Below are 72,089 nucleotides of genomic sequence, written 5' to 3' on the forward strand. Positions count from 1 at the left end.
GCTCAGGACTCCTGTGATGATCTTGGAAACCTTCATGACTGATCGGCCCTTGGTTCTTCCCCATGGGAGCTCTTTTCCTCCCTCTACCTCAGTGCTCATTTCTATGCATGGATCTCTCAGACTTTCCCCTGCAACCCTGTGCTCTCCCCAGCACACTTCCCCACTAGGACGACCTGTCACCGCCTCCCTCTTTCAATGCATTCCAAACAGAACTCAGTCCTCTGCATTAAGACAGATTTTCTTCCCTTGCCTCCTTTCAGCCAGTGCTTCCACAATGCTTCTCATCTCCTAAGCTTGAAAATTGAAGGGAGATTTCTAGTTAAATACTACTGGACTCCATCTTTATTTTGTTTTATGTTGGATTAAGGACAGAAAGAATTATGATCAAATCTGTAGATGGCATGAGCTTGGGGAAATGAACAGATAAGGGTGATGGAATCAAGATGAAAATGCTCACGACAATCTGTAAGGACAGACTGAAATCAATATGATTAAATTTAATAGGAATAAAAGTGTGCATTAAGATAAAATTATAGTGTTACAATACTATATTATTCCATTTTAGGAATTTCAACAACAATTTTGTGTTTTCAAAGCTAACCTATGTGGCTAGAAGTCAGAATAGTAGTTCCCGCTAGGATTTCATGGAGGAGACTGGTTGGAAAGGAGCGTGAAAGAATTTTCTAGGGTGATGGCAATGTTCTATATTGTTGTGTTGGTTGCAGGAATGTATTCATTTTTAGGACTTATCAGTTGACACTTGAGATCTGTGCATTTTATAGTACATAATTATAAATCACATGGGTCATAAGTCAACTTTGTGTTTAACCATTTGAGGAACCGCCAGACTATTTTCTACAGCAGTTTCACCATATTGTATTACCTCCAGCAGTGTGAGGGTTCCAATTTCTCTATATCCTCATCAACACTTGTTATCTGTGTTTTTGATGATAGTTATCCTAATGGGTATGAGGTGGTATCTCTTTGTGGTTTTGATTTGCATTTCTCTAGTGGCTAATGATGTTAAGCATCTGTTAATGTGTTTAGTGACCATTTGCATATCTTCTTTGGAGAAATGTCTATTTGGATGCTCTGTCCATTTTTAAATTGGGTTATTTGTATTTCACTAGTGAGCTATAATACTTCTTTATATATTCTAGATACAAATATCTTATCAGCTATATATGATTGCAAAATTTTCTCCCATTCTGTGGGTTGTCATTTTGCTTTCTTGTTGGTGTCCTTTGAAACACAAAAACTTTTAATCTTAATATATAAAAAGTCCAGATTATCTATTTTTTGTTGTTGTTGTTGCTTGTGCTTTTGGTGTCATATCTAAGAAACTATCACCTATCAAGATCACAAAGATTTACACCTACGTTCTAAGAGATTATAGTTTCAGCTCTTACTTTTAGGTCTTTAATTCATTTTGAGTAAATTTTTGTATATGGTGTGAGACAGTGGTCTAACTTCATGCTTTTGCATGTGGTTATCTAGTTGTCCCAGCACAGTTTGTTGAAAAATTCTTTTTCCCCCACTGAATTATGTCAGTACCGTTGTCAAAAATCAATTTACCAGGGTGGCCGGTTAGCTCAGTTGGTTAGAGCGCGGTGCTCTTAACAAGGTTGCCAGTTTGATCCCCAAATGGGCCACTGTGAGCTGCACCCTCTACAACTAGATTGAAATGACTTGGAGCTGATGGATCCTGAAAAAATACACTTGAAAAAAAAAAGTCAATTTACCATGAATTTGAGGATTTATTTCCAGACTATTATTTCCATTCCAGTGATCTGTTGTCTATCTTTATGCCAGTACCAGTCTTGGATACCGTAGCTTTGTAATAAATTTTGAAATCAAGAAGTGTAGATCCTCCAACTACACTTTTTTCCCAAGATTGCTTTAGCAATTCTGGGTCCCTTAAATTTCCATATGAAGTTTAGGATCAGTTTGTAAGTTTCTGCAAAGAAATCAATTGGGATATTGATAGGGATTATGTTGTATCTGTAGATCAGTTTGGAAAGTATTGCTATCTTAACAATATTAAGTCTTCCAGTTCATGAACGTGGGATATCTTTCTATTTATTTAGGTCTTTAATTTCTTTCAACAATGTTTTGTAGCCTTTTGTAGCCTGAGTATAAGTTTTGTATTTCTTTTGCTAAATTTATTTCTGAGTATTTTATTCTTTTTGACTATTTAGAACATATTAATAAAACTAATTTTCTTTGTTTCTGAGTATTTTTACTTTTTAAAATGTGACTACTAGAAAATTTAAAATTACAAGGGTAGCTTACATTATATTTCTAATGGACAGTGCTGTTCTAGAATTAAAATGCTGAGATTAAAGAAAACAAAATAACATTAAACAATGGGAGATATTCAGGGTAATCGTGACATTATCACTCTGGAGCTATAGTCATGAAACCTGGTGAGGATTTCCACTTATGGAAATAACAAGTCTTGAAGAGCTTCTGATTGCACTCAGAAATAACATATGTAGCCACTTGTCCCTGTTCTATACAGAGGAAACTTAATCAGATACAACCTTCAGAGTTTTCTGTGACCTCTCAGCCCTTGAGTCTACACGGTAGTATAAGTGACGTTGCCTGAGCTCAGGCAAAAACCAGAAATAAAAAACGTAAGAAAAGACAGCTTTTGTCTCAAGATCTCAAATATTTTCACATTATATCTAGGAAAAGGGCCAGCAGTGCATTGCCATTGACCCTGGACTGAAATGTACTCATCTCTCACCACTTGACACCTTCTCAGAAGCTTCCCTCATCCTCCAGAACTGGTATAGATGCTCCTTTGATATGTGCCCTTGGTGCTTTTATTACACAGATTTGAAGTTGTCAGTTTACTTTTCTTTCTTCCCTATAGATTGTAAACTTGTCAAGCAGAGACAATATCTTGTTAACCATTGAACCACCTGTATACACTGAAGTGACTAGAATAATAAATATGGAGTGAGGGAATGAATGAATGAGTACTATGTTCCTTCTTTCTGTAAGAAAGTAATATAAATGGAGGCACTTAAAAATGGAGTCGGAGCTGCCATCCCAAAAGAACTATCTTGCATGTCTTATGCTTCAAACTTTGGAAAATTAAAATGGCAAAATAATCTTTGGACTGGGCCTAAAGCAACATTGTGTCCCAAAGGATAACAAAAATAGCATATATGACTACTGGACTAATTCTTTAGAATTAGCACCACTATGTAAGCTTATCTGCTCCAGCAGAACTGCCTTCCTTCTATTGATTTACTTCTTCCTCTTCTTCCTCATAAATATCCCTTGCCTTTATCTCCTTATCGGAACATGAGTTGGTTTCTGCCTGAATCAGTGCCTTCCTGAATAGTGATTCTTTTTTGATCTCAAAAAAATGCTTGTTGCCTCTCACGTTGGCCTTTTATTTTTAGGTTAACACTTTTTAGAAGAGAATAATTTTACAGCATTACACTTAAAAAAAAAATAGGTGCTTTGTAAGTGTGTGTTGGTTCAGTGAAAACATTATTAAGTTTGTTGTCAGAAAACTGAACAGAGTTCCAGTTCTGGCTTTGTTGCTTAGTAGTGGTGTGACCTTGAATACGTCACTTACTTTCTCTGGACTTGATCCCTCATCTGTAAGATGAGAAATGTTGAACTTTTGAGCTTAAGGATTCCTTCCAGCCCTAATATTCTGTGAGATGTTGAAAACAGGGCAAATCTAGCTTTCAAGTGTAGGCTCCCTTCCAGAAAAGCAATTCAACAGAACAGCTGCGATCTCCAACCTTTTGCAGGGGCCTCTGCTTTTCCCCCAACTCCCCCTCCCATGTCTTAGTAAATATTAATAGCCAAGGGCCTCTGTGAGTGTGGTTTTTAATAGAATGCAATTTCAGTCCATTTAGAGTGGGACTTTTCATGCTGACTCGGTAATTTGAACTCTGTCAAGCCTGATGGACTGAATGCATTTTCCCTGTCTCTGCTGCTGGCCCTGGGCTGGTGGGGAGAGAAAGTGCAGGCACTGGGAGCGGGAAGTAGGGTTATCTTAGTCAAAGTGGCTGCAGATCAGCTATTTTGACTTCACAGCCAGTGTTGTTTTTCCTACACTACGGCATGGGGTGAGGATACCAGGGCTTTGGAAAGAGAGCAGGCAATGACTACTTTTTCCTGACAATCGCCTTCTCTTTGCAGCTCAGAAGTCACTGGCTTCTGGTGGAACCACAGGAACAAAACTGTGTTGATTTTTGGTTCTGAAAAGCATCAGAATTATTCCAATTGATTGCTATGGATTCTCTGATATTCTTGAAGAGAGCATGTGGTGGAATATGGGACTTCTTCTGCCCCTACAGTACCCAAGTACTGGTCCTGTTTGATCAGAGTAATCCAAGGGCCTGTTGGAAGCTTTCTTCCTTCTAGAGTTCAGGAATATGGAAGACAAACATACAGGTATTAGTAGCCACACTATGAATGGGAGAACTGAAGCTGAGGGTCGGGGAAAGGAAATGAATGTTTATTTCATGCATCAACTGTGCTAGGCACTGAGCTAGGAGACAGGTATTTCTTAATCCTTCCCAACACCCTTTTAAGGGATATATAATGTCCTCATGTCTAGGTGAGGCTGATGAGGATCTGAAAAGTCAAGCAACTGCCCCAAGGTCACACAGCTAGTAGATGTAAAAGCTGGCATTCAAACAAAGCTCCATCTGTCCACTCCAAAAATGCACATGGTTTGAAATGGTAGAGCTGAGGCTCTGATTTGTCTGCTGGGAGCTTTTTAACATGGCTGGTCGTCAGCAACACTTTGGGACATTAAGAAAAACTATAGTATCTTGGGCATTATCCCCATGAGTCTGACTCAGTGGGTCCAAAGCAGAGCCTGAGATTATGTATTTTTGCAAAGCTACTTTAAGCGATTCTGATGTTTCAGAAAGCACAGCAGTGGAGCATGTGGCTTCTCTTATAACCCAAGTCTCCCATGATTTCTTCAGTTCTCAGAAACACAGATCCAGTCCAGCCCTGGGTTTACCTCAAGTAATATTTGCTACCAAATCCATTATTCATTCATTCCAGGCTCAATACTCAACATTTATTGAGCACTTACTATGTGCAGGCATTGTGCTTGAAATTCTGGCTGCAGAGATGAATAAAGCATCGTGCCTGCCTTGAACATCCAGGTAGCAGGGGAGACAAACCTAAGAAGGCAATGCTAATCCACTATAGCAAATGCTAGCCAGAGGTGAGCTCATGCTACTTTAGGAGTACAGACTAAAGGGTTAAGGAAGGATCTCACACAGTGAGGCTTAGAGTCCTAAAGGAGTTAGCAAGGCAAAGAGGGGGTTGGAGGGTAAGGCCTGACCAGCTAGGCAGAGGGAACAGCACAAAAAGGCCTAGAGACCCAGAAGGATGGGTTCAGGAAATGACAAGAACCTGTGCAGCAATAGAATGTATGGTACCTTGAGAAGAAGACCAGCAGGTGAGCCTGGAAGAGTCAGTGGGAGAGATCACGTGAAAGACCATCTATGTTATGCTAAGGAGTTTGGCTTTTAAAGTGATGAGGAGATGTTTAAGCTATGGAGCAACAAAATCAGGTGTGTTTTAGAAGAGCGACTCTGATAGAAATGGGAGGGTGAACCATAGGCAGAAGAAGCTGGCAACAGAGGAACAAATTAATTGCAGAATTAAGAATTTATGTATGTCAAAAAGCACCATAAACAAAATTAGAAAGCAAAGCACTTGGAAAGCATATTTGCAATGTTTCTCGACAAAAATAATATTCTTAATAAAATTACATGTTGATAATAAAGGTAAACATACCAATATCAAATAAATAGAAAATTCACAAAGAAAGAACTTTAAATGGTCAATAAGCATATGAAGATGTTACTCAGTAATAATCAAAGTGCAAATTCTAATAACATTGCCATCCTTTTCCTTTCCTATCAAATTGGTAAAGATTTGGTAAGTGATAGTACCCACCGTCAGTGAGTGTGCAGGGAGCAGGGCACTCTCAAGCGTGAAAAGGAGAGTGCTTAGGTATGAACTTTCCGGAGGGCAGTTGGCAACATATATCAAAAATCTTAAAGAGAGTCAAGCAATTTCCTCCTTGGATCTTTATCCTAAGGAAATAGTCATAGATATGTGCAAAATTTAGCTATAAGAATGTCTGTTGCAACATTATTTATAATGAAGATTGGAAACAAATGAAATAATCACTATTAGGAGATTGGTTACCCAATGAGGGTCCATCCATATAATTGATGCTATTGAAAAAGTTTGACATGCAAAAAATGTTATGTGTATGATATAGTAAGTGTAGTAGCACAAGGTGCAAAAAAGTGTGTCCATATGCTACCATTTGTGTGTGAGCAAAGAATAGACATACATAGGTTTGAAAGTGCTGAAGTGTCTCAGAAGGATATACACGTAATGGGAGGGAAACTAGATGCCGGCAGATAGGGTGGGAAGGAGATTTACTTCTTACTATAGAACTTTTTTGTACTTTTTGAAATTTGTGTCTGTATGTACTACATATTTTAAAATATAAATACATATTTTGAAAAGTAAGATATTAAAGAGTATATATATATATAAAGTGTGATCCAGATTTTGTTAAAAAACACAAACTGTGTATGTGCATGAGTACGTTTATACCACAGAGAACCAAAAGGTAACATCCAAACGTATTACAATGTTTGTCTTGGGTGGTAGAACTATGGGTTGGAATTTGTCTTTTTCTTTGCTAAAATTCTATAATTACACATGTGAGACTTTCATAATAATTACAAGAAAAGTATAATTTTTTTTCTCCGAAGAGTCGACCACAAAAATCCAAGCCGGAGATGACAAAGAAGGTCAAATCCAGGTTTAGTTTCCCAGGTAGAGTTCAGCAGTGACATCTGCAAACAAAGCATGTAAATGAGGGTCCCTGTTTTGGGGAGGGATGGGGAGAAGGAAGCTGAAGGTTTGGTAAGGGGAACAGAACTGAGTTTGCTTTAACAGTTCTCTGAGGTCTCTGTTGGATAAACAAAAAGAAAATTCACCACTCACCCCAAACATCAACAAATACCCCCAGGCAGCTTTTCCCCCTGGGATCATTTAACTTTGAGTCACAGTGAATGGAGTTCCAATAAGCATGTGAATCTAAGTCACCAAACAAGCATACAGCCTGCATGTACACTTGTACAATGAGCTCTTTCTAGGTTGTCTTCACCTAGTTCTGGTTTTCAATCTTTGTCTTTGGAAGGATGGCAACAATCATCCCCGTCTGTCCAGCCCTGCCGCAACTCTTTGAGGCAAATCTTCTCTCCTGCTCCATGTTCGGGACACTTACTCTGAGTCCTTCCTGAAAGCAAGACCAAAGGAAGTCCCTGCCAGTTTGAACTGGTTCTGCAGGCCACCCCTGACCTCATCTTCTCCTTCAGATCCTACTGTAACAAGCAGTTCACCAACTCACAAACTTTCTGGGCTGGAGGCTTGGGAACAGGGGTTTTGCCTGTTTGCCTGTGCTGTGTGTGCTGCAGGGTGGTTTTGAATTGGGGTCATGCGAAACCATTTTGGAGGAAGAGGGCAGAGAGAAGGGTATGGTAGGGGAGAGGCGAATGTGGCAGCTGTAACAGCTTTTTCCTTTTCCTCTTCTCCAGAGGTTGAACTATATAGGCAAGCAACTGTGGGCCCTTGGATATTTCTAGCACCTTCTTACAGTCCCCTTGGAAGCCTTTGAGGAGCTCTGTGAATATAACCCCAGGCTGCTGGCTTCTGGGCCTGTCAGCAGTGATTGGGTTCTGCAGTGGGGGAGCCTCTGCTTAAACAAATAACCCATAATAAACTTTGTATTTCCTCTCAGTCTCTACCTATAACTGTGAATCCTCCCCAACGCTGGGGATGCGGTGAGGAATGCCAGGTGGGTTGTTTGGATTGTGCTAGCCACTTCAGCAAGCAGAATGAACAATACACAGAAGTAACTGCTGGGTCTCAGCTGTCTCTTCCTGGTCTATCACTGCCCTGACCACTGGAGTCTAGTGTTGGGGACCTTTTTTTTTTGGCCTGGGGCATTTTATATATAAGAGGTGGCTCGTGTACCACCATTGACATAGTCAAGGCTTTTCAACTTAATGCACACTGTCCTGCTTTTGAATGGTTGTAACTGCTCATTGCAATACTTTATAGAGCAGCAACTAACCATAAAGCTGTTAATAGCTAGAGCTCCGGAGTCAGACAGACCTGGTTCAAATCCTAGCTATTCCACTTATGGCCATGCAACCTTGGGATGATCTTTCTGGTTTTCAGTTTTCTTATCCATCAAATGGGAATGGTATCTCATAGGGTAATTGCATGAAAGAATGAGATTATACATGTAAAGCTCTGAGGATAGTGCATTTAATAAATGCTAACTATTAACATTATTGCATCTGTATATATTTTAATTTGTACAATATTGTCTCTTTCACTAATCACACGAAAAATACATGAAAGTGCTTTGAAAAATTTAAAGCATCATATAAATTAAATGTGTCATTGGTAATAATCTCATAGGAGTATTTCTCAACTCTTCCATCTTCTTGAAAACTGGGACCACATCCTATGTCCCACAGCATATTGCACAATAATAGGCAAACAATAAGCTCTCAGGAAATGTTTCTCATTTGACTGAAGCAACATGGCATAGCGTAAAGAGCATAGATATCAGAAGACTAGGCTAGGATAAAATTAGTTTAAGGCGGGAGAGCCAGTCTGCAGTCATAATTTATTCATTCAACAAATATCTGTTGAACACATTCTCTGTGCTAGATATGGAGTACAGATAATGTCATCAAAAAGAGGCTGTACAAGTCCCACAAAGTCCCACAAAGCCAAGTTCCTGGGCAGTCTCCCCAATCTCAGCCTACTCTGAAAGCACAAAGGCAGCAGCCAACATTGTATACCACTGAACAAATGGCCCATTGCTTTGGGGGAAGCCCCATCCTGCCTGGCTGTAAGTAGCTCTGATTGAGAGTTGGGGGAGGGAGTATAAGTGGGGGAGTGGGCTGCTTCCAACAGAAATGACAGGAACTGCTGCCTGTTAATTTATTTTTATTTATACGTAATTAGTCCACAGTTCAGTCCTCCAGTCTATACAATGCTCTTTCCTCTAGACGTCATCTCTCCCTTTCCCCATCACCTACGTGGTCAACTCTTGGCCCACTTTACCCTGCCTTTTTGCTGTCACAGTTGCCTGCTGGGTAGGAGTATGGGAGAATGGTATGTGTGGTCACCAGAGAGCTCTGAGAGTGGGCTTCAATGGCATGTGAATCCTGGCAGAGTCTCAGATCCCCGAGGGGGATGGAAAACAGCACAAGCCAAGACAACAAGTGAGGGAGGGCGGCAGGGCTGAGGTTACTGAGGGTGAGGGGAATCCAGTGTACAAATTCACGGTCTCTCTCCTGGCTTAACCAACGCTTCTGGTGTTTGTCTTATCCCTGGATCTGTCACAGTTGCCTTAAGATACTCTGGTGTGTCAGGCAGGCGAGGAGGATCAAGCCGTGGGCTCCGTGCCTGCTGCCTTTGGGACGGTACACCTGCCAGGCTCTGCCTGTATCAGAAGCACAGGCTAAAGTCAAAGCTACAATGGCATTCCTGGCCTGTGAGTGTTCTCCCCAGCTGTCCCCGAAGAAGTTAGGTCCCTACTTTTCTAGTGGCTGACATACTAGAGAAGAGGATATCTCCATTGTCAGGGTAACCCAACAGATTTCAAATTTGCATCTCTGCTTCTTTTCACACTGGGAGCAGACAGAATGGAGGGCAACAGGAGGAAGAGGTAGGAAGGGGGTGATGGAAGAAGTGGGGAGAAAGGACCAGAACTCAGGGAGGGGCTCTCCACCAGGGGGTGCCTGGAAGTCCAGGGTCAGGCGCAGGTGCAACTCGAGAGAAGTGTTGTAGTTACATGGCTTCCTTCTCTCTCTGGGAGCATCTGCTGAGCTTCATCTCCGTCAGCTGGATATACCGAATGACGTTGGTGTCTGTGAGGAGAGAAGCACACCTTAGGCAGGGGAACTATTGGGTCTATACAGAACCCGCCCCAAGTTGTGTCTGCAGATCGTGGACAGGCTAGACTCGCTCAGCCAAAGCCCACAGTGGCTGAGAGGGTGACCAGGATGTCGGCTTTCTCCTGCTCTGTCTCCCCCTAGCAAATGTGAACAGGTCACCCTGACCCAGGGAACGGTGGGGAAGGAGAGGAGAGGAGAGGAGGCGGCATTTCTTCCTTTATTTCTATGAAACAGCATGTCCCAGTGCCTGAGTCAGCACAGTTAGGCTCTGTTTAGAGTTTTAACCTCAGGCAAGTTACCAGCTTCTCTGAGCCTCATGTCTGTGTGCAAAAAACAACATCCATTTTCGAATGCCTACTTTGTACCACGTTTTTAACCTTCATTATCTCATTTTACCTCCATTATAATCCTGCAAGGTATGTAGCATCATTCTCACTGTGACAAGGCGGAAAACTGGGCCCCAGAGAGGTTAAGTAAGATGCCCAAGGAGACACATAGTAGTTGGTACATCTGACTCCAAAGCCTGCCTCTCCTGGGATCATAATACCTTCCTTATGAAATTGCTGTGAGGACCAAAATAGGTTAGTCCAAAAGTGCTTAACCCAATGAATATTAGTTGAATGTAATTTTTTGAAATGGAAGAGTTTTAAATGACTTTGCTTCACTGTCTTATTTTTGTTCTTATGAGGCAGACAACTACCTCACAAACTAGGGAATTTCCCCCCAATCCTAGTCCTTAAATTAGTGAGGTGGCTATGACATGAGACAGCTGCTTAGCTTTGCACACACCAGAATATAAAAGTTACAGGGCTGCCTGAGATGTTTACTTCCAGAAGTAGAAATGAGTGCTGTAGAATACTAAAAAATTCCAGGCACAGCATCCATAACAGTGCTGGCATATAGTAGGTGTTCAAGAAAGTTCTGTTGAATGAATCCAGTTCTTAGTCCTCAAGTTGTTCCAGTATAGTTGGGGGACCACAACTGATATACAGAAAACAAATCAACACATAAAAATATGTGCTCTTAATTGGTGTTCTTAAAAAAATAAAGAAAACAGTAAGTATACATTTGGATATTTGCAAATTGATCCTAAAGTTCTTAAAGACTTCTTGGAAGGAGAATTGCATTTAAAAATCGGCCGTATGAACAACGCAACATCAAGTCAAAATCATTGTTGACCTCTTTAGAGAGGCTCTCTCTTACCACCAGGCCTACAATAGCACCCCATTTACTCTTGACCATTTTACTCTGCTTTAGTTTCTTCATAGCACTTACCACTGCTAAATATTACGTTATCCATTTGGCCATTTGTTTACTGTCCATCTTCCTCCTTTATAGCATAAACTCCTTGAAGGTAGCAAATTTCTTTTGTTCCCTGCTATCTACCTAGCACACAGAAGAGTTCCTGGGCTATTGTAACTGTTCAACAAATATCTGTGGAATGAATGAATGGCTGAGCTAGTGGATATGACTTTAAGTGAATGGTACAGGTACTGCAGGCTCTAAGGAGTGGGATCTGGCTGGAGAAGTCAGAGCATGCTTCCTGGAAGATGCTGGCCTTAGCACCAAAACTGTTTATTTGTAGTCTGTCTTGCCAACCAGAGTATGGGGTCCTCACAAGTATGGGACAGGTCTTGTCATTTATATCCCTGGTGCCCAGCACAAATCTTGGCACATAGTAAGAATTCAACATGCAGTTGTTGAGTAAGTGAAGAAAGCTGGATTCTGGGGAGGAAAAGACAAAGCATTCCATATTCGATTTGTAGAGAAAAGGTGCCCAAGGTCCCGAGAACCCAGACCCCAGGCAAATGCATAGACTGTGTGCTCTCCTCATCCAACGTCCTAGCACCCACCTGACTCCTAATTTGTCATTTCTGTGCCTGCCTGGCCCTGCACCATGAGAGCTGTCCACCAGGGTGAGAAGGCCCCAGGAGCTGCCAGAAGGGGCTAATGGTAAGAAAACATCAATTGCTGCCTTACCTGTTGGCTGTCGGGTCCTTGCTTCTTTCAGGTAGTAGAGTGCTTTGTCATAGTCTCCAAGGTGGTAGAAGGCCACACCAGATCGGTAAAGGGCCTTGAAGTTCTCTCCTTCCTTCTTCAGGACTTTGAGGCAATATTCCTTGACTCGTTCATAGTTTACCAGCTCAGCCTGGAGCAGGCAGGCTACAGAAGAAGAGAGAAAGAAGGGAAAATGCCATCAACACTACAGCAGCAGGCTCTGAATGTCTCTCTTTGGTTCTTTCTCCCCGTCCAGAGAAGGTTTAGGAGTGCCTTTATATGGGGGTTTATACCATGGAATTTGTCATCAAATAATCCTGGGTTCTAGGACCCAGTTCCATCACCAAGAAGCTGTGTGACCTTGAGCAAGTTACTTAGATGACTCAGTTGGTTGGAGCGTGTCCTCTCAACCACAAAATTGCCAGTTCGATTCCTTGACTCCCACAAGGGATGGTGGGCAGCGCCCCCTGCAACTAAAACTGAACACGGCACCTTGAGCTGAGCTGCCGCTGAGCTCCTAGATGGCTCAATTGGTTGGAATGCGTCCTCTCAACCACAAGGTTGCTGGTTCGACTCCCGGGATGGTGGGCTGTGTCATGGGCTCTCAACCACAAGATTGCCAGTTCAATTCCTCGAGTCCTTCAAGGGATGGTGGGCTCTGGCCCCTGCAACTAAGATTGAACATGGCACCTTGAGCTTAGCTGCCTCCCGGATGGCTCAGTTGGTTGGAGCGTGTCCTCTCAACCACAAGGATGGTGGGCTGTGCCCCCTGCAACTAGCAACAGCAACTGGACCTGGAGCTGAGCTGTGCACTCCACAACTAAGACTGAAAGGACAACTACTTGAAGCTGAACGGCACCCTCCACAACTAAGACTGAAAGGACAACTTGAAGCTGAATGGCACCCTCCACAACTAAGATTGTTGGTTGGAGCGTGGGCTCTCAACCACAAGGTTGCCAGTTCAATTCCTCGAGTCCCGCAAGGGATGGTGGGCAGCGCCTGCAACTAAGATTGAACACGGCACCTTGAGCTGAGCTGCCGCTGAGCTCCTGGATGGCTCAGTTGGTTGGAGCGTCCTCTCAACCACAAGGTTGCCGGTTCGACTCGGATGGTGGGCTGTGCCCCTGCAACTAGCAATGGCAACTGGACCTGGAGCTGAGCTGCGCCTCCACAACTAAGACTGAAAGAACAACAACTTGAAGCTGAACAGAACCCTCCACAACTAAGATTGAAAGGACAACAATTTGACCATTGTTCCCCAATAAAGTCCTGTTCCCCTTCCCCAATAAAATCTTTAAAAAAAAAAAAAAAAAAAAAAAAGACATGTTGGATTCTGAACCCCCAGCGTCTCAGAATGTGACCTAAATTGGGAATAGGGTCTTCATAAAAGCAATCAAGTTTTACAAAGGTCATTAGACTGGGCTCTAATTCAATATTACTGGTGTTCTTGGGGCTGGCCCGGTGGCTCAGGCGGTTGGAGCTCCATGCTCCTAACTCTGAAGGCTGCCGGTTCGATTCTCCCATGCGCCTGCAACTAAGCTTGAACACGGCACCTTGAGCTGAGCTGCCGCTGAGCTGCCGGATGACTCAGTTGGTTGGAGTGCGTCCTCTCAACCACAAGGTTGCCGGTTCAACTCCTCGAGTCCCGCAAGGGATGGTGGGCTCCACCCCCTACAACTAAGATTGAACATGGCACCTTGAGCTGAGCTGCCGCTGAGCTCCCGGATGGCTCAGTTGGTTGGAGCGTGGGCTCTCAACCACAAGGTTGCCAGTTCTATTCCTCGACTCCCACAAGGGATGGTGGGCAGCGCCCTCTGCAACTAAGATTGAACACGACACCTTGAGCTGAGCTGCCGCTGAGCTCCCAGATGGCTCAGTTGGATGGAGTGTGTCCTCTCAACCACAAGGTTGCCGGTTTGACTCCCGCAAGGGATGGTGGGCTGCACCCCCTGCAACTAGCAACGGCAACTGGACCTGGAGCTGAGCTGCGCCCTCCACAACTAAGACTGAAAGGACAACTTGAAGCTGAATGGCACCCTCCACAACTAAGATTGAAAGGACAACAACTTGACTTGGAAAAAAGTCCTGGAAGTACACTGTTCCCCAATAAAGTCCTGTTCCCCTTCCCCAATAAAAAAAATATATTACTGGTGTCCTCATAAAAAGGATGCTACAGACTGAATGTCTGTGTCCCCCAAGATTCATAGGTTGATAACTAATTCCCAGTGCGATGGTATTTGGAGGTGGGGCCTTTGGGAGGTAACTACGTCATGAGGATGGGGCTCCCCTGATTGGGATTAGTGCTCTTATAAAATAGATCCCAGAGAGCTCTTTCACCCCTTCTACCACGTGAGGACACAGTGGGAAGACGGACGTCTAAGAACCAGGAAGCAGGCCCTCACCTCTGGTGAGATCTGCCACCACCTTGATCTTGGACTTTCCAGCCTCCAGAGCTGTGAGAAATAAGGGGATGTTGTTTGAACCTCCAGTCTGTGGTATTTTTGTTACACAATATACAGCAGGCCGAATGGACTAAGACAAAGGGGAAGCTTGGACACTGAGACAGACACAGAGGAAAGACGATGCGAAGAGACATATGAAGATGGCCATCTATAAGCCAACGAATGCCAGAAGCTCGGAGAGAAGCATGAACCAGATTCTCTCTCAGATCACAGAAGGAACCATCCCTGCCAACACTTTGATCTTGGGCTCCTAGCTTCCAGAACTGCGAGGCAATACATTTCTATTGTTGAAGTCACCAGTTCATGAGACTTTTGTTATGGCAGCCCTAGGAAAAAGCTACAAGGAACAACCACAGTACTAACCATGGCTGGTATTTGTCCAGTGCTGACCTTGTGCTGGATGTGTGTCTCATTGCTTTACTTGTGTTACCTGATATAATCCTTAGAATACTATGATGTAGGTCCTATTATTATTCCCATTTTACAGATGAGAAAGCTGAGGCCCAGTGAGGTTATTTCCCAAAGTCACACAATATGAAAGAGGCAAGGCTGAGATTTAAATCCATGCTGTCGAGTACCAGAGCCCAAGTTCTTTATTGAATTGTTGAGAGGATTATATAAAATAATGACCATAAAGTATTTAACATTGGGCTTTGCACATAGTAAGTACCTAAAGTGCTGTCTAATATTATTATAATTCTTTTCAGCCCCTGCACCCCTGAAGAGGCAGCTGCCATGGAATTTCTTCAAGTTCTCTTTCATACATATTTGTCTCTGTAGTTTCTGGGAGCAGGGACTGTCTGATGGGTTAGTGAGCTGCCTCCTATCTGTGGACGACATGACAAGTGTGTCCCAGACAAGAAGAAGCTAAGGCTGGCAGGTATCTGTGGTGGGGCCCCTTCCTATTCCACAGTCAGCCATCTCTGAGTAAACTGTCCCCTTGAAGCTTTCTCTCACCAACAATCAGCCACAAGACCAGGAGCAGGGTGAGGAAGCTTATACGGCTCTGGAGACTGAGGGCCTCCTGAAATTTGGTGCTTTAGTTGCCTCACCCTAATCCCCGCCCTGGGGAGTTACCTCCTCTTCCATTCAATCACTCAGATATTTAGTAGGTATCAACTAAGAACAAAGAGGTGTGTTACACATGTTGGAGGGGTTACAAAAAAAAAAAAAAAAAGAAAAAGGAAATAAAGCACCAGTCTGCTTCTTTGAAGCAAATAAAAACAAACTTAGGAGGCAAAAGTGCTGTTTCCCGCCAAGACCTGGCTGGGTGGGGTGGGGCAGAATGCTGGTAGCTGCTCCTTTGTGCCGAGGTTTCTCCCACATTGGAAGAACCATCCCCAGATAGAGGCAAGTCACTGGTTTTAATCTTCAGGGGTCTAACTTCAGCTGTTTTTATCCCTTAAATAACTTCCCAGCAATCAGAATGGCTGATTAAGAGACCAGACCTTTCATTGGCATTGTGGACAAAACAAAGCAAAACACATCCTTTTGCAGTGAGGAGTTGGTGAACCACACAGTTTTTCAAGTTGAAGGTGTGAGAACCAGGAAGTGGAAGAGAATCAGCCCAGATCTAGGAACTGACCCGTCAGGTTTCACTGGCCACAGGGCAGAAGGCCAAACAAGTCAACCAAAGCAACCGGCTGCTAACCCTGTGGGCGTGGGCATCCGTGGCTGCTGTCACAGAGGCTCTCCATCTGCTGACATGCCAGGGGGCCATCCCACTGTCCCCACATCACCCCCATGCTGTTGGCATCTTCCCTGGTGGTTACACAGCTCTGCTGATGGGGAGGGGTTTCTGCCAAGAGGTTCCTTTCCTGTGTGTGAACCTCTCTGGCTGCAACCTGCGTGGGGCTCGGCTTCAACATCTGCTCCCAGAGGTAAAGGATGTCCTGTCTGTAGCTTCCATGTGCTCCATCTGATGTGCCCTGGGCCCAGACTGAGCGGCCCTCTTCCCCTCCAGTCCTCCATCTTCAAACAGACACCTCTGTTTCTTAACTTCGTCTAGGCAATGAACATAGGTTTTTGTTTGTTTGTTTGTTTGTTTTTTAAAAACAGTTTTTGAATGTCTAATATGGGGGAAGGGCAAAGAGGCCTGGAAAAGGAAAAGCTGCCTTCTCCCCCAGGGCAAAAGGAACAGTAGCAATCAATTTCTGGGACTTGGTGAAAATGTTTAAAATTCCCCTGCAGATCCAGTGAGAAGTGTGATACCTGGCTGTAGACCAGGGTTCAGATCTGGCAGTAGGTAGGGCCAGGCAGGTTATAGGATGCAGAGCCCCTGCTGGCACCAGAAGCAGAGCCCAGGAAGATGGAGAAATCTAGAGTTTTCTTGGCTTCAAATGGGCTGCCATCCAAAAAAGCTAGGCCGAGAGGTGGAATCCAGTTAAGGAACCATGGGTGCCAGGCCAGAGCTCTTAAAAGGGTCTGAGGTGCAGAGGGTAAGAGAGTCTGGAAAGCTGCCCTCAGCTCCACCTACAGGTAATTTTTAGACACCTTTCTAGTTTGGCTAGGGAGCTATTTGGGGTCCATATAACAAGCCCGTGGGATAGGTAAGATGGGATGTTTGTGAGGCACATATTAGAGCTGAGGACGTTAAGAAAGAGAAGTTGACTGGCAGTCTCCTTGTGTTCCTTCCACGTCCTCGTGCCCACTACCCAGGGTCTGGGGGCTGCAGTGAAATGGGTCACGTCTTCCCATTGTCCTTTCTTCCTCTCAGTTGATCCCTGACTGTATGTCAGAGGTGGTACTCAGTACCTCACATATACTATATCTTTTCATCTTCACAGCAACTCTATGAAACAGGTTCTATTTTCAGGTTTGTTTGTTTTTTATGATGATGAAACCCAGTTCCAGAGAAATTAAGTAACCTGCTGAACGTCACTCAACTAGCAGACGGTAGTACCAATTATGATATCCACCCACTTCTGCCAGGCTCCTAAGACTGTGCTATTGACCATGGGTGTCTATGGATCTGCATTTGAAGCCCTTGGAAACCCATGTGACCCCTGGTAAAAGACAGATCACCGGTGTAAACTACTTCCTCTGTGTTCTGGGGTCAACAGGGCAAAAAAACGATGTCTAACTACACTGGGCAGCATTGAGGGCACGAGGATCAAGTGATAAACCAAACTTTCCACTCCATCCTGGAGCTGATGGACTGGTGGGGAAGGCAGATGTTACATTATCTCAGATACGCCCATGTGCCAAGTGCTGTGAAAGAGAAGGGAGAGTGGGGGGAGGGGCCCTCAACCAGTATAAAGTATCATGAGAGGGCTTCTTGGAAGAAGTGGTATTTAAGGTGGGTTCCAAAGATTGAGTGTTTCTCAACCTCAGCACTATATAAACATTTTAGGCTGGACAATTTTTTGTGATGGGAGGATGTCCTGTGCACAGTAGGATGTTTAGCAATGTCCCTGGCTCCTTCCTACCCACCAGATGCCAGTTATGACAACTAAAAAGAGTCTCCAGATATTGCCAAATGTCCCCTGGATGGAAAATCACCCCTGTTTGAGAACCACTGATGTAGGAGATAAAGCTTTCTAGGCAGATGAGAGAGAGAGAGAGAGAGAGAGAGAGAGAGAGCAAGCAAGGTAAAACCGGGACACGGAGACCTTTATGGTCCATATTGAAGATCTGGGACTTTATTCTTAGGGCAACAGTGGATGGATGATGAAATGATGGTGATTATGTTGACTCAAGTGGAGGCAGGAGAAAGGGATTCGTTTAAGTGGCATCCAGGAGATAGAACTGACAGGTGTTAGGGAGCCCCGGAAATATTTTCCCTCTGCTGTTACATTCACGTGGGCGCCCTTCATACTGGAAGTCTTAGATTATCAGGACCGTTAGACGATCCAGGCCTGTTCAGCAACATTGTTATAACCCGGCCTTTATTTGAATTAAGGTTTATACGACAACAGTCTCTGTGCTCTGCTATACAGCATGGATAATAAATATTTTAAAGAGTAATGGGTTGGGAATCAGAAGAGCTGGATTCTAGTTCCACTTTTGCCATTAGGCAACATTAGGAAAGTCACTCTCCCTTTCTGGGCCTCAGTTTCCTATCTGTAAATCAAGGGGCCTGCACCTCACTAAATAATTTCTACCATCTGTTTCAATCTAACAGCCTACAAATACAATGTTTGCCACTTACTAAAAGGATGAAATTGTTTCACTGGTTCCTTCAAAAGGAATTGTTCTCCCTATTACTTGTGGCAAGGCATCTTCTGTTCGGAATGACAATCAGAACTGGTAAGGCAATGATCAAAAAGGGGTTCTATCAGATAATTCTCCTGCCATGTGGAGATTTTTTTTTTCCATAGAGATTTGATTATGTTCTGATGCAGTCTTCCCAAGGCAAGGCTCAGGGGCAGGATCTTCCCTGAAAGGAGTAAGAACTGCCGCGTTAATCAGTCTCAGCAGAGAAGGCTGTGGGCTTGGGAAGGCAGGTCTCAGGCGGGTGGAGAGGGAGCTTGTTCCCATCTACCTCTGGCCTCAACTCTGAGTATGTATTCGGATTCAAAGATGCAGTAATTCAGCAGCAGAAAGGGTGCAGGGTGGGGAGACCTGTCCACAGTGGGCACTTAAAGATGGGCCTGGACTCCCAGACAACCATATCTAGAAGCTCTTGTGAAAGAAATGCTGTAACCTGGTCTTTTGTCTTCTGACAAGTTAATAAATGTTGCAGTTTAGAATCAGCCAAGCTGTAGAGAATTAAGACAAATTTCTCTTCATGCTTGGGAAGAAGTGCTAGAAGAGAAACAGCCTCCTTGAGCCTAATATGATGATAGCAGTGGTAGCCAGTGCAACTTACAAGAGAGGTAAATTTGAGGGACAAGAATTAGGGCTGTAAATCTCCAACCACCCCTCCCATGTGGAGATTCCTCTTCCACTGCCAACTTTGGGTGGTTAGGGTATGATTTTTTTAAAATTAAATTTATTGGGGTGACAATGTTTAGTAAAATTACATAGGTTTCAAGTATGCATTTCTATAATGCATCAGTTATAGTTCACATTGTGTGCTCACCACCCAGAGTTAATTCTCCTTCCATCACCATATATTTGACCCCCTTTACCCTCTTCTACCATCCCCCTTAGGATATGATTTTATGAAAAGGGCTGGCAGGCTTTCTTAAGGGGTCTGTGGTGAGAAAAAACTAGAGAATCAGCAATTTAAAGAATCCTCTTACATACTCATGCACTCAGAAAAAGGTTGACGTTCCCGAAGCTACCGCACTGAAACCTCAGGCTAAAACATGTCAGATTCTCCTGGCTCTGGCACCTGTTTTGTTTTGGTTTTTTTTTTCCCTGGTGCATGCAGGGCATAGTGACTGCCTGGGCAAAATGCCATTCATTGGCATGAGATGAAGGGAAACTGGATGAGAGGAGGAAGAACAAGTTCATGTAGCCATTGCTTTTCTTCTTCTAGCTGACTCACTGTCGTTTGTCCTTACCTGGTGAACAGAAGGGAAGCATGGGCTGGATGGGAGGGAAGGAAAGACCTGTCCAGGGGCAGGAGTGAGGAGAAGGAACAAGCCTCCTCTATGACGCTGGCTCACTGTTATTGAATTGTATCCTCCCAAAAAGGTATGTTGGAATCCTAATCCTCAGTACCTCAGAACATGATTCTATTTGGAGAGAGGGTCTTTACAGAGGCAATCAAGTCAAAATGAGGTCATTAGGTTGAACCCTAATTCAAATATGGCTGGTATCCTTATGAAAAGGAGAAATTTGGACACAGAGACAGATACACACACAGGAAAGACAAGGTGAAAAGACAGGGAGAAGACGGCCACCTACACACCAAGGACCGCTGGAGGCTACCAAAAGGTAGGAGAGAAGCATGGCACAGATTCTTCCGCATAGCTCTCAGAAGTAACCAACCCTGCCAACACCTTGATCTTGTTTTCCGAGCCTCCAGAGCTGTGAGACAATGAATTTCTGTTATTTTAAGCCACCCAGTGTGTGGGACTTTATCATGTCAGTCTTAGGAAACTAATACACCTTGCTGGTCATTCCTCTGGGAGTTGGGCCCAGGGACTGGCTATTGTATTACTGGGGGAAAACTTCCCCAAAGTTAACCAAATTGTTTAATTGGTTTTCAAACTTATTTCAAGGGGCAATGGCATAGTGACATGGAAGGTACTTGGATCTGGACAGAAGTGACATTCAGAATATTTAACTGGTATAGGTTATAACCAAATTGAACAGGCACATAGTATTGTGCCAGTTCTGAGGTGTCCTGGCCGAATATCAGTGCTGGATCTGGAGATAGAGTCCTGGGCTGGAATCCAAGCTCTGCCACCTACTAGCCTAGGCCTTTGGGCATGTTACTTAATCTCCCTGGGTCTTGTTCTTCTCATGTGTTAAACAGAGATAATACCTACTTTGTGGGAACTCTTGTGATAATAAAATGAGATAATTAATGTATGGTATGCCTCACACAGTGCTGGGCACAGAAACTGATTCTCATAAATGCTAATTCTTTAGGAAGCCATTTGTTCAATACGGTTTCCCCAGCAATGTGTACCTTCATCCAACAAAATTTCCCCTCTGAGTGCAATACACAATGTATGATGCATACACAAAGCTATAGCTTAATTTAAAGCAAAATTTTAAGAATAGGTCAGAAACGTTTCGGAAGGTGATTTAGAGGGTCTTTCTATGGCAGAGCAATGGGCATGTAGTGTGTGCAGTGAAACGACAGCAACATTTCCTTAGGAAGCTGTGTCTAGGCCTGCAATGACTGCTCAATTTCATCTTTCCATGAAAGTGCTGATTTTCTCTTCTGCGTACACAAATGCTTGCATTTAGAGTTCTGAAAACAACTCTCTTCTGATTTCTCATTTTTGTTTCATGGTCTAAGTTGTACATAAACTCACACTTGCCTCATGTTTCCCAAACCAAGGTTTGATGGTTGGCTTTACTTACCATCTTTCCTTTCAGTTATGTTTTTCCCTATTGGGGATGGGTGAGTACATGCAGAGAACATTACATAAGCAACTTTGCAGCCAGAAAAGGGGACTTGAAGGAAAGAATGGGGTGGAGTTCTGGACCTATTTTCCTCTCATTTACAGATTAGACAGCTTCTGAGTCAACAGCTGGTTCTACCCTCACCCCTTCACACTCCCAAACTGCAAACATCAGTGCTGTCTGCTGCCTGCACTCAGCCCCGTCCCTCACCATGAATGGATGAGTAGATTTCACAGTATTTGGCTGACATCTTTATGGATGGGTTGGGAGGATGGACCCAAAGTCTGTGGGTTCCTCTGGACTCCTAATAATTCAGGAGAACTAGGAGTTCTAAAAGTCAGCGGTGGCAGGAAAATGAGCAGGCCTGGTTTCCAACTGTATAGGGCATGGGACAGCCTATAAAGGAAGAGGAGAATATTCTTAGCAGAGGAGGTAGCTGTTGGTCAGTTTCGGTGCCTTTGAGTTCTCTCCTTCACAACAATGTCCCTAGCACTGGCATTCACTCATGTGTCCTTGAGTTAAAACACCTCACCTCTCAGGGTCTCGTTGTTGAAGTAGGAAAAAGGAAGGTAATTATGGTTGCTATAAACCTTTTCCTTGAAGGCTTGTTAGCAGGATGAAAAACATCACTATTCCCCATGCATTGAGAACTTCACAGACAAGTGTTTCTCATTAAATCATCTGTGGAAGCTTACTGAACATGGAGATTCCCAGACCCCATGCCCCCAGCAATGCAGATTTGCAGATCCCCAGGGTTTAGGGTGGAGCCCAGTAATCCACATTTTTAGTAAGTCCCCAGTGGGCATCTACAGATGCACCTCCTCACCACCTGAGCTGGTACATTCTAGCATTTTGGATATATGTTTCTTAAGGACCATCCAGTTGGCTAAACTATGAGAGCCCACGACAGCCACGAGGAGCTCCAGGATTACCCACAAGGGCAAACAGGCCCCAGATGGCCAAGTCCTAGAGCTATACATTTGGACAAACAATTGCTCTCAGATTGACAGTCAACTTGTGACATTTTAGACTTTTATCTTCTTAGTAAGTGGTGACTTCTCAGTGGAGAAAAGGAGCCCAGGCCACGGAAATAGGGAAACAGGGCAGAAGGCTGAGATGCTCCATGATGAGCTCAGGAGAATCTAGCTGGACACCTGCGGGCAGCGTTCATCCATCCTTCCAGAGGGGTCATAAGAATAAGAGCAGGTAATTTTTATTAAGCATGAATGGGCCAAGCACTGTTCTAAGCATTAACTAATTTAATCTTGACAACTTAGGACGTAGGTTCAGTATTTTGCCCATTTTCCTGATGGGAAAACTGAGGCCCAAGGTCACAAAGCTAACAAGTGTCAGGGCCAGGATTTGAACCTAAGCCATCTGGCACCTGAAACTGTGCTCTTAAGCATTATACATACTGCCCTCCTAGGATGCTCAACTGCGTATGATGAATTTTTTTTAAAGATTCTTTTTAAAGATACAGCTAACATACAAAATTATATTAGTTAACCATAGTTATTCAACATTTATAGACCTAAAGAAGTGATCACCATGATAAGTCCAGCAGCCATCTGACACTGTACTATACTACCACAATATTATTGACTATATTCCCTCTGCTGTATATTATATTCCCATTTTGTTTTATACCTGGAAATTTGGACCTCTTATTCTCTTTCACCTTCCTCCCCTTTTAAATTTTTCAATTACAGTTGACATTCAATATTATTTTATATTAATTTCAAGGTGCACAGCATATGGTTAGACATTTATATAATTTAAGAAGTGATCCCCAACTAGTCTAGTACCCACCTAGCACTATACATAATTATTACCATATCATTGACTATATTCCCTATGCTTTATTTTGCATCCCCATGACTATTTTATCACTACCAGTTTGTACTTCTTAATGCCTTCACCTTTTTCACCCTGCTCACAACCCCTCCTATCTATCACCCCAACAAATCTAGTACCCATCTGACACCATACATAGTTATTATAATATTATTGACTATACTCCTTATGCTATACCCTACACCACAACTACTTTTTAACAACCAATTTGTACTGCTTAATCCCTTCTTCTTTTTCAAAGTCCACCCCTTCAATACCCCTCCCATCTGACAACCATCAAAATGTTCTCTGTATCTATGAGTTTGTTTCTGTTTGTTTGTTTTGTTCTTTAGATTCCATATATAAGCAAACTCACATTGCGTCTGTTTTTCTCTGTCTGACACTCCAATCAGCCCAGTACCCTCCAGGTCTATTCATGCTGCTGCAGATGGCAAGCACCCATTCCCTTCCATGACCAAGCAATATTTCATTGTATATATGTACCACCTCCTCTCTATCCATTCTTCCATCGACCGACACCCAGGCTGCCTCCACATCTTGGCTGTTGTAAACAAGGCTGCAATGAACATATGGATGCACACATCCCGTCTAGTAGTGTTTTGGGTTTCTTTGGATAAATACCCAGAAGTGGGATTACTAGGTCCTTCTTTGTCTCTTGTTATAGCATTTGTTTTATTTTGTCTGGTATACTCGTAAGTATTGCTACCCCAGCTTTTTTTTTTTTTCGCTTTCATTTTTATAAAATAACTTTTTCCATCCCTTTACTTTCCATTTGTGTGTGTCTTTGAATCTGAAGTGAATCTCTTGTGGATAGCATATATAAGGGTCTTGTTTTCTTATCCATTCAACCCTCCTATGTCTTTTGAGTGGAGCATTTAATCCATTTGCATATAAAGTAATTGTTGATAGATATGTAGCTATTGCCATTTTATTAATCATAATTTTGATTTTTTTTTTTCCGTCTTAAAGAAGTCCCTCTAAGATTCTTTGTAATACTGGTTTGGTGATGATAAACTCCTTTAGCTTTTCCGTGTCTGGGGAGCTCTTTATCTGTCCTTTGATTTTAAATGAGGACAGATAAAGAGTCTTGATGGGCAGAGTACCCTTGGTTGTAGGTACTTGCTTTTCATCATGTCGAATATTTTGTGCCTAGCCCTTGTGGCGAGCAAAGTTTCTGTTGAGAAATCAGCTGACAATCTTATGGGGGCTCCCTTATAAGTTACCAGTTGTCTTTCTCTTGCTGCTTTTAGGATTCTGTCTTTGTCTTTAACCCTTGCCATTTTAATTATAATGTGTCTTGTTGTGGCCTGTTTGGGTTCATCTTGTTGGGGACTCTCTACGCTTCCTGGACTTACATGTCTATTTCCTTCGCCAGGTTAGGAAAGTTTTCAGTCATTATTTCTTCAAATAGGTTCTCAATCCCTTGCTTTCTCCCTTCTCCTTCTGGTACACCTATGATGTGCATGTTGTTATGCCTGATGTTGTCCCAGAGGTCTCTTAAACTATCCTCATTTTTTTGGATTCTTTTTGCTCTTCTGATTGGCTGTTTTTTGCTACCTGGTCTTCCACACAGCTGATTCAAACGTCTGCTTCATCAAGTCTGCTGCTGATTCCTTCTACGGTATTCTTCATTTCAGTTATTGTATTCTTCACTTCTGACTTGTTCTTTATGGTTTCTATGTCCTTTTTGATGCTTATTATCTCTTTGTTGAAGTTCTCACTAAGTTCCTTGAGCATCCTTATAAGCATTGTTTTGAACTCTATATCTGATAGGTTCTTTGCCTCCATTTTGTTTAGTTGTTTTTCTGGGGTTTTCTCCTGTTCTTTCATTTGGGATGTATTTCTTTGTTTCCTCACTTTGGCTGTCTCTCTGTCTTTGTTTCTATGTATTAGGTTGATCTTCTATATCTCCCAGTCTTGGCTGGGTGGTCTTATGTTGTAGGTGCCCTGTAGGGCCCTGGCACAGTCTCTCCCTGGTCACTGCTCTGGGTGCTCCAGGAGTGTCTCTTGTGGGGGTTGTGTGTACCCTCATGCTATAGTTAAGCCTTAATTGCTATTGGCATATCAGTGGGTGGGACTGACTCTCAGGCTAACTGGCTGTGGCGTTTGGCCACATCCAAAGCTTACAGGCTGCTATGCAGGCGGCTTACCCCAATGAGTGGAATTCACCCTAGAGGGCTCTGGTGCCTGTTGAGACTGCCCTTTGTGTGTGCCACTTGTGGGGCTAATTGGGTGGTACTCTGCTGTGGTCTCCAAATATGTTGGTTCTGAGGCCTCTGAGGAGGGTCTCCAGTGCAGGCCTAGGTCACCTCCTGCCTGTGATTGGCTGGGGACTACCTGGTAGGAGCTACAAAATGATTTGCGGTTGTTAACTTCCTGTGCTAAAGTTGGAGGCATGTGGGAGAGGATACGCTATGAACTGAGGATGGCTGCCACCAGTACGGAGCCTGGGATGGCTCCCCCAAAAGCCAGGACATGCCAAGGCCTGCTGCCATGTGCCAGCTCGCTTAAGGTTCAGCTACTGATAAAGTCTTGTGTGGTACATGAGTTATGTGAGGTAGGGTCTCAGGGAGTCACTAGAATGGGAAGAGTTGTGGTCACCAGGTTAATATAGACTCTTGTTTGGCACCAGTGCTGAGCCTGGAGCTACTCAGCAAAAGTCTCAGAGCACACTGAGGCCAGTCACTGCCCACCTGGGGCCCTCGGACTCTGATAGTTTTCCAAGAAAGAGTGCAATGCGAGCAGGGCTGGCTGCTTGTGAGAAAGTGCCTCTGGCATTGGAGGAGTTAGATAGGGCGGGGTCCCAGTAGAGCTCACTAGGCCAATCAGATTCAGATTTGGCCTGTTGGCTAGGGCTCAACACAGGAAAGATGGCACCAGCCTGCTGGGACTGCATAGGAGAAGGACCCCACTCAGGAAAAATGGCGACTGTTCTCCAGCTCTCACCTTAGTCTGTGCCCCGAATGCCTTCAATGCCCCCGAGTCACCATCCCTCCACTGGGGCCCAGGTGACTGCCTACGAGTAAGTCTGTGCACGGGCCGTTTAAAAGGACATCTTGGTTCCCACAGCCTTCTGTCCCACCTGGATGGTTGGAATCCCCATTGCTCTTCACAGCCAGATGTTGTGGGGACTCCTTTTCCTGGCACCAGTGGGGCTGGGGTCCCTTGCTCCTTGGGATAAACTCCATGGCCGAGATATCCCTCCTGATTTTCAATCGCCACATGAAGGTTTGGGGTTAGCCCGTTTCTCATCTCTGCTCCTCCTACCAGTCTTGACGTAGTTTCTTCTTTATATCCTTAGTTATAAAACTTCAGTTCAGCCAGACTTCAGATGGTTCTCCAGGTTGATTGTTTTATAATTTAGTTGTAATTTTAAAGTGTTCATGGAAGCATGCACAGTGCTCGTCTACTCTGCCATCTTAGATCTCTCTCCCTATGATGAATTTTAACTCAGTTCCTTCATTAGATTTGAGGCATGATTCTGCTTCTTATGAGGATTAAGTGTGAGACTTAATGGTGCCAAACTGTGCTCACTTTATATGTATACTTTATATGTATACTTCTCATCTGGAAAATTTCTATATAACTCTCCAGGATCCTCTACCCCACTTGTTTCTCTGTATTCAAAGAAACAAACAAACAAACAAATGAAACAAGTGCAGAGTTTCCACCAACACTGTTTTTTAAGTTCTAAAACCACCAGCATCTCCAATTCCACTGAGAGTCTACTGTTATCCTAATACAGCTGATGCCACACATCTCTGGTTTCTTCCTGAAACAGCTTCTATCTTATCTGATGCTTGAAAGCTAACTCCCACAGTATTATTTTTTAATTGAAATTTTTATTGGGTAGCTGTAGCTTTACATACAGTTGTAAAAAATAATATAGTGAGATCTGCTGTACCCTTTCCCCAATTTTCCTTCAATAGTAAAACCATAGTACAATATATTGACTATAATACTGATACTGATACTATCCACGGATCTTATTCAGATTTCCCCGGCTTTACTTGTACGTGTATGTGTGTGTATTTAGTTATATACCATTTTATCACATATGTAGGTTCCTGTCTACCTCCAAAGTTAAGTTAAAGAACAGTTCCATCCCAGAAGGAGCCCTCCTGTTACTCTTTTATAACTACATACATATCCCTCCTATGTCCCCACTTCCTCTCACCCCTAATCTGTTCTCTATTTCTAGAATTTTGACATTTCAAAGCATTATATAAGTTGAATCAGACAGTTTGAAGTGTTTTGGAATTGGCTCTTTTTCACTCAGCATAATTCCCCTGAGATGCATTCAAGTTGTTGCATGGATCAGTAGTTCATTCCTTTTCACTGCTGAGTAGTATTCCATGGTATGGATATACTATAGTTTGTTTGACCATTTATCACTTGAAGGACATCTGGGCTGTTTCCAGTTTTGGATTACTACTATGAATAATGCTGCTAGGAACAGTCACAGGCAGCTTTCATTTCTCTAGGATAAATGCCCACGTGTGCAATTCCTGGGTCATAAGGGAAAGTATTCATTCTCTCACCATTTAAGTATGATGCTAGTTTTAGTTTTTTTGTAGATGCTCTTTATCAAGTTCGGGCACTTTTCCTCTACTTCTAATTTGCTGAGAAATTGTCTTTCTATTACCTGTGAATTATAGCACACGCCCACCTAACGGTAATGCTTTCACAGAACATGTTAAGTAGCCTTTTCCCAATGAAATCAGACCTACAGGTACGATCAGGCAGTGGACCCTTTAGTTTTCCAAAGAATAAAATTATTTTCCACATCCACATACTCAGATCAGGAGATACCTAACATTGCAGTTATCACTGAAACATGTCTTCTTCACCATCCTAGACACACATCTGTAGGTCATCTTCAAATCCCCACACAACAAAACCACATTATAGTGATTCACACATATTGGGTGCTCAGTAAGTAGCAATTCCTAATATTAGGATAGTGTTTTATAATTACAACTCACCTGACCCTCATAGTGACTCTGGGAAATAGGTATTAGCCCTACTTCCAGAAGCTTCCAAGGGCTTGAGGAAGTTAAGTGACTTGCTTGCTGAGGCCATTTGACTTGTAGGGAAAGAATCAGCGTTGTCTAAGCACAAGGCCTATGTTGGTTCCACTCCTGCAGAGCTGGTGGTAACGATTGGAAACCTGGATTCACTGGTCTTTAACAATCTTTTCCAAATCTAAAGCATGGAAAAGCTATGACAAGAGGAGGATGGCAGTGTCATTGTTCATGTCACATTTGCCTTGCCTGGCGCCCAGGCAGTGGGAGAAAGAATTCTCCCACTTCTGCTATTGCTCTGCATACTACCAGGAGTCATTTGGCTTTATCTAGTGGGCTGAATCTCCTCCGATTCCAATCACTTTAATTTCTGACCTATTTTTCCAATCTAGCATAGCACATGCTTGCACTTGACTCGAACAAGCATTGCCAAGTGTTTTTGTTTTCTCTGTTTTAGCAACACTGTCCTTGGAGATCTCTGCTTTTCACCATTCCCAAGCTGCTCTTTGTTTTCTCACCCTTTGAATTCTTCCCTTCGATGCCCCCAGCATTCAAGGGCTGATTGAACAAGGGCTGTCGTACCACTCTCACCATCATGGAACAATCCTGGGCAGAGGCTCTTATTGAACTTATTTAATATGGATCCATCATCCCGGCCTGTGCCTGGAGCTTTGGGAGGAAAATGGGGCGCATTCAAAAGATGTTGATATCTTCAATGACTTTATATTCTTATTCATCCTTCATTGGCCAGTCCTGAGCTTTCAAAGTGGCAGGTAAAAGAGCTAAGGTGAAACAGCAATCTGAAAATCTGATAAGCTAAAGGCTTATACTGACAGTCTTTTAAGGGATATCTGGATCTACTCAAGGGAGTTGTAATGCCAAAGCCTGAGGTCACCTCAGTTTTTTGGTGCCTCTCGCATGCCACTGTTCGTGAGGGAAGGCACAGACCTGGGCATCCTGGCAGCACACTTACAAGTGATCCTATCCAGGCTCTCACTGCAGTTGACACAGAGAAAGACGGGAATAGTAGGAAAAAGGTGAGACAGGACTATTTTTGTTGGAGTCTTCACTAACACCCCTTTCTTGGGTTGGAAATGGGACTTTGAAGGGGCCAGTTGGGCCATTTGGAATGTAATAATGAGTATATGCCCAGAAATATTCAGAATAAATCCACTGCCTGATTTGATCTTTTTTCCTTGTTGGCTCTGGCCAAGGACACACGTCATGCCATTGGCAGGAATTCTGTGCCAGGATGGAGGAGAATCTCAGAAGCCAAAATTCCATCCTGTTCTTTTTTGTACTTTAAAGAATACCTCTCCTGTTCGGATCACCTCTCCCGCCATTTCTCCGTGACTCCAGCAATAGCTTTCCTGTTCCCGCTGCCTCTCTCAGCATCCCTCTATGACACCAGACCAGTTTTGTCACCAGTTTTGTTTGGGGATAAGTTAGTTAACAGGCACATATAGCAGAAAAAGCACTTCCATGGCCTTCGTGGCAGCACTGTGTGATATAGCAAAGTGTTAGAAATAACCTAAATATCCATCAGTAGGAGAATGGATAAACATTTGTGCAGTACAACCTGAATCTTGTGAAAAATAGGGGTGAGAGAGAGAGAGAGAGAGAGAGAGAGAGAGAGAATACGAATGAAGAGTTATAATAGTAGGCATCAGAGTTTCTCTTCAGGAAGAAATTACCTTATCTTATTTTTAGAATATCCTCATCAACTGCTTCAGTGAGGAAGGGGAAGCTTTGAGATCAGGAAAATCAGGTAAATGAAAAGATGAAAAGATGGCCAAACTGCTCTGAATATGAAATGACAGTAATTTGATAATCAGAGAACCTAAGATGTGGAAAAGGACTAGAAGGGAAAAAAGTCTGAGAAGCATGGTAGGTAGTTGGAACCAGTCACAAAAGGTAGAAAGAGGTCAATTAAGAAATTCCTGGTAGTCTGATAGCCAAATCAGTTTTAGGAAAAACAATTTTGAATATTCAGCTTTTGAGGTGTAAACTCCTCCTGTATCCTGTACCATTCAGTAAAATCTGATACGACTATACAGCCTGATGTGGTGGTATCAGGGGTCATGGAAGGAAAGCAGCAACAAAGGGAAGTAGAACTGGCCCTTGGTTGACACCCCTGTGGGGGCAGAGGGGAAGGAGGGAGACCTGGGCTTTCCAGCAGTGGCCCCAGCACATATGAGACAAACCCCTTCTTTTACAAATAATCTGGAGAAAGGCAGACGTTGACGTGGGCTGGCTGGTATGTTTTACACATACATGTTTATATGCACAACAGAGGAAGCCTGGGAGGACATAAACCCAAAGAGGAAAGAGTGGGCATCTTGGGGTCATGGATGACAAGCGAGTTTTAGTTTTTTCTTTGAATTTCATTTATTTTCAATTATCGTCTATAATTACGATGTTTTCATGTTGTAATTAGAAAACTATTTTAAAAAATCATCCTGGCCATTCCATCTTCAAAGAGGGAAGAAAGGTGCGGATCAGGCTTCTGAGGGTTTCCTGAGCAGAAAGCACTGCCTGTTCATGGGGTACCACCTTGGAGAAACCTAGGCTCATGAGGGGACATTACAGTGGAGGAGTGCCTAGTAGGGGGGAATTAAAAGGATGGCCCAAGGGACACACCTGCTAGTGCTTTCGTGCTCAGGGTGCCTGGTCAAGCCAGGGGCTTTCCTCATCTGACACCAAGAAGGAGCTCAGTAAGCTGGCACCAGCACGAGGCATAAGAGGGGCAGACAGAGCAGGCATGAGGCTGCCAGCCTAGCAGCCTTTCCCTCAGATGCCTCCCTCTCACAGAGGTCTTGCCTTCCTCTATTTCCCCTTCTGACCAGTCAGCTTTCTTGCCTATTAAGCTCCCCAGGGAACCCAACTGATCACAGCATGTATTCTCTCTTCCTGGCAACTCCTTATTCTCTGCTCTCACACTCTGAACTGGTCTGACATGTGAAAGAGCCCGAAGTTCTTTCACTGCTAGTTCAGTTCAAATAAAGGGTCAGAAAACCCTGGGGCAGATTAAAAAAAAAAAAGTGGCAGAGAGCAGAGGCTGTCTGAGGCTTCTTCACTTACACAATTTCAGGCCAGAGACATTGCTGCCTAGAAGCCAGCAGTTTCTAAGTGTTTCCTGGACTGACCTGATCCTGAGAAGTTACAAATAGGCACAAATCCCTGACCCAAGGGTTCTGTGTTCTGCTGGAGCTCAGCTGCCCTTCAGAGGAAGCCTGATGGGTCACTTGTTCACTCAGCCTCCCGGGCCCAGCAATGCATCAGGTAGCAAAAACCCACACTGAAGGCTGTTGGTTCACACCTTGCTCACCCTCCCCTGCCCCGTAGCCACTTAGGGAGGTGAAACTTCCCTGACCCCTCTCTTGCCCTCCTCTGTGTACTCACTTGCTTCCCATATTCCCCCATAGCTTTTTTTTTTTTCCTTCCCATCACATACTTTCCTGTCTTAGTACCTACCAGAGTAGGAGTTAGATTTACATATAACCGTCATTTAGTAAGCAAGCATCTGTTATGTGCCAGGCACTGTGCTAGGCATGTGTGCATATATCGTTTAATTTCACTCGCCATCACAATCCTTTGTGGTGCCTATTATTACTTTCTCGCTGTCATGGAATTACTTCCTTGCTGTCATGGAAACAGAAGGTCATAGAGCTTGGGACCTGTCCAAGGCTAATGGAGGAGTCGATGGGAAGTCAGGATTCAAACCCAGATGCTTTTATGTTATGTAAAGTTCTTTTCCATTAGGCCACATTGCCCTGCAGGTTTCCTGGGGATATAGGTCCGCTGCCTGTCTGTTCCTCTGTGTGCTCTCTCTTCCCTTCTGTCCTCACTGGCACACACAGGGATACAGCCCTCTCCTTATATAGGTTTGAGGGACGTGTTCACACAAGTTCCCAAGACCCAGTGATTTCCACAACGTGGGGTGGCGGGTCCATTTGAGAAAGGCGCTCGGTTCTGACTCAGCATGAGCAATAGGCCCAGAATCATATCCCAAAATGCTCACTCCTTAGGGATCTCCAGAAAGAGAGGCCGAGGGGAGGAGGGGGCTGGAGGGCCTTCAAAATCCTAGATGATTCAATACTTCTAAAAGGAGACTTGAAGGGCATCTGACCCAACGCCCACTGTTTACATATGGGGAGACTGAGGCTTAGAGTGATATGACTGGCCCAAAATCACAGAGCAAGTTAGCAGCAGAATCTGAGCTAGCATCCTGGTTTCTACTGCCTCATGCCATGTTTTGAGGAGAACAGAAAGGATTTAGCTTTGGGTCGTGAGGAGTCAGGGCAAGCGTCCAATAAAGATTCTACGAATGAGTGAGTTTCCTTCTGATGCTCTGGCTGCTATGTCTGAGCCACCGATGGGCAGGATTTCCTAGACTCAGGGGCCAACAAAAATCTTGGACACTGTGCACCCATACCATCTCTTTGTTAACACCAGTGGCATCTCACTAACGTTTAGGACCAGGTTATATCACGGACTCTGACCCAACTTTCTTCCCCATCTCACCAGCAGATTCAAACTGTCACTAACATGCTACTGAGTCCAGAAGGGTGTCCTTCTACTGTGGGGTACCAAGCTGCCAGGACCTAGCCCTGTGTGTGGATTGGGATGGTGGGCACTGCAGAAAGGGGCATGAGTCCTCTGACGGGATATTAAGAGAAAGTTTGGGGCTTGGGATAACTTTGCTTGACATCTTTGGCATTAGTATCAAACAAGGATAGACACGCATTGGTAATATCCCAAATGGCACTAACAATTATGTTTATAAGGTGGTTTTTCTTCAAGAAAATAAAAGGAAAGAAAAACTAATTTCTCTGCACAGATAATTCTGTCATCATTTTTCTTGAAATATAAAAGCAATAACACATGGTTAGAAAAATCAAACACTACAGATTTAAAATAAAAAGTTAAAAAAGACATGGAGGAACCTCAAATGCATATTACTCAGTGAAAGAAGCCAATCTGACAAGGCTACGTACTGTATGATTCCAACTCCATGGCATACTGGAAAAGGCAAAACTATGGAGAACAGTAAAAAGAAAAATCAGTGTTTGCCAGGCGTTGGGGGTGGAGGAAAAGAGATGAACAGACAGAGCATGGAGGATTTTTATGACAGTGAAAACACTCTGTATGATACCCTAGTGATGGATACATGTCATACATTTGTCTAAATCCATAGAATGTGAAAGCCCTAATGTTAACCATGGACTTTGAGTGATTACGATGTGTCATTGTAGGTTCCTCAGTTGTGACAAATGTACCACTGTGGTGGGGACGTTGATAACGGGGAGGCTGAGCATGTGTGGGGGAAGGGAGTATATAAGAAATATCTCTACCTTCACCTCAATTTTGTTGTGAGCCTTAAAATGGTCTAGAAACAATAAAGTCTTAATAATAACAAAAGACAGTCTCTTTCACCAATTCCTCTGCCTAGTATCTTTTTCAAGTAAAGTTAAGAGCTTTACTTGTAAGATTTCAGATAATTTTGAACGCAAACACTTTTATGCTAGTTTGTATCTTTTTTCTGTACACAAGGGAATCACATTAAACACTGTTCTGCATTCTGACTCTATGTATAATAACAGATTTTGGAGACTGGCCTATATCAGCACACACAGAATTATCCCATTCTTTGTAAGGGCCACATAGTTCATAAAGAATGGCATGGAGAATTTTTCTTTTTTCCTTCATTCCTTCCTTCCTCCCTCCCCCTGCCTCCCTCCATCTTTCCCTCCCTCCTTTCCTTAAAGCAAGGCAGATTGCCACATGCAGTGTCTCATTTGGATGTGTCTGGGGTCTTGGAAGCTTAACTACCCTACGTTCTCCTACAAATGGACTTTGAGAGTTTGTTTGGAGGCTCTAGCAGGAGAGCACAGCTCCTCGTGTACCCTTGACCCAAGATGACCCTCCTCTTCCACCCAGTGAGTAGCTTCAGGAGGGACTCCCATGGGGCGGGGAGGGAGGCAGGGCACACCCGCCTAGCCAGCCAGAACAGCCTAGTCACCACTGGTGATCAATGGGGTGACAGATGTCGCAGCCAGACTGCCTTCACATGCAGAGACAATTTTTCTTTTAAGAGCTGTAAAGGACCTTTGAGATCTTGGAATCCAACCCTAGGTTTTTATAAATCAGAAAACTGGCCCAAGAGGTTAAATTCCTTGACCCAAGGCACCTGGCAGATTAGAGACAGAACTTGTAGTCCAAGTCCCTGTCCAGCAAGCCACACTTCCTCTATGTTCTTAAAGATGGGAACATTTGAAGAAATGGAGGAAATCTTAGCCTTCAAAGAACACCCCACACCCCATACATGAGCCTCATCAGATTCTCTCTTTCTCTCTCTCTTAATTAACAAGTGCTGTTTTGGTGAACTATGAAGCAGCCTGCATTTGGGGAACCCTCTTAGTGTTTGTGTTTGAAATTACATGGGACAGTCAATGTCGATAGATATTTAATACAGAAAGCAGGTATCAAGAGAGTTTTCCTAGTAGATACTATTCAAATATCCCTTTTATCTTAAAATTGTTAGAATTAGAAGTGAGAATTTCCTTCATTGGGCAGATCCCACTTCTTTTTTTCCCTCCTACATCTCCCCGCCCACTTAAAATGATAATTTACATTTTTAATATTTTGTAGTTTACAAAGTACATTCATATACATATCTTCTTGGTCCTTGCCCTAACCCTATGAGTTAGGCTGGCATGAGTATACCCATTTAATCAGTGAGGAAACTCAAGGTCAGAGATCTTGTGATCAGATTAAGTTCAAATAGTGAGGTTAAGTAGTGAATGTGCCATCAGCTATAATGTGGGACTACCTCCATTAGTGTTCCACTAGACATAGGGCCAGCTAGTCAGTTTAGTGCTGCATTTGGGGATTTTTGTTTTTGTTTCCTGAGAGATGAGGTTTTTGGCCCACCAGGAAAGAATACAACATCAGCCAGTCATAAAAACACAAACTAAAAAATAAGTATGACCTTCCAGGATGTCAGCGGAGCCAATGTTCCATGCCATACGGAATAATAGTGTCCAACTTCATTTGGCACTTAAACTGGAACTTATTTCAAATGATGGTATCATCACTTTCATCACATTAAAAACGTCCTTGTCTGAGGTAACGCATTTGGACAACTCCAGATGTTACTCTTCTGGTGGGTCATTTCCCTCATTGTCCACCGAGCGGATACTGAAATAGTAATGGCCGAAATGAACTTCTACTCTTAACGTTTCCACTTCAATTTCTCAAAATCTTTGAACTGGAATTCACACACTCTGGCCTAGAAAAAAGGAGGAGGTATGAGTGGGGCTTCGGTAGCCTCTAAGCTCATTAGAAATTATGACTCACCAGTTCCTCACTCCTCTCTGTCCGTACAAATTCAGGTCACCTTCCTAGTGACATAGGACCTAGGGAAACTATGACCTGGTTATAGAACACGGGACAATTTCCCTTTAATCACCCAGGATGGTCATAGAATGGGAATCCTGATCACACAAGGCACAATCACAGGAAAAGGATATTTTATGTACAGAAAACAAGACTGGAGGATGGGCAAGCAACTTGCCCTAAAAATGTCAGGGTTTGTCCTTGTTACAGTGATGAGATGTATTCCATGTTGCTTCAAAGGGTAGATAGAATATGGAAGGATCGATAGAAATTTCAAGGAGGCAAATTTTAGTACTTAAGGAAGAAACTATTAAACATGGAGGATATTGGGTGAATGGTTAGGACTATAGGCTTTGGAATTACAGAACTGACAGATGAGAAATCCCAGTTTGCCACATAATATGTGGCCATGGGCAAGTGACTCAACTGTTCTAAGCTTGAGCTTTCTGTCTCACAAAGTTGTATAGATCAAATAAAGGCAGAGACATTGTTCTTCATGTTTACTCCTGCATACTCAGCCCCCAAGCCCAGAGTCTAGCACATATTAGGTGCTCAATATAGTGGAATGATTGAATTTATTGGATCCTTAATATAAGACAGATGCTGGGATAAGCATTTTAATTTATTTCAAACACATTCACCCAACATCTATTGGGTGCCATGAATTGGGCTCATCCTGGTAGTCTTTACTGCCATTATTGTTACTGTGAAAATTAACAAAAGAGATCTCAACTAAAACTGGAAATGGGAAGGCCTGTAAAGAAAGCACTTATACCCTACCACTTGTCAATTATTCCAAATAGAAAGACATCAATTACAGACCCCCAACAGGAAAAAACATACCTTGTACTCCCAAACAGGAAGTGCAGCTACTTTACTACTCTAGCGGGAGGAAGATTTTCCTCTTGCCCAGCAACAAGCCCAGCCAAGGAAATACTGCAGCTCAGACAATGAGAAGCTGTTGTCACCTGAACTCTTACTTTCCTCCAGTGAAGTTTGATTTTTCTCTTTCTGATAAGTTTCTTGTCTTACCCTCCTTTTTGTAAAAGCCTTCCATCCTGTGTAACCCCTCGAAGTATCTCTCTGCTTGCTAGATGAGATGCTGCCCGATTCATGAACTGTTTCATAAAGCCAATTAGATCTTTACAGTTACTGTTTATTAACATTATTATTATTATTATATTGTCGTTTTGTGGTGGTGGTGGTTGTTAAATGAGTCACTTTAGGTGGTGGTGAGTACCTTTACTGTTGGACATGCCTAAGTTCATGCTGGATGACAAGTTGGTCATGTTGAAAAGGAAATTCATACACCTGTAAGGGATGGGGTTATACCCAAATCTGAAATTATAATTCTGATTTTACATAACTCTTGAGCTAGCTAGTTAGCACCACTTCTCAGTTTTATTCTTTACACACAGAAACACTGTGGAAGGGAAACATTTGCCCCGTAAGCTTCCTCTGTGTAAATCTAGCCATAACATGAGTACTCTTTAAAGTCCTTTATTCAAAAAGGGCAAGAAGGTCCACATGAATACATTTCAACCTAGAATTCTTCTAGTTCAAGTCAAACCTCCTTGGCACTACACATCCTGCTTCCTTTTCAAAAATATTTGGGAACTATGATTTTGAGTCATACTAGATATGGCACCATTTTATTGCTGATATGATATGTATGTATAAAAGAAAGATAATGAGCTTTATACTGCTAATGAATAATTTCAAGGTCATATGAACATCACCAGCAAGGCTAAACTCCTTTAATCTTCTATAGCATTATTTTTGGCTTTTTTGTGTTTGGTGCCATTTTCTGTGCTCGAACTTGTGGTTGCTCCTATGTGGTTGGGACTGGAAAACACTAATCATCGTGGTGAAAATGGAAAACTCTGTTCCCAGCATGTACATCAGACTTCCCAAAGCCAAACACCTGGGAAGTGGGAAATTGCTGGTTGATTTGTCGAAACATGTGGTTTTCATCCTAGCTGTTTGGAGTAGGCACAGCCTGGTGGTGAACGAGAACAGCTGGAAGGAGAGAAGTTCCCATCTGGAGGGCACTCACAACCTGCAAAGCTCTGGGCTGCTCTGCATCTTGCCTTTCCTGTCTGCACTGCAACCGAATCCCCTTGCCTTTGATGGGGCACTCCCAGGTATTCAGCTGTAGGGCCTCTGACTTCGACATGTCCCAAAGAGGTTCTGGCCAAGAGCCATCCAACTCATTTCCCTTGGAGGTAAAGAGCTTCAGAATCTACTTTAGAAACTCTGCCCAGAATCTAAATTCAGAATGTTCTTTTCTTGAAAGCATTCTGTAAGTTTCAAGTCTCATCTCCTTTTTTGGAAGATGGTCTTTGAAGCATTTACAGGCTTAAGATTTATTGGCCAGGGTGCTGTGCAAGCAATAGCCTCAGATGGACAATGGCTTGGGCAGTCAAGTTCTCCCATTCAGATGGCAAGAAATTGGCTGAGGATCTTAGTATGAGGCCCCTGTTCTTTCCCCTTCCTTTGGCCAGTTTGTACCCCAATACTCATCTTCTGGCACCAGGTTCCCAGTTATCTCTAGCTCTTGACTTCCTTTTCACCACTGAGTTCTTGCATTTGTAATGCATCCATCTTTATGCTTGGTTCTTTGGTTCCACACCAATTTCTGTTGAGTACCCTTTGTCTTAGAATCTGCCTTAGAGTCTATATCTAATTTTGTCTACTTTAGATGTATCCACCTAATCATCTTCTGGTGTCCCATTGAGGGCTGGCTTCAAGGGTGGGCAACTTATGTAGTCACATAGGACCCATGCACAGAAGCACCCTGTATTTAGCTTAATGCTCTGCTATTACCTTTTTGAAATTCTTAATTATTTTATCTCTGAAATTGTGTTTTGTAAGTGAAGTCTGATGGGACAATGGAGCATAAACATGAGCAGAAGAGATAGGCAAATCATTCTTTGCAGCCCCACTCACATATAGCAGTCACAATGCCCCATGAGCACATAATTCCAGTGCATGAGAGTTCAACAAGACCAAACTCGAGTATAAGGTAAGTATGAGTTTGTTAGGTCTATAAGTAAGCAGACATGCTGACAGCCCCAACAGACTATGCTTTCCATTCAATCCAGAAGTTGCTTCAAATGCAGAAAGAAAGCAATAGTATTCTAAGAAACACAAATGACCTAGTAACCCTTTCCTACTTATGTTACTTCCTGTAGTAGCCAACCATTTAGGCTGAAAACGATGACATAGAAAGAAAGACTAGGGCAACCTATAATTTCTTTTCTTTTCCTTACTCATCAGAAAGCCAAGTTTGGTAGAAAGTGTGCATATAAAGAAGCAAAATCAAAACAATTGAGTTTGTTTTGTTAGCATTTCCACTGTTCTAGTAAGAATAAACTACATATGCATGTATAAGCTACAAAAAGTGAATCGTGCAATTTATATGATTCCATATGCAAATTAAGTGCTGTTTTATTTCCATTAAAAGTGGCATTGCACAATATAAAGATGAACATTAAAATTCATGCCAATAATTTAAAATTTTAATTTTCTTGTAATGACATTAAATAGCAAATAAAACATCACATAAAAACATCATATAAAGTCGAGAGAGAGAGATCATGAAAGAAAGAAAGAAAGAAAGAAAGAAAGAAAGAAAGAAAGAAAGAAAGAAAGAAAGCTTTATCTTTTAAGATCTTTAATGACATTTCACCCCTGCTTTTTGAACAAGGAGCCCCACAGTTTCATTCATTCTGCACTAGACCCCACAAATTATGTAGCTGCCCTGGTCCCAAGGCTTCAAGACATGTCCACAAGCACTGATAAAACTGGTTCCTATTCCAGTGTGACTTCTTTAGGCCTTGTCACACCCCTGTCCTGGGCTTCAAGTTGGGACCGATGGATATTATCTGCCCCTTTGGTAAAATAAACAAAAAATTTCCCCAGCATAGCTCGAAATGCATGGGAAAATGGAGATAAAATGACGACGTGGTCGGAGCTCATCCAAAGTCACAGGGCATGTCAGGGATATAGAGGCATGACCTGGCTCTCATCTTGCCTTTGGATGCAATACCATGGCCTGTCTGCACCCATCTCCACTGCTGGCATTTGAGTCTCAAACATCATTTTAAAATACCAACAAAGTCATTATGTGTTGTAACCTTTTGATCATACCCCAGGTGAGGCCACCACTGCCTCACAGGAACAGATGTAGAGCCAAAGGCTCTGCCCTTGAAGAGGTTCGGCACAAAACATTCCAAGGCCCCAGGGGAGTCCTGTGTCTTGTTCAAGGTCAACAGGAGTTGATCAACAGGCCAATACACGCTTCCTTGGTAAGGATCAGATTCTTACATCTCCCCAGGCAAGTCAGACTATCTTTTCTAGTCATTGTATCAAAATCGTTAGAAATTCTGAAGGAACAGGGTGCCTCCCATCTCTTTCCTTGAATTTGTTAGAGAATAAGACTTGTAAAACCAAGTCCAGATATCTTGTGCCACTGGCCAGATCCCTACTAATCAGAAGAAACCCTAAGCCGAAGGGACCACAACTGTGGGCACTTTGCAAATTGCCTGCATGCCCTTCACATGATGCCCTCAAGTCATCCAAATGGATTTTTAGACTAACATCTCTTAGCACATTCCAGCTGCCCCTTTGCTATTCTCTCGGAGCCTTCCATGCAGAGTCCAAGGGTCCACTGAATCCAGGTTTCCTTCAGAAGCCTTTTGTTTAGTGCTGAGCTGCCCTTAGTAACGCAGCTTATTCCTTTAGCTACTGCTGGGCTAGTCCAAATTCCTTCTAAGTCCCAGAGCTCCCGTTCTATGCACAGCTGTGTAGAAGAAGGACAGGTCCTTGAGAGGACATCTTCAGCCTGCTCCTGCCTGCAGCCTGCTGGGCTGCTCAGCTGGCACTGCAGCCCCAATGGAAGGGTCACTTGCCTTTCTGACAGAATGAACTTGCAGTTGTTGTCTCCTTCCTTTTGGCAGGCACAAGAGGGAAAGGATATCTTATGGGCCACACTGCACTGTTCTGGTTCTCACAAAATGACAGTGATCATCTTTCCTTCCCTTTCCATCAAATGATAATTGTAAACACACATTGAAAAATTTTATGGTGCCATTTAAGATAATCGTCACAAAAATATTTTAATGAAATGTACAATGTTTCTGATAGATTGGTACGTAGAAATAAAAGCAGGATACTGGAGGGCCTTTGCTTTGTAAAGAGTTTACATTTATGTACAGAAAAAAATACAGGAAGGAAATATATCACAATTGATTTCTTTAGGTGGTGGGGTTAAAAGTAATTTTCTATTTTCTTCTATAAACTTTTTGGTACTTTCTAGTAAAAGAAAATGCATTATTTAGGTATGTATTACTTTTACAATCCAACAAGAAAGGATACTTTTCTACTTGCTAGGATTTCTAACCGATTTTATGCATTGTCTAAAAGGAAACCAACGTTGGGCTTCTACTTCTCCAGGTGACTTCTATGTGGATCCTTTCTCTCAGTTGAATTTTCTGTACAGGATACAGATTTGGCTTTGATAAGACTGTTCACCTTGTAATTACTCTTCTTTTTTTTAATGTGAAACTTGACAATATTTGAAAATAGCCCTACGGAGCCTTGAATGAAGGTGCTTTATTTCTTTCTCCTGGTTACCAGGGCTGAGAACTCCCAACAGAATTTTCCAAGTAGTACAAGGGCCCTGGAGCCTACCTGAGACGACTCCAGGGACACAGAGGTCTAGAGGATGCTGACTTTGTGCATGAAGCTGTGATGACAAGAACATTGACTTTGGAGTTGAATGGTTCTAGAACCTTGGGGTTTTTTTCTCTGCAAAACTGATGATCGTATTCTTTATATTGAGTTGTTTTAAATATTAAAAAATACAATGTATGTAGAGGGCCTAGCACAGTGCACACAGTAAATTATTAATATTAGTGGTGAGCACTAGAGAAGGCAGTAGAGGGGGAAATCTGTTATTGTTACTCTCCATTCTCTCAGCTCTGAAGTTTTCCAAAGTGTGTGGGTGGCTGAGGCGGGGGTCGAAAGTGGAGGAGCTGTCCAGATCTTAGCCCCCGCCCGCCCTGACTGGGCTGGCCTGACCAAGGACACACATCTTTGGTTTCACTATAGAAATGTAACCACTTCTGGGGTAAAAGACAGGCAGTGCTAGCCACAGGATGGCAGCCAAAAGCATGGGGTGAGGGGCAATCCCAGAATGCCCATGGATAATACTAAATATAAGACTCCATTACCACTCTGAAATCGCCCCATTAGCGATCCAGAGAGCTTCTTCCCCCACCCAAGGCCACTCTGCCCTTTAACTATTAATCAGGCATAACTGAGTATGCCAGAGACTTACAGGAAATAAAGGGAATCAAACTGTACATTGTGAGGGATTGAAATATTCCATCTTTGCTAAGCTACTACTTTATCTGCTGCCGTTATTACTAGTAGTACTGCTATCTGTACCACCATTTCTACAACTGCTACTACTATTACTACTAATTAAGTTTGTAAACTACCATTTTTTAAGTGCCTGGGTTTTGCCTGATGACAGATGATACTGGACATGGCATTACCGAAAAGCAGTGGTAGGCTGGCACTAGAGATCTCAAAGGGAACAGAACACATCTGCACTTTGGAACAGAGCAAAATTATCGATATTTTTTTCATCCCCCAACTGCTTGGGCCCCAGCCACACCCAGTCACTCTTCCAAACCTACTCAGCTCCAACTGTCCATGGCTAATTTAGGCAACTTCAAGGGTTAGGGATTAGGAGTAATGGCCTTTTGTTTGGTTAGAGGAACTGGACCATGCCCAAACCCCACCAAATAGGGTGGGGGAAGAGGAGGGAATGCTTTTAATAGGGGATATAAGGCCATTGCCTCTCCCACCTTCTCACAGGACTGGCCCTGGTAAGACCCAGACTCTTCCTTTTTTAGAGACTTTAAATTTTCCTGTGCCAAAGTCAAATTTGTAGAAATGTCTGATTTTGCCCTCAATCCCCAAAGTGAACTCTGGAATGTATACCTCATCTTCTCATCCCAGTAGAAAGGCTCCCTTTCCTCACATCTAGCGGACAGCTGGTGTGAGGACCAATGCTACCCAGAGTGAGAAGGAGGCAGGGAGGAGAGCAGGAATGTAGCACAGCTCCGGCCCAACCATGAACTAGGCTCCCTTTGAGATCACTCTCTTCACCTGGCAACCGAGCCCCAGCAGAGCTTAGAGAGAAGAAAGTGGCACTTTGGAATCCATTTTGCTCAAGATGCTGAAGGCATTATGGCAAACTGCTCTTTCCTACTGGGGCCAAGTGAACTTGGGGAAAAACCTTACCCATAGGGATACAGTCAGTTGGGAAGAAGATGAGGGCCAGCTCTGGAGCCAGAGATACCTGCGGAGAGCAGTAACTGGGCATGCAGTGGGTGCGGGTGGCCCACCCAGGCGCTGCTTCCCGCATTGGACCCAGGTCCACTGGGGATTGATAGTAGCAGCAGTCGCCGCCAGGCCAGCTGGGTCTCCTCCTGTCTGCCCAGTTATTCATAGGTGAGATTTACGATGGATGCGGGGGAAGGGACGCGGGATGACAACGAGTTTTGGAAGGTATAACGCTAAAAAGTCACACTTTTCCCAAAGCGTCCCCCTCCCAGGTTCTCCTTCCCAGACCAGCACGGTCCCAGCAGGGAGTATGCATCGCGGGCTCGCCGCAGCGGGCGGCTGTGACCCGGAGTCCGGAGCTGGGGAATGGGGACCCGCGCCGGGCAGGAGGCGGGGAGGGCCGGGGGAGGAGGGGCCGGGTGCGCGGCGCGGCGCGGCGCGGCGCAGCTCACCTGCCAGGCTGTTGTAGCAGTCGATCTCGATGGCTTCCACTGTCTTGCTCTGCTCCTCCGAGAGGCGGCCAGGGTTGGAGGCCCCGGCCGGGGAGGCCGCGCGCGAGTCCCGCTCCTGTTCCCCGGGGGCGGGCTGCAGCCCCTTCAGCTCCAGCAACGCCCGGTGATATTTGCCGATGGCTTCGCGGAATTTCTTGTCCTTGTAGCACTGCGCTCCTTGGTTCTTGAACTCGTGCGCGCGCCGGATAAACTCGGCGGGCTCGGCCGCCGCCCCAGCCTGGCCCCGCGCCGGGGCCCCTCCACCGCCGCCCGGGACGCACAGAGGCGGCGGCGGCCGCTGCGCCTCGCCTGCCACCGGTGGGCTCGGGTTCCCTTTGGTCCCCGCCGCCGAGCCCTTCCTCTCCATTCGGCCGCCGCCCGGCGCCCAGCGCGCGCCGCGATCCTGCCGCCGCCGCGCCCTCTCGGGTTTAAAAGCGGCGGGCGCCTGCCCGGCGTCTAGCAAGCTCGGCCGCGGCCGTGACACCCCGCGGCGGTCTGTCGCCCCGCACTCCCATTCTCCTCGCCAGCTGCAGGAGGCTGCTCTCTCCTCCTCCTCCTCCGATTGCCTTCCCCTCCTTCCCTCCCTCCTTCCCTCCCCCACTCCCGCGCTGCCCGCCCTCCTCCTCGCCCTCCTCCCTTCCCGCAACCTGCGGGGGGTGGCGACCTGGCCCTCGGGCGCTCTGAGGCTAGCGGAATGGGGGACCGCGAGCCTGATTGCGGTGGCGGGGATTGTCGCTGACCCGGAAGAAGCTTGGCTCGCCTGAAGGAGGGGAGGATTAATGACAAAGACGGGCCCGTCCTTTCCCATTCAATCCAGCCCAGGGAGACGCGCCTCGTCTGAAAGAGACGAATGGAGGAAGAAGAGGTGTGTGTGTATCTGTGTGTGTGTGTGTGTGTGTGTGTGTGTGTGTGTGTGTGTGTGTGTGTAGGGAGCTGGGGACGAATGGAGGAAGGGGTGTGTGTCTGTGTGCCTGTGTGCGTGTCTGTGTGTTTAGGGAGTCGGGAGGCCAGCGACGAAATGCATGCAGACTCACCCTCAATAGATTTCTTAGAAACTAAAAAGAAAGGTGCGGTGGGGGAGCAAGGGGCGTAGGCACAAGCTATAGCTTTTGTTCTTTGCAGTAAGGCATTAATATTTTTAAGGTGGCAGGGCCTCTTTTGTGAATCCAGGTTGTCGGTGAGGTGCGTCTCCGTGTGTGGCCGCCGGGGCACCCAGAATACAGTGCATTTCAGCGTGTGGGGCGTTGTACTCCAGAAGCCTCCCTGTGCTGACACCGCGGTGTGCAAGCAGCTGTGCAGAATGAGTCACAGATATCAGAGATGGAAAACACCTGTTACTGTGGGTCATCAGGCTTGGCGTGCATGCGTTCCAGTTTCCATTTACAGGACGGTTCCTTGCCTTTACTCAGATGCCATTCGTTACTTCATTCATTCTTACGGTCAACCCCGAGTGTGGGCTCTCTGCTGAGGATTTGCTCAGACCAAGGGGCAAAGATAGGCAAGTGAGTACCCGGCTCTCTATTAAGTTCCAGTCTATCGGGGGAGAGACACCCCCCCCACCCTACCCCCCGCCTTGGAGTCACTACCAGTAGAGATCTGTACGTGTGACAAGGGAGGAAGAGAAAGTGCTGTTCCTCTGGCACCCAGATATATTCTTTGTTAATAATTTGATGTAATTCCTTCAGGTTGTTTTCTACATATCTACATTTGTACAAAGTCCTGTTTTAACAATAAGTATTCATTTAACATGAATGGTAGGAGATGATATATACAGTTTCCTGCTCTTTTTTACATTATATGTGGTAAAATAATCTCTTAAAGCCTCATTTTTAATTGCTTCACAATATTCATTTTATGTCTGTATCATACTGTACTTAACCATTTTTCTATGGTCAGGCAGATTGATTCCAATCATTTGCTATTACATAGACTACTGAGACAAAAATAATAGTTACCATTTATATATAGTGCTTCCTTTGTTGAGCCCTGCGTGAAGCACTTTATGTATAATTCATTTAATCCTCATAACAACCCAGTGCAATGGGCAAATGGGCACTATTATTATCCTCATTTTGGATACCAGGTCACAGAGACTTGTCTAAGGTCACACTGTAATAAGTAGTGGAGCTGGGATCTAAATTCAAGCAATCTGGTTTCAAAATCTATGCTCTTAACTATATTTATACTTCAGTTTTTGTCCTAATTTATTTTTCCTTACAAGAAATTATGATGTCAGTTTTTAAAAATGTCTTGTAACATATTGTCCATTTGCTTTTTAGAAAGGTCATACTAACTTGTGCTCCCATCAGTGATATACTAGTTTCTCAACATCCTTGCCAATACTGAGGATTAAACTTTAAAAAGTATTTTCTCATTTAATAAATGGGAACTTTATACTGAATGAACTGGGATCTCTTTAATTATAATTTTTCACAAGTATAATTGCCATTTATGTAGTACTGAGAACCTTTATTTAGACATAATGTACTAAATTATACCTTATATGTTACAACACCTTACTTTCCTAAGTGCTTGAACATCTTTAATCTCTTTTAATCCTCTGCTTAGCCCCAGAGAAGGAAAATGATTCTGTACTCACACAATAGTTTCTGACCCGTGAGACATCATATTATTTCAGTGGTTAAGAGGCTTCAGGCTCAGGTAGGTGTGGGCTGGAGTTCTATCTTTACTGCTTCCTGGCAAGTTATTGAACTTCTGAAAACTTCAAATTTTCTCACTCATTAAATGGGGGTGATACTACTTACTTCATCGGGTTGTTGTAAAGCACACTGTAAGTACTTAACAGATGGGAACTTTAATCATTACTCATTAATTCCAGTTGTTATTGGATCCCATAAAAAATGCTATGGCAGACTCTAGTTAATCTATATTTGCCAAACCCTGGCCTTTTATACTTCAAGGTATTGTGACAGGTAGAGGAAAAAGAAGACACTAGGGGTTGGATGCTCTGAGTTTTTACCGTTAACTTCCTACTCAGGTAGGAAGAGCTACTGAAAGCAAATATTGGATGAAGATCCAACCTGGTATTTGTCTACTGTTGAAAATAAGATGTGAATTGGGTCATAAAGTCATGATGGGTCAACTGTTTAAAGGTGAGAAATACCGATGTGCCCAATTGCTTTTTGTTTTCCTGCTGTGTCCTGGCTTAACGGTAGAGGACCTCATTCTTAGAATTTGGGTTTGAGGACAGGTCTGCAAGAGACATGTAATCTACGTGGTGCTATCCAGTGTATGAAACAGAGCTCAACACAAGAGCTTAACACTAGCGTGGGTGAAGGAGAGCATGAGGAAGTAAGGGAGGGAATTTATGGGCGGAGGGATGGAGTAAGAGGAGACTTACTACGCCCATCTGTCCTACTCGGCAGAGCTGTGTGTGTGTCTAGAACTGTTTTGCTTGCTTGTTTTTAGTATGTTTCTGTCTCTGTCTAAGCCACTCGGTAAATGTGTGCTGGTTTCTCAGAAATTGTCTCCTCTCTTCAAATGGAATTAAATAGGTGCCAAAGAGAATTTCTCAAACATCCTGTCATTAACTATTGACCATATGCAGAGCACTATTTTAGGAAGTGAGCAAATATCCAAATGACAGATAATTTGGGAATGGATTTATGATTCAGAAACTCGGTGCTTCTCAAACTTTGATGTGCACATGAATCCTCTGGAGATCTTATTAAAATGCAATTCTCTGATTTCATTAATATTGGGTGGAGCCCAAGATTGTGCGTTTCTAATAAGCTACCAGGTGAGGCTGAGAGCTGGCCCATGGCCCACATTTTGAGGAGTAAGGGAAGTTCCATCTCTCCCCTTCTCTCCTGGCCTTTGCCTTCTCCCAGAGAGGACTTTTATTAGATTGGTCAGATTCCAGGAAATTAATCGGTCTACATTTAAAGGGCAGGGGTATGAACCTCCATGCAGCTTTCTCTTCTACTTCATGCAGCAGGAATACGTAGGCTGAGCCAGGGCCTCTTCTTGGGAGCTGGCCATCTTATTTTCTCTTCCTCAAATGCATCGCCAAGCATACTTTTTATTGCTTTTCGTTTCTGGTCCAAATGTGGCAGAACAGAGGGTATGAAGATTTGGGTGTGTAAAGGGGAAGGAAAGGCTTGCGCGGCTCTTTACTGTAGGCTGCTTGCTCCAACCTTGTTTTTACAAGGTAGCTCTGCACTAAAAACTTGGGCATTTATTCAGGTGAAAATAAAGTAGTATTTTGGTTTTTTATCTGGTGATGGCCCTTGAATGTATTGCTTGCTCATGAACCTCACAGGCGAGAAAGATGATTGAGCCAGAGTAGGTTTCTAGGACTCATGTTCCTTTGGCCCGATATCACCGAAACCTCTCCTTTCATTCCTCACAGGCAAGCATTGGGCACAGGCCAGTGCATCCTGAGGATGAGCATGCCACTCAGCAAATAACTCATTACTGCTGAGATATGCTGGGGGGGTTCTTAGAGAAGATGTATGGGGAGCTATTTTGATGGAAAGAACTTGGCGTGGTACATAGCAGAAGGCACCGTGCTCCTGCTGGCTTTATGGGTCTCAGGCTCTGTATCTGCCCTGGGTTCTGACCTTGTTTCTGCTTCTCCGAGTCTCTGTCTTTCTCACTGCCTACTGGTCTTAGATGACTGAAGCCCCCTTCCTTTCCAAACTCACACTGGAGCTTGCATACCTCCTACACAGATGGCATGTGCTGCTTTTTCTCTTCCTTCAGTTCAGTTTCTTAAGCATATGTGAAAGATATATATTTGAATCTCTTTTATACTCATCTAAGCTGTTCGGGGTTTGGTCACGTGCCAACCAAAACATAGCTATTTTGGGGATGCTTTTCTAATTGCATTTAATTTCACAATTTACCTGAGAAAAATTACAGAATTTCCATACCCAGTTTTTATCCATACTCAATCTTCAATTATCCTTTGAAAAAGTGGGAGATTTTTAACTATTTCATGCCCAGATGTAGCATTAGCCATGTGAGGCTAATACGAGCTTCATATTTTCATTCATCCCACCATCTGACCCCTTCCCCCACCCCAACAACAAATTTCTCTATTATTCCAGAGTCTAGTTCAGTCTGGCCTTATTTAGAAAAATAAGGCCTCTTTGCCTAATCCTACTCTCCTACTACTCAATCTACTCTGCACCCCCACAACCTTCTCATCTCCAATATCAATTGTTGCCCTTCATGGCAGCCGTGACATCGGTTGTTTGGATCTGTTAGCATCCCTTCCCTAGGGGATTCTTTCTACCCCTATTCCATGTCGTCCTGGTGGAACCCTGGATCGTGGTATCTGAGTTCCCCTCCCACACCACTTGCTAACGCTATTACAGGCTTGGTCAGTCATATTCCATCTCCCCACCCCACAGTGATTGGTTCAGGGAGGGGCACATGACCTAAGTAGAGACAATCATACACTTCCATGAAATTTATATACTGACATTAGGAGAGAAAATTTCTTTAAGTTGGGAGGATTTGATGTGGGGACTATATCAATGGCTGTCTTGCTTACCACCTGAAGAACACCTATCTGAAAAATGAAGTTGAACAGAGGCCAAAAAGGGTATAAGGGAAAGACAGAGCTCTGGTGGCATCAATTAAGTTCTTAGATTCAGTAGTTTTTAATGTCAGATACACCGTCGGACTTCCTAGTATGTGAACTAATGAATTTCCTTCTATATTTGAGCTAATTTGAGTTATAATTTACAATAGAAAAACTGTTGACATATATTCCTTCTCAAGTATTTACCCTCTTTACCTACCACCTACTGCCACCCCAGTTTGGCTGCTGTTACATGTGGCTGGTAACTATAGCCATGTCCCACTGCCTAGAAAACAGTCATTTTTAAAATGATTTTACACTCATTAAAAAATAGTTTGCCCCAATGGCATTTTTTAAAGAAATAGAACAAAAAATCATCAGATTTGTTTGGAACCACCAAAGACCCCAAATAGCCAAACCAATCTTAAGAAACAAGAACAATGCTGGAGGTATTATACTCCCTGACTTTAGCTTGTACTACAGGGCAACAATAGTCAAAACAGCATGGTATTGGCAGAAAAACAGACACGTAGACCAATGGAATAGAATTGAGAAGCCAGAAATAAAACCACATAAATATGGACAGGTAATTTTTGACAAAGGAGCTAAAAACATACAATGGAGGAAAGACAGCCTCTTCAATAAATGGTGCTGGGAGAATTGGATAGCCACGTGCAAAAGAATGAAACTGGACTGCTATCTGTCGCCATGTACCAAAATTAATTCAAAATGGATCAAAGACTTAAGCATAAGACCTGACACAATAAACTGCATAGAGGAAAACATAGGTACTAAACTTATGGACCTTGGGTTCAAAGAACATTTTATGAATTTGACTCCAAAGGCAATGGAAGTAAAAGCTAAAATAAACGAATGGGACTATATGAAACTTAAGAGCTTCTGCACAGCAAAAGAAACCATCGACAAAATAAAGTGGCAACCAACTGAATGGGAGAAGATTTTTGCAAACAGTGCCTCCGATAAGGGGCTAATATCCAAAATATACAAGAAACTCAACAACAAAAAAACAAACAACCCAATTGAAAAATGCGCAGAGGACCTGAAGAGACATTTCTCCAAAGAGGACATACAAATGGCAAATAGATATATGAAAAAATGCTCAACATCACTAATCATCAGAGAAATGCAAATAAAAACCACAATGAGATATCACCTCACCCCAGTCAGAATGGCTATCATCAACAAGACAAATAGTAACAAGTGTTGGAGAGGCTGTGGAGAAAAAGGAACCCTCATACACTGTTGCTGGGAATGCAGACTGGTGCAGCTGTTATGGAAGGCAGTGTGGAGGTTCCTCAAAAAATGATTAATAGAATTACCATATGACCCAGCAATCCCTCTCCTGGGTATCTACCCAAAAAATCTGAAAACATTTATAGATAAAGACATGTGTGCTCCGATGTTCATTGCAGCTTTGTTTACGGTGGCCAAGACATGGAAACAACCAAAATGTCCTTCGATAGATGAATGGATAAGGAAGTTGAGGTATATATACACAATGGAATACTATTTGGCGGTAAGAAAAGATGATATAGGAACATTTGTGACAACATGGATGGATCTTGAGAGTATAATGCTAAGTGAAATAAGTCAGACAGAAAAAGCAGGGAACCATATGATTTCACTGATATGTGGTATATAAACCAAAAACAACACAAGAACAAGACAAACAAATGAAAAACAAAAACTCATAGACACAGACAATAGTTTAGTGGTTACCAGAGGGTAAGGGGGGTGGGGGGTGGGAGATGAGGGTAAGGGGAATCAAATATATAGTGATGGAAGGAGAACTGACTCTGGGTGGTGAACACACAATGGGATTTATAGATGATGTCATACAGAATTGTACACCTGAAATCTATGTAATTTTACTAACAAATTTCACCCCAATAAATTTAAAAAAATAGTTTGCTTATTTGTCTGTTCTTAATTTTGTATGATGGAAAAGAGACATGAAAGAATAGTATAACAAACCTTCAAGAACCCATCATCCAGCCAGCATAAACAATTAACAGCAACTGATATTATTGCCATATGTTCAGTTTTCCATATGTGCCATTCTCTCTTAGATCTCTGTGCCTTTGGACTCATGGTTCCCTGTATGTTTCATCATTTTGTATTTCTCATTTGCCTGCTCTTAGAAAATTAGGTCTTTCAGCCAAAGTCATCCAGATTTGCTTCAAGATTTAGCCCAAACGTCACCTCTACTAGTATGGAGCTCTACAAGTTTGGTGTTTCTGCTGCTGTGTTCTGGTAGCTCCTTTTACATACTTTTTATATTACATAGCATTTATTCATTCAATGTTCATTCAACAAACGTATAGAAAAATGTCACCATTTTAGGCATTGGAGATCTATCAATGAATAAAACAGGCAAAAATTCTCACCTTCATGGAGTAGAGGGAGACTGACATAAACGACATAAATAGATCAATTATATAGTACGTTAGAATGTGATAAGTACAGTGAAAAGGGGGAGTATAGGAGAATTGGGCATATGTGTGTCTTCCAATTTTTAATAAGGAAAACAAGATAGGCCATACTTATTACACTGCATGATGGTTTTCTGCTTGCTTTCTCTCTCTCTGCAACTAGACTATAGTTATTTGAAAGCAGAGGTTGTCTTACTCTTTTTGTAGCCCCAGCACGTAGTATAGTAGTAAGCACTTTGTCATGGTTGTGGAATAAATGGAATACATAGAAGACTACAAGACACCAACTTGAAAGACTTTTGGTGTCAAGGAAGTTTCTTAAAAGATAGTGGAAAAATATACATATACATGGAAAAAAATTCTCTGTAAAAGAATATATAATGAAAATTAAATTTTCCTTCTACCTCTGGACTCAGTCCTCCCAAATCCTTCCCACTGGCATCCACTGTTATTTGTTTCTTATGATTCCCTCCAGAGATGATCTATCTATCTATCTATCTATCTATCTATCTATCTATCTATCTATCTATCTATCTATCTATTGATCTATCTATCTTCTTCAGTTATAAGTACTATCTTGAAAATCGTTGTATTTCAGTATATTAAGAACTGCCACATATTAAAATGTAGCTATTTGGTATTTGTACAGACATATCAATATATTTCACCAGGTTTCAGTTGATGGATATTCAAGTAGTAATAGAGATGCTTTGGTGAACCACTCAACTAGTTGAGAAGTCAGGTTGCACTGTGAATCTGGTGATCAAATTTTTCATCCTTAACTAGTCGACAGCTCCTCATGGGGAGGAGGCCAGTCTCCCCACCTCTGCATATATATTTAATTTCACCACAACCCCATGAGGTTATTATGATGCTCACATTACAAAGAAGAAATCTGAGGTTTTCAGAGGTTAGGTAATTTGCCAAAGGTCACGCAGCTTGGAAGCAGGGAGCAGGCCTGCCAGACTACAAAGGCCATGCTTTTTGCCACCATTGGAGTTTTTGGTACTTCTGCTAGGGATGAAATAAAGAAGATTTACACAGATAGCCTGGTGGACTGTCTTAGATGATGTTTAAAAGTTCTTTTTAAGAATATGGAAATGCTCTAACACTGTGCTACCCCCCACCATCCATCTTGTGCCCTTTTCTTTTTGGCTTTGTGCCCTGGGAGACTGACCCCTCTACCAACTGGGCTCTTTTGCCCTCTTGCTGCTGGTCAGCTTTGCCCAAAGGCAAGCATCAACATGAGACTGGAGGATGAGGGGGAGAGAGATTAATGTATTTCTTTCCCATGCCCTCCCTGCTTTGGCACCAGGATTTTGGGCACGGCTATATCCTGTCATTATGATAGCTATGTTTGGGTGCCCCTTCCTCCCTGGGCCTAGCTGTCAATGGTCTCTGATAACACTGTTTCTGCCGTTGGCCCAAATATCTTCCCTCTCTTCTCATCTCTGGATGCTTCAATATTCTTTGGTTCCTATAATCATGCCAATGCTTTTGGAAGTAGTCTGTATTAAAAGTCTCTTCAAATGAACCATTAGAGTTAGAGTTTGTTTCCTGTCATTACCCTATCATAAATACTACTTTAAGATGTTATTCCTTCTAGGAGATGCTTAAAGACCTGATACTACAAGACTCAATGAAATTTATCTCTAATGGAAATATTTCAGATTAGTAGGGTGAGCTATTTGGAGCTAATCTGTACCTTTTTATTCTCAAATTCTGTCTACTTTGCAGCAGCCTATTTGGCCAAGTGCTGAGATCTGCTCTGCTGTTAGTATGTGAGGTTATACGTGGATTTTTTTTCATCATTTTCCTGTTTCTCATAATTTTTATGTATGCATCTTCATGCATTTAACATTTTAACAGCCTTTTCTGATACACACACACACACACACACACACACACACACAGACACACACATTTTTTTCCCCTACAAAATTCCTGAAGGGATATATTAGTTATCTATAGCTATATAACAAATTATCCCAAAATTTAACAACTGAAAATACCATTTATTTATTTTAAATAATCCCACAGTTTCTGTGAGTCTCTTAGTTGGGTGGTTCTGGCTCAAGGTCTTTCAGAAAGTTACAATGAAGCTGTTGGCCGGCACTGAAGTTATCTGAAGTCTCTACTGAAGGAGATTCCAGTTCCAAGCTTATTCACATCATTGTTGGCAGGTCTCCGTTCCTTGCTGACTGCTGGATGGACATCTTAGTTCCTCACCAGGTAGGCCTCTCCATAGGCTTCTTGAGTATCCTCATGGCATGGTACCTGGCTTCCTCCAGAGTGAGAGATCTAAGTGAGCCATAGTCTTAAAACTTAATCTTGAAAGTGACATACCATCACTTGTGTTGTATTTTATTGGTCACACAGACTAACCTTGGTACAAGGTGTTAGGGGACTACACAGGGTGTAAATACAGGAGGTGGGGAATACTGGGGTTACATTTTGGAGGCTCAATTTCTCCTTAATTTTTAAAGGACAATATTGCTGAATACAGTAATCTTGGTTGACAAATTTTTTTCTTTTCAGCATTTTAAGTGTATCATGCCACTCTGTACTGGCCTGCAAAATATCAGCTGAGAAATCCACTGATAATCCACTGATAATCTTATGGAAGTCGCCCTTGTATGTTACCAATTGCTTTTCTGTTTTGCTGCTTTCAAGAGTCTCTCTTTTATCTTTGACTTTAGACAGTTTTATTGCAATGTGTCTCAGTGTGGTTCTCTTTGGACTTGACCGAGTTGGAGTTTTTTAAGCTTGTTGAATCCATATGTCCATTTTTTCCTCAGATTTTGGAAGATTTGACCATTATTTCTTCAAATAAACTCTGAACCTTTTTCTCTCTCTTCTTCTGGGATTCCCAAATATGTATTAATATATTAGTCCTCTTGTTAGTGTCCCATAAGTGCCTTATGTTCTCTTTGCTTTTCTTCATTCTTTCTTTCTTTTTACTCCGCTGACTCAGTGATTTCAAATGACTTGTCTTCAAGTTCACTATTCTTCCTTCTGACTTAGCAAGTCTGATGCTGAACTCCTGTAATATTTTTTTTTTTCAGTACTGTTATTGTATTTTTAAGCTCCAGAGTTTGTATTTGGTTCTTTTTCTTTGTTTCTGTCTCTTTGTTCATGTTCTCTTTTTATTAATGCATTGTTTTCCTGCTTTCATTTAGTTGTCTGTGTTCTCTTTTAGCTCCTTGAGCATCTTTGTGATAGTTATTTTAAATTCTTTGTCAGACAGCTCATAGATCTGTGTTTTTTTAGAGCCAGTTTCTAAAGTTTTATTTTGGTCCCTTGATTGGCCCATGTTTCTGTGCTTCTTTGTTTGCCTTGTACTTTTTTGCTGGGATATGGGCATTTGAAAAAACAACCATCTCTCCCAGTTTTTGCATATTGGCTTTGTGCAGGGGGAGATCTTTGCAAATTAACTCAGCTGCAGGTTCTAGGACCTCTCAAACCTTTTCTGATCTATTGCTCTCTTGGAGTCTACCTGTAGTTCTGCAGCTCTAACATGCTACTTGCCTCTCTTTTCAGTGGCTTCTAAACTCTGGTTCAAGTCCTTTCATTGGTCCAAATCAGCCAAAATAGAAACAAGTCTCTCAGGTAGCCCCCAGACATGTTAGAATGTTGGGCACATGGTCTGTTCTTTTGTTTCCATCCTGAGGGGGATCCCTGATATGAGGGATTTTTAATCCCGGTTGCTCAGCATTATGCTGCCTAGGAAAAGGGCAAGGATGAATGTGCCAAATGCTGCAAAATTTCCTACCCCTTTTGTTTGAATCCCTTCTTTGTTTTAAAATGACCTGAGTGCTGTAACTTCTTGATTGGTCTCTAGCGTTCTCACAGAGTTATTTTGGTCCATATAGTGTTAACTTGGTGTCTCTGTGGGGAAGGAGGTTCTGTAGCTTCTAACTCCACAACCTTGCTGACATCATTTGCCCTTTTAAACAATCCCTTTTCTACTCAAATCAGTCAAATTTGTGTACTTGATCAGTACAATATGGTTCCCCTGATGTCCTGATGTTGCAACTTAGAAACCATCAAGGTTTAATGAAATAATGGGGCATTTGAGACCTTGTAAGAGAGAGCTTTCTGTGAACTGGTGGCTGCTCTCATGCACCTCAAATCATACTCTTGACCACCACAAATGTTTGGATTGTGTGGCACTTTGATTGTTTTGTGATAACTGTGAAGTGTGGGCTCATAATCATTAAGCTGCTGAAAATAGCCAGATTTTCTTTCCCTCCTCTTATACTCAAGATCTCTTCAGATCTGCAGAATTACATCTAAACTTTTGCAGATTCTGCTGTTGCAACAATCTGTTGCCAGCCAAGCTTATCATCCATTATTTATTTCCTTCCCTTACATTTTGCCCCAACCCTCCCCTCCACAGGTTTCAGAGGTTTTGTCACTAAATTTAGGACTGAGTTGTGGGCCTCGGAGGGAGGTATTTGGATATGGAGGGGATGGGTAGGGCAGAGAAAAAGAATTAGGCTGAACATACAGCTTTATTTACACTTATTTTCTTACACATACCAGATAATCTTATAATGGGTGTGTAAAATATCTGACCTTGAAATTCAAGGCTTTCTGAACTTTCACAATAAATCAAAGTTCAAGCTCATTGGTGGGATTTAAGGAGGCTACTTAAGGCTAAAATTAAGAGAGAAACATGTAAAAGCCACCACATAGATGGAGTTTATTAACAACCTTTTCTTTTTCCTTTTTTTAAATAAACCCCATCAGTCCTTTTTATTTATCTATTTGTTTATTTATTTATTTTATTGGAGAATATTGGGGAACAGTGTGTTTCTCCAGAGCCCAAGTCCAGTTGCCATTTTCAATCTTTAGTTGCAGGTGGCACAGCCCACCATCCCATTGGGGAATTGAACTGTTGTTGAGAGTTTGCGCTCTAAACAACTGAACCATCCGGCTCCCCCTCTGGAAGCTCAGCGGCAGCTCATTGTCTTCAATCTAGTTGTGGAGGGTGCAGCTCACTGGCCCATGTGGGAATTGAACTGGCAACCCTGTTGTTCTGAGCTCGCGCTCTAACCAACTGAACCATCTGGCTGCCCAACAACTAATTTTTCTTTACCTTTTTTCCTTTTTCTCTCCTTGCAGTCTTCCTTTGCTTCTATTTTCCAGTAACTAAGTTTGCATTGTAGTTGATAGATCTGTTCTACATCCTCAGTACCTGTCTGTGCTGAGAAAGTAAAATATTACATTGTTTTGAGTTGGCTATTATTTAATTCACAAATGACTAGCATTTTCAGGGCTTCCTTGGCATGCAGGAGAAGATGGGGAAAGTCTGGAGAAGAGTTCAGAATCAAAACAGATATGGGCTGAGTTAGGGCCTGGAAGGTCAGTGCAAAGGTGCTGTAGGAGTCGAGGGCTATCCGACAGCTAGGGAGCAAGTACAGAGGGGCAAGCCACATGTCCATTTCCAAGTCTAGTGCGTTAGCTTGAAGACTTTAGGAAGCACCATGCTCAGGCTTTACTTAAAATTTTTTTTATAAATTATGGTTTCCTATGTTACCAATTCTCTTTCAGTTAAAAAAAAATGCCATAGAAAAATTGTGTTGTTTTATTTTGTTTTGTTTTTTTGTCCTGGTAAATCTGAGTTCTAAAGTTCCGCCTGAGTACTGAGAAGGAAATCCAGCCAACCTTGTGTTTCTGAACCCAATAGAAGAGCCAATAGCCTATTGTTTGGTGAAACAGAGACTCCTGCTGGCAAAGGTGACTTCTGCTCTATGGAGAGGTGCTAGGCTCTCACAATTTGTGAAGTGGGAAGCCAAGGCTCAGCCCTTTCCCTGCACCTTCAGGGTTGAAAAATAAATTTCTCTACTTCAACTTGGCCCTGTGCCACCCTGTGACTGGCTCTACCTGCTTCTTCTTCCTTAGTTACTTGCAATGTATAGACTAGACAAAAACTTGTTAAACTGGATAAACTCAACACAACCATTTAAAAGCATAATTTTCTTTTTATTTTTTTATAAATTTTATTGGAGAACACTGGGGGACAGTGCGTTTCTCCAGGGCCCATCAGCTCCAAGTCGTCGTCCTTCAATCTAGTTGTGGAGGGCGCAGCTCAGCTCCAAGTCCAGTCAGTATTTTCAATCTTAGTTGCAGGGGGTGCAGCCCACCATCCCATGTGGGAATTGAACCAGCAACCTTGTCGCTAAGAGCTTAAGCTCTAACCAACTGAGCCATCCAGCTGCCCCATATTTGTATAGTTTTTATATTATCACGTGACAATCTGTCTTAAAGGAATAGTATATCATACCTAACACATTGCATGTCAGATAATATACATAGGTTCATAATATTGAAATGTGCATTGTTGGCAGCATTTACTGAATATCCTTACGTTGATGGATGTGGCTTCTTTGATGATGGCGGGTTCATCTATTTTGTCATAATATCAACGTAAGTTTGCAATATTAGCTACTGTTAGTCGCATAGTCATTATGATGCCATACAACGTCATTCTCTATGGTTCTGTTTCTGAAAGAATGAACTCATCTGGGAGGCCACTTTCTATAGTCTACTTTAGTTACAGCAATCAAGATATCTCATGAGCTTCCGTTGGTGTTCTTAAGTAACCAATTCTGACGCTTGGGAAATGTTGAGTTGGATGGGTGCTGTGGTGCACCAGCCAGGTACACCTTCAGGAATGAAGGGCTTATGCTCAGCTGTTCGGACAACTCTGAAGGGCTATCTCAGCTCCAGATCTTCTCTTGGGGCTGGCTAAACCCATTGTCAAGGCCTGTATCACAGCTCAACTTCTTTCTCTGCTGATTCCTGCTTCCTTCCCCTTTTGTCCAGGAGTTGATTCTAAGAGCACGCCCTAATGAAAGTCATGCTTGCTAAACACCTTGGAGTCTGTCTTCCTGAGAACTTACCCTGTGACTCTGAGTTAGTCACTCACAGTCTCAAACAATCCAGATTTTAGGAGACATTTTCTAATATGACTCCTACCGGGCAGCCATGATTCCTGATTCCTGTAAGACATGTCTGCCCTAACCCCTTTTCTCAGCCCAACTGCCCTTAGAAACCAGGTTCTGGGTAGCAATATGAATTCCAGACTCAACTTCTGGTAGAGATGAGGTCCTTAGGATACTGCCTGGCTTGGGTAGAACCAACCCAGAAACTGTTCAGGCTAAGTGGGGATGATGTGTCATCGCAGATGTTTTGGCTGGGAATACAGAGAATGAAAATGAAATTTGTGGTTTTTTTTTGAGGGGGAAGCAGGGAGCCAAAGCAGTGTTTCTCAATTTTTTTTTTTTATTGGCCCCTTAAGGAGACTTTTTAGGTATTTTTTCCTAATCACCCCATCATGACTTTTTTTTTTAAGGTGGAAAGATTTTTTTGTTTTTTGACAACTTTATTGAGATATAATTCATATACCATACAATTCACTCATTTAAAGAGTACAAATTAATGGCTTTTAGTATATTCACAGCAGTGTGCAACCATCACTTCAATCAACTTCAGAGCATGTTCATCAACCCCAAAATAAACCCTGTACCTATTAGTTATCACCCCCAGTGCCCCACCCTCATTCCCCCCAGCTCTAGACAGTCACTAATCTTTTTATTTCTCATAGATTTGCTTTTCTGGACATTTCACATAAAAGGAATCATATAATATTGGGTCCCTATGAAGTTTTAATGGCACCGATATACTGTATATATGTTGATGTACCACATGTATATCGATGCTTTATACATGAAGGTTTTTTTGCCCCCCCTCCCAAGAGCTTGTTTTCAGCGCCCCCATTGAGCATGCATCATCCAAGGTGACATTTGGTTTCTCCACAGAATTTTTCTAACCAGCTGTAGATACCAAAACTGTGAGTCATTTGTTGATAATACATGATTATCAAAATGAGGTGTTTGTGTAACTGGTTATAATTACTACCGACACCCCCAGAAACTGGGTATAAGTGAATGAACTCTTCATGTGCTTAAATAGAAGTGAATGCAATTTTCCTTACTAGGCCCAAATATAACTTTCTAAATGGAAACACCTGATCCTAAAATCTGGACTATTTTACCTGCATCTACCTTTGAATGGACCTACTGAATAGCTTCAGGAGTCCTGCCTGTTCCATTGCTATTTTCCCTATTCAGGCTCATATTCTTTTTCACTTAAACTGTAGGTAGTATTGTCTCCAGTCACATCCTTCCAACCATCTTTCATATGACTACGAGATTGGGCTTTCTAAAACAAAAATCTAACCTTTTATTACCCTAAGTAAAACATTCTCCAATGGTTCCCGCATTGCATACAGGGATTAAACCCAAATTACTTATCATGGACTATAAGCCCTCCAGTTACTGGGCTTCAATTTGCCTCTTGCTATATCTTATACTCACTCATCTCACTATTTATCCACCTTACCCTCAATGTCCACACATAGATCTTTGCAAAACTTTGAATATGCCAGGATGCTTCATGTCTACATATTTCTGTTTCCCTTCCTTTCTCCTCCCTCCTTGTCTCTCTCCTCCCCTTTCCGCCCCATCTGGAAAAAAAATCTCATCTATCTTGTCAGCTCAAATGTCATTTCTGATATAAACCCTTTGCTGAAAATCGACCCTATTGATCCCATTATTTCCTGGGTAGAATTCATTATTCCCTGAAGTATAGTAACAGTATAATAATAAATATTCATAATAATTATGTATTGAATAAATGAAAAAAATAGATGTATATACTCTTTCCCTAGTTTGTTAGTAGAAGAGTTTGGTGGCGGTTGTTATCTTTTTTTTTTAATACTACATCACTGTCTAGGAGAGCTTGTTCATTCCCATGGGCTTCAATTACCAACTCTACACAACTAATTTCCAAAGAAGTTCCAGTTTTGTGTCTTTTATAGCTCACCAGATATTCCAGTGGGGAAAATAAACCAGAGACAAGGACAGTAATCAGAAGTCGATTACAATAATCTAAGTGAGAGACAATGAGAATGGAAATTAGAGGACAAATTTAAGAGACTTCTGAGATATGAGTTGCTTCCAGGCCAGATGGCAAGACTCTTGCCTGTGCTCTGGAATGACACAATGTGTGCGGATGCCTGCTTCCCCTATGGTGAAGGCTGACACAGGGGAAGGCTTAGCAGGACTAAGGAAGGTCAAATATCTTCAGAGCACCACTCCTTTTCCCTTCCCTCTCTTCTCAAAGTCTGACGTACAGATGGGTAGGAAATCAGCAGAGTTGGGAAGCAGGAAGGAAAATTCTAGTTTCTCTTCTCCCTACCCAAGTTTTAGATCTAATCTTTGGTCTTGGGCTTCCTGGATATACTATATGAAATCAAGACTGCCAACTGCCCTTAGTGATTGTATGATAGACCAAATAATTTCCTTTAGGCCCTCTCTTCACAATTTATGGCTTTTGGCAGACTAGCATACTGGATGCCTGAATCTACCTTCATTTATTATCAGAGCTGGATTCTCCTGGATTCACATTGAGGAGTGTGGCTCTAGAACAAAATTCTATGTGTGATCTGTCAGGTCTGACCACAGGTAATTACAAGGCTTTGTCTGGCAGGCCTCTTGGGGGAAGCTGCTTTCCCACACCAGCTTGGTGCACAGCCAGTGCACTGTAATTATCTGGAGGGAGTTGAGTCAAGGACTCAGGTCCTCTGGGACCAGCCATGCTCATCTGCAGACCTGCGTTCCCAGCCCGGGCGCTTTCATTTGGAGTCTTCTTTATCAGGGGACTTTGGCTGAGACCCTTTTCAAGCACTGCATTGTTAGGGGTCCTTGGCTAAGGCAGTTTTCTCAGTATCTTTTAACACCTAGCCTTTCCCCTTCTCCCCGTCTTCCTTCCTGTGGCCCCACAAGTCCATAGAAAAGCAGGACGTTTTGTTCAGGGCTTCTTGGCAGTGAGATGACATTCCCCATTTGTGCTTCCATTTGATCTTTGCCTGGTGCTGTTCCACGAGGAAAGGGAACATTAGAGAGCCAGGGTCTTCTCTTGTGTCTCCTGCCTGCACTGTCAAAATAAGTGAATAAAGTGGTTTGACTGTTACTTTCATTTTGGCTTGTTATTTAACTGACCATGTCAGCACCTGGCAGCTTGACACGCATCTGTTTGATTTCCTTGTCTTTTAAATAGGTATAAGAATATTCTATCCCAACCCCCTTCTATTAAGGGCTCTGGGCTCTTGAAACAAGATCTTTTTGGTATACATGACATAGATTCTACTCTTTCTTTTCACTCTAGCAAGATTCAAATATTTTGAGAAAAGGAGAATGGATAATTCAGATGCACATTAGACTACATTGGATAGAATATTGAAACCTCTAAAGTAAAACACATAGTTTTGCTTGGTCTACAGAATAATGTGACTAATCTTGGCCAGGAGGAGCATGATTGTGAATTAGCTACAGGTACACTAGATTTGAGACACTAAACAACAACCCACTGCATTGCTTTAAACGATACAGAGGAGGCTCTTAGCTCACAGTGGTTTAATTATTTTCTTGGAAGACATTATACTTCTTCATTCAGGAAGCCTAATGAATTTTATAATTACCTTTTCCTCTGAAGTCCACAAGTGATGATTCCTCATCTGAAATGGTAAAGAAGAACCCACAGCAGGAAGCATTACTGGTGTGTGAAAAACTCAGGACGGCACTCCTTTGCTGACTGTTACCATTTTCGCACATACCCCGCAGTTGATTAAGTGCTTGCAGAGGAGAGGAGGAAGAGGAGGGGAGCTAATTTCCTTTATCCCTCCAAGGTCTATATTGCTATTATTTTGATAGCTCCCACCTTAGATTAGTCCATCATCACCTCTTGTCTGGATTGTTAGGAACTATTGCTTAGTATGTATCCAATTCACCCTCCACACAGACATCTGAGTTCCCATTATCCAATGCAAGCCTCCATTGATTAGGCAAAGCCTTTAGGATCAGGTCAAATGCCTAAGCAAATAAGATCCGAGATAAATTGGGCTCAAGTGTCCCTTCCAGTTTCATCCTCCAGCATCATCACATTGTATGCTCAAGGCCCAATATACTTGCTCTCCTTTGAACAAAATCCTTTCCACTTCTGTGACTTTTCACCAGCCATTCCCCTAGGCAGAGCAAAATGCCCATCTTCTTCCCTCTTCTAGGAAAAAAAATCACACTCATCTTTTGATACTAGTTCAAATTTCAGTTGTTGTGTCCAACATGCTAAAGGCAGAGCAGCTAAATGGGAAAGAGTAAGGGGACTGGAGACTTGGCCTCCATCATTGATCACTGTAACCTTCAGTGACTTCTTTTAACTTCCCTAAGTTTCTGTTGCCTCATGTGTAAGTTGGGGATTTTTTCCTCCCAGCTTTATTACCGTATGATTGACAAATAAAAATCATTTATTTAAAAATATATTTATGTTGCACAATGTGATGATTTAATATACATATACATTGTGAAATGATTACCATGATCAAGTTAATTAAGGTATCTATCACTGTTACCTTTTTTCTTTTGTCGTAAGGACACTTTAGATCTACTCTCTTAGCAAATTTCAACTATATATATATATACTATTATCATTAACTATAATCACTATGCTGCACATTAGATCCCACAAACTTATCTTATAACTGAAAGTTTATACCTTTTAACCAACATTTCCCCATTTCCCTCAGTTCTTGGCAACCAGTGTTCTTGTCTCTGATTCTGTGAGTTAGCGATTAATCGTAATTACTGCATGAGGTTGTTGGGAGGATTAAATGCAGCAGTCTCTTTAAAGTGCTTAGCACTGTGCCTGGCACATCAAAAGTACTTAAGTACTTCATATGTAAATGTTTATTATTTCTATTTTTGCAGACATTTTTTCCAATTCAGTTGTATTTTAACTTTGTTATGTTTCAGCTTAACTAGCTTTTATGCCTAGAATTATATTAGTTTGGGTGAGATGAATAACCAGGGCAAAAGTCATTACCAGTTCTAGTTAATTTATTCCTTAATATTTACTATAGCTATATCTCATGGAATATGGTTGAATAAGTTATATTGAACTGTTATATGACAGTGATAATTATAAGTGTAATTCTATCAACAACTATTAAGTCAGGATTAAGCTTTTGTATTTTGGGGATTCTTAGAGTTCAGTCAGGTATTTTTAGTGCTTTGCTTTAATAATAAGCAACATTAACATAAAATAATTAAAGATTGTACCTTTGTAAAATCTTTCTATGTTCACTATGTGTAGAAAAAAGTGTTTTTATTAAATTTATACACAGAAGTGGGATTTTTAATACCACTTTAAATTTATTCATTCTAATTTCCAATTTGAACTTATTTCCATTTTAATTGCACATCAAAGTCAAATTTATTTCCATTCTATATCAAAATGCTGCAGAAATCATTGTGATTTCTAATCTAGCTTTTGAGATCCGACAAACTCTTATATGTAAATACAGTTTTCTGGTAAAAGGGGTAATTGAATTTGCAGTAAATATTAATTATGAATTACTTGTTTCATCTTTGAGTGCATACATGTGTATAACTATGTTTTGTTCATCTAAAAATACAAATTGTTTTAAACATGTTAAGAATAGAAGCCTTCCCTCATTATTCCACCGTTTCTCAAGAGCTTTACAGTTGACTTGTCTTCTGTAAACCTATAACATGTATTACATAATTTTTCACTTTGTATTACAATATTGGTTCGCACAGCCATTTTGTATGCACCCACAATTGATAGCTGAATGAATAATTAAAAATGAATAGATGAATGAATACCAAGAAGACAAATTGTTTCTCTGAGTGATTTGTCCATGAATCAAACAAATTTTCTCAGTTTTTTAAATGGCATATTAAAAAACAGAGTCCTGATGTTAGCACATATAAAATATAGTTTTACATTTTACATGGTTATACTGTATATCCAAATAGTATATGAATTAATAGTCTTCATTTGCATATAACTTGAGAATAATTTATGGCATGGATTGGTGACATGAGAAAAGATGCTGTATTACAAAGTATCATTTCAAAACATTTGTCTGTTTTTAAGCTTTATTTGGCTGTTTTTAAGTTTTACTTTTTTTAACCTTTTTTTCCCCCATCTCATTTATTTTTTTTTATTTTTTTCATTAGTTTCAGGTGCACAAGACAAAGCAAAACTTAGACGTTTATCATTTATATCCCTCACACTGTGTGAACCCCCCTCCCCCATCCACTATCCCTCTGTACGTTCCCCAAATTAATTTTCAAAACCCCGTGGTCATCTTGTGGTTACCGACTATTTTCTAAACCTCTCACCTTCCCCTTATCCCCACCCCCCGCCCCTCTGCAACCCTCAGTTTTTCCTCCATTTTTTTTAACCTTCTTTTAATCCAGGTCTGTGAAATGACTTCAAATCTTACACTTCAGCACCCACAGGAAAGAAAAGAATTAGCTCTCACTATATGTCAGATTCACAGAAAGCCATACTCACAAGAACAGAAATCTGTGAAGAAAAGGGTCACTTCATCTAGCAGGAACTAGAACATGAACCCAGAAATTTTCTTCCTACCAATAAATATTTGGTAAATGTTCTTATATAAATATACTCTATACATGGCCCTAGGAAAATAAAATTATTTATTTGTGTCCATATATTTTAGATTTAGAAATAAAGAAAAGGTAGATTGCAGGAAAACTCAACAGGAGACGGTTATTGGAGAATATAAAGAGCATAATTACGTATTAGGAAGGCAAGCCTAGTATTAGAGTTACCAGGCAACAATCCCAAAAGAAAATAGCATGAAAGTGGATTGGGAAATAGAGTCATCCAATCATCCAAATGCCTGGGCAATTAGGTGTCTGAGAAGAAGTGGAAATGAACATATTATCATTTCATGGAGGCTTAAGAAAATTTCTTAACGCAGCAGAGAGAGGATAAAGAGACGGGAACTATTTTTGGGCTTACACACTGTTAACCATTTTCTGCCTTCTCCCTATCAAACTACTTTCCTCCAACTAAAATCACGTTAATCACCAATTGGCAGCATCTGCACAGTGATAAACTTTTAAAAAAAGATTTCTCCTCATTCTAATCTTGCTTACACATAGGTTTCTGTGTATTTGTGTAAATATGTATGTTTGTGTGTGTGTATGTGTGCACACATACAAATTTGCTCTCCTGCATATTGAGCTGAGAGTGTGAGTGAAGGAAGGGCGAGAAGAACATTCAAAGTTTCCAGGTAGAACCACGTTCAAGGGTTCAAAGACAGTAGCATCTGGTGCAGTTCCGGAATCCTTGAGAAGCTTATTGTAGGGGTTCAGTGTGTGGAGTGGTAGTAAGGGGTTGGGAGATAAAGCTGAAAAGCAAGTTGGGGCCCCCTTACATTTCATCCTGTGGGCAGAAAATAGGGAGTCAATAGAGATTTTAGAACAAGAAAACACTTTTTAAAGACAAGTTTCCCTGGCAGCAATGATCAGGCAAGATAGAATGGGTGAGGGGAAGGAAAGGGCAGCAGTGGCCATGCATAGGGGCCTGACACAAGACGGGCCTCAGGAGAATGGATGAGATTTGGTGCTACCTTGCATGTGGGCAGTGAGGAAGAGGGGAGGCAAGGTTTCTTAGCTAATATCAAGAATCCGGGCCGGAGTGAAAATCTTTGAGTCTGGGACACACAGCAGCAAGTTGGAGCTGTCCAGTAAGCACTTATGAATATGTTCCTGGAATTTGGGAGATGTCTGGATTAGGCTACTTTGCAAGCTGTGATGACATAGACGGAAACTGAAGCCACAATTGAATTAGATCGTCTAGAAAGGAGAGTAAAAAGCAGAAAGATAGAAAAGATGACGCATGAAACTAAGGATTAGGGAATTTGAGGATAAAAGGAAGGCAGAGAAGCCAAGGTAAGAGATAAAAAAGGAATGATCTGAGAGGCAGCATAAATATTAGAGGAGGGTGGGGCCATGGATACCAGGAAAAGACGGCTTGGAGAAGTTGTGGGTATCTGTATCCAACACTTAAAGAATGCATTTCCTTCTTAAACACATATGATCATATAAAGCCTAAAGCAAATCTAAACAAATATCAAACAAATAGGACATATTCTCTGAGAACAATGCAATTAAATTACAAGTTAATAACAAAAAGATTTTAAAATTTCATATATTTGGATATTAAAAAATCATACTTATGAGTAACTCATCTCAAAAAAGGAATTGAATTAAAACTTAATGAATACTCAGAATAAATGATACTGAAAATACTCTGTCAGATCTTGAGGTATACAAGGAAAATGTTTATTTAAGGAAAATTTATAGCATCTCTAGCTTATTTAAGAAATGAATAGAGGCTGAAAGTTGATGAGCTAAATGTTCATCTGTATAAATTAGGAAAAGAACAACAGAATAAAGCCAAAGAAAGTAGAAGGAAGGAAAGAATAAAAATAAAAGCAGAAATAAGTGAAATAGAAAAAGATACCACAGAGTGACTTAATAAAGCTGAAAGCTGTTTTTTAAAATACTCATATACAATCAAATTAGATAAAACTTTGGTGACAGTAATTGTGAAAAAAGAGAGAAGAAAAAAATATGACTAAAAATGGGGACATATGTGCAGATACAGCCTAGATTAGAAAAACAATATGAGAATACTATGAATGATTTTATTACTAATAAGATCTAGGAATTACTACTTCTTTCCTGTAATCTTGTTAGTAAACTACCTAGTCCTCTACTTGCAGTCTCAAAGTAAAGCAAGGTCGACCAGCAGATTTCCAAGCCATTGCCACAGCCATCCCCTTTCCAAGGTTTGCTGGAACTGTCACTTGAGGTAAAGCAATTTGATGTTCAGCATCACTTCTGGGGTCTTTCTTACCATATCAGTAGTTAGTCATGGATCTACCTTGGTATACTCCCTTTGCTTCACTCAGAGTCAGCCAAGCATCTCACCGGCAGACTCAATCCAAAGAGTGCGTGAATTGCTAGCCATCTTTGATTGCCATACTGGAATCTGATCAATTTACTCCACCTTTGCTCCTGCTTTTTGATACCTCATGGAGTCTTATTTGAGGTTCAGTGCTGCACAATCTTATGGACACTTGACCACTGTCCTGCAATGAGAACAAAATCCAATGAGAAGTTCTTGGAGGGAAGATGATTCTGTTTCTTTTGGGCTAAGCTTGTCTGTACTACATGTTTGGGATTCTAGGGTAGAACACTTAGTGATCAGATTTTTTGGTTTTTGATTACAGCCATTTCCCTAGGTAAACAGTTTCCTTCAGAGTTGTTGTTCCAGGTCAGGCTTTGACATTTGCCATGCAGGGATGGTGTAGATTTCCTCCCAACTTCTAAAATATAAAATATTGGTAGCATGTCTCTCCCTGGATCATTGGGGCCACTGTCAGAGGTTCCAGAGTATCTTTTCAGATATAGCTCTTAAGTAATTCTGAGGTGATTTTCTCTCCTGGTCTATATTATGAAGTAGCTGGCTTTTCCCTCATCAAATAACAAAGAAAAATATTTGCTAGAACACTTTTCTAGTAGTACACCACACAAAACACAGCCATGTATTTTTCTTTTTATTTTGTGGATTTCCAGAACATTAGCATAAATAAAGTTATTTGTTCTGCATTATTCTAAGACCAAGAGAGATTTTAGGAGGTTTTTTATTTATTTATTTATTTTTTTATATTTTTTTTTATTGGGGAAGGGGAACAGGACTTTATTGGGGAACAGTGTGTACTTCCAGGCCTTTTTTTTTTTTTTCCCAAGTCAAGTTGTTGTCCTTTCACTCTTAGTTGTGGAGGGTGCAGCTCAGCTCTAGGTCCAGTTGCCGTTTTCTAGTTGCAGGGGGCACAGCCCACTATCCCTTGCGGGACTCGAGGAATTGAACTGGCAACCTTGTGGTTGAGAGCCCACTGGCCCATGTGGGAATTGAACTGGCAGCCTTCGGCATTAGGAGCATGGAGCTCTAACCACCTGAGCCACCGGGCCGGCCCTAGGAGTTTTCTTGTCACTTCCCATAAATCATTGCCATTTAGCAGTGTCATTACATTTCATTTGTTATTGAATTCCAGAAGTTTATTACTGATCTGAGGGCCATTGCATTATCCATTCATTTATAAATGATTTGTTTATTCAACAAATATTTGTTAGGCATCTATTATATGGAAGATACCTTGCCAAGGATTAGGTAAATACCATCAAGCAAATACATATATGACCATGTGCTCATGGATTTTAGAGAGTTTCTTTTTAGAAGAGAGTCTGAATTCAGGCCCTGGAATTATAGAGGTATTCCTATAAGGACAAGCACATATTTCTGTAGGTAAAGAAGTGGGATGACATGATATGTGTAAATTTAGAATATAGGAATGTTAGTGAAAGTGAAACGTAGTGATGAGGAGCAGTGTGTCAAGTATTTAAAAGGAGCCTGTATGAGGAAAAGCTGTTTATTTGGATGGTGACCATATGAAGGAAAAAGAATACAGTGCCTTATCAATCATCCACAAGCATAATTTCCTTTATCTAATCAGAAATCATTCCCATCCTCTTATTGAAGAGCTTCTTATTTTTCTCTTTCACTTACGCTGTCACACTTGCATATCAAATGAGGTAAGTCCCCACATCACAAGGACTCAAAACGGCACATTGTATGTAGGGGAGGCAGGTACAAATTTTTAGCATATGCTATAGTAAATGGAGTAGATTAACTAGCATTATTACATAATTTTATAAAAGAGAGAGTACATAGCAAAAATTGTGTGTGTGTGTGTGTGTGTGGGGGGGTGGGTAGTGAACACACACAAAAAAACCCTTATTTCTGCTTTTGTCAAGGTCCAGTGTAGGTCAGTAGTAACTGTGGCCAATCATTCAGAAACCCTGGCTCCTCCATTTTCTATCCATGGCCTTAGGGTCTCTGACATCTAGCTAGTGGCTGCAGAGAGAGAAAGTGGAAAAAGGCACCCATACTTTTAACCACTTTGGCCTGGAGATAATACTCATCACTTTCTTTCATATTCCGTTGATGAGAACTAGCTTTGTAGCTCCATGTAGATGTAAGGGGAATGGAAAGTGCAGATTAACTGTATATTCAAGTAGATAAGTTTGACAGCAGCTAGCTTATCTGTCAGTCTCATTTGTAAAATGGGAGTAATAATAACTTCTGCTTCATAAAATGTGAGAGAAAAATTAGGTAATTCATCCAAGTGCTTAGCACAGTGCCTGATCTATAGTAAGTGGTTCGGCAAACATTTTTGACACCTATTAAAAATATTTCTGATTAGAACTAATACCTTTGTGGCATTCTACTCCTTAAAATCTTTAATACCTTCTCATTTTCTCTGAGTAGAATCCAAATTATTTACAAGGCCTTCTGTCATCCGGTCCCTGCCTTCATTCCCAATCTCTTCCTTCCTATCATTCCTCCTTTACTTCTATGATCTTCTTTATATTGGCCTGTTTCAGGTTCTCAGATCAAGCCCTTTTCCACTGCGGGGTCTGTGGTTCCCTCTGCCTGGAATGCTTGTACCACAGCTCTTCATGTGGCTGGTTCATTCTCATCCTCCAGGTGTCAGCTCAGGTATAACCCTCCTCAGAGAGGTCTGTCCTGATCATCCTACCCAAAATATCTGCCTCAAGTTATTCCCTATCTCGTTTCCCCCCATTTTTGTTATCACAATCTGTAATGCTCTTCTTTGTTTACTTGTATATTATCTGTCTTTTCCATCAGAACTGTTGGCTCCTTGAAGCCAGAGGCTTTGATTGTTTACGGTTTTATCCTCTGCCACTAGAGCTAAGCAAAACATCTAGTAGGTATTAAATAATTGATAACTAATTGAATGAAGGAATGAATTAATTGGAGATAAATTGAAAATCTTCTCAGCTGGGTGTTTCACCTTAGCCTATCAACACATTCACATTTCCCTATTATTATTTCTGTACAACTTCCAGGTAGTGTTCTAGCTCTAGCCTTCCCTCTCAGCCAAGCTTCCTGAAAACACAGAGTACACTCAATTCCATTTCCCTTTACTCCTGAATATACTCCCCTCTGACTTCTGCCCCTACCATTCCACAGAAACTTCTTGTTTAGGGGATCCTATTTACCAAATCCAATGCTTGAGTCTCAGGTAACTCACTTGTCTGCTTGACACAGCTGAGTACTCCTCTCTTCCTGAAACTCTTCTGCTTTAACTTTGTACTCCTATGGATACCTGTGTATAGCAGTGGTTGCCAAACTCAGGGCAGTTTTGTGCCCCCGGGGGATATTTTGCAATGTCTGGAGACATTTTTGGTTGTCATAACTGGCAGGGGTCTGCTACTGGCATCTAGTGGGTAAAAGCCAGGGATACTCCTAAACATCCTATAATGCAAAGGACAACTTCCCATACCTCCAGCAAAGAATTAACTGGCCTAGAATGTCTATAGCACAAAGACTAAGAAACCCTAGTGCGCAGCGTGTCCTGCAGATAGTTCATGCTTAACATGGACATGTTCGAAACTAAATCATTACCCCTTTATTCACCTACTTGTTCCTTGCTATTCCTAATCTGATTAATGGCACTTAGTTTTATAAATCAGTGTTTTGGGAATCATTTTTTATTTCCTCTCTCTCCCTCATTATGCTCATCTATTAGTCACTAATTCTCTTTTGATACTATCTCCTAAATATCTGCAACCTTTTCTCTTCCCTCAGTTACCACTGCCTTTATACAAATGCAGACATCGTTTAGTTTGTAATGGTCTCCTAAACTGTCTCCTTAAAAATGTGCCCAACTCATCCTCCTTGAATAATCCTTCTAAAATGGAAGCCCAATCACATTTCTTCCACTGCCTACAAGATAAAGGCTGAGCTCCCAGGTCTGGCTTACCATGCTTACATTGTGTTTTATTATCTACGGATCCTCCTTTTGTTGCTTTCCCCTCCTAATGTCCTTCTCTCCTAATAAAAACACAAGAAAACAAAACCAATAAAACAAAACAAAACGCTTGATGTTTCACACCTGTTTATTGGACATAACATCCTTCCTTTTTGGAATGCTCTCTCTACCAGGTTCCCTTCCCCCCCAGGCCCTCCTGAAAATTTCCTCCTGGAAAAATCTGTCTTTTAAAAATTCTGCTCTGTGTAACATACATACTTCTTTTGGGACACTTTTCTATACAAGTGTCTCAGGTGTAAAATTCCAGCTCAAAAATTGAAGTGTAACAAAGCAATATCTTTTTATTCCACTTAGATTTAAAATTTTTGAATTCCCAGTCTATGAATTTACTGGAAAATCCCAGTAAATTCATGATCTTCTCCCCTTGCCCCTCGGTTGTGGTTAAATTTGGAGGAGCCTTCATAGTACTTAAGTTTTGTAGAAGATGAAGGCACTTGCCTCTTATCCCTGTATCCAGGGCTCCTTTAGATTTTGGGGTTCTCTTCCAGGTATCTGTGTCTTGCTTGCAGATATCATTGTGCTTTTATGGGGCTACAGTGGAGCTCGAGCTTTCTGAGGCTTTCTGGGAAATCTTTCTATGGCTTTCCCATATCACAGAATTATTCCCCTCTCTGACATATTGCTACCTACCCCAGATTGCC

At 42.1% G+C, this 72,089-nt stretch overlaps 1 protein-coding gene across 1 annotated transcript; it reads right to left on the reverse strand.

Moving 5' to 3' along the window:
- Positions 1 to 8,333: 8,333 nt before the first annotated feature.
- TTC9 (tetratricopeptide repeat domain 9) lies at positions 8,334 to 44,364 on the reverse strand. Its single transcript, XM_019733343.2, has 3 exons — positions 43,518 to 44,364; positions 11,982 to 12,164; positions 8,334 to 9,974 (listed from the first exon to the last, which is right to left on the reverse strand). The coding sequence occupies exons 1-3, from the start codon at positions 44,362 to 44,364 to the stop codon at positions 9,895 to 9,897; spliced, it is 1,110 nt and encodes a 369-aa protein (XP_019588902.2). The 3' UTR covers positions 8,334 to 9,894.
- Between the last annotated feature and the right edge of the window lie 27,725 nt (positions 44,365 to 72,089).

The sequence above is a fragment of the Rhinolophus sinicus genome, linkage group LG03, assembly GCF_036562045.2.
Source record: "Rhinolophus sinicus isolate RSC01 linkage group LG03, ASM3656204v1, whole genome shotgun sequence".
Taxonomy (NCBI): domain Eukaryota; kingdom Metazoa; phylum Chordata; class Mammalia; order Chiroptera; family Rhinolophidae; genus Rhinolophus; species Rhinolophus sinicus.

Coding starts and splice junctions, on each gene's coding strand:
- TTC9 (XM_019733343.2), bottom strand. CDS start 44,364: ATGGGAAAGGACGGGCCCGTCTTTGTCATTAATCCTCCCCTCCTTCAG. Junction 12,165..43,517: donor CTGCTACAACAGCCTGGCAG/GTGAGCTGCGCC, acceptor CTTCTTCTGTAG/CCTGCCTGCTCCAGGCTGAG. Junction 9,975..11,981: donor AAGGACCCGACAGCCAACAG/GTAAGGCAGCAA, acceptor CTCTCCTCACAG/ACACCAACGTCATTCGGTAT.